This window comes from Bidens hawaiensis, unplaced genomic scaffold (genome assembly GCF_021521415.1).
Source record: "Bidens hawaiensis isolate Kalapana, Puna unplaced genomic scaffold, B.hawaiensis_p1.1 tig00006521_1, whole genome shotgun sequence".
In the NCBI taxonomy this organism is placed as follows: Eukaryota; Viridiplantae; Streptophyta; class Magnoliopsida; order Asterales; family Asteraceae; genus Bidens; species Bidens hawaiensis.
In genome coordinates this window covers 1,172,556-1,244,644 of record NW_027491438.1, presented here as the reverse complement: position 1 = coordinate 1,244,644, position 72,089 = coordinate 1,172,556, and the positions used below count along the sequence as shown (strand labels likewise).

At 38.0% G+C, this 72,089-nt stretch overlaps 2 protein-coding genes and 1 pseudogene across 2 annotated transcripts; 2 read left to right on the top strand and 1 right to left on the bottom strand.

Moving 5' to 3' along the window:
* Positions 1-18,336: 18,336 nt before the first annotated feature.
* On the top strand, positions 18,337-24,163 carry LOC143632741 (SUPPRESSOR OF GAMMA RESPONSE 1-like; annotated as a pseudogene).
* A 10,104-nt stretch (positions 24,164-34,267) lies between these two features.
* LOC143632727 (heavy metal-associated isoprenylated plant protein 19-like) lies at positions 34,268-34,833 on the top strand. Its single transcript, XM_077101161.1, has 3 exons — positions 34,268-34,303; positions 34,387-34,468; positions 34,550-34,833. Exons 1-3 carry the CDS (start codon positions 34,268-34,270, stop codon positions 34,831-34,833), a joined length of 402 nt encoding a protein of 133 aa, XP_076957276.1.
* Positions 34,834-35,948: 1,115 nt separating this feature from the next.
* Positions 35,949-40,769, bottom strand: LOC143632726 (putative magnesium transporter NIPA9). Its single transcript, XM_077101160.1, has 8 exons — positions 40,700-40,769; positions 39,528-39,657; positions 39,194-39,282; positions 38,561-38,617; positions 38,418-38,476; positions 38,189-38,309; positions 36,254-36,402; positions 35,949-36,172 (listed from the first exon to the last, which is right to left on the bottom strand). Exons 1-8 carry the CDS (start codon positions 40,748-40,750, stop codon positions 35,986-35,988), a joined length of 843 nt encoding a protein of 280 aa, XP_076957275.1. The 5' UTR covers positions 40,751-40,769; the 3' UTR covers positions 35,949-35,985.
* Positions 40,770-72,089: the final 31,320 nt, after the last annotated feature.

Here is a 72,089-nt window from a genome sequence, read left to right as displayed (position 1 = left end):
ATGTGATCTCATTCATCAAACGCAATATCCTGACAAGATTTGGTATCCCGGCAGAGATTGTCTATGACAATGGATCACAGTTCATCGGTAGCAGAACAACCAACTTTTGTAAAAGTTGGGGAATCAAGATTGTGACTTCAACTCCAGTACATCCTCAAGCCAATGGTTAAGCAGAGTCTAGTAACAAGATCATCATCAACAATTTGAATAAGAAATTGGGATCCAAGAAGGGAAAATGGGCTGAAGAACTACCATTTGTTCTTTGGGCTGATAAAACTACTTCAAAAAATGAAACGGGACAAACACCTTTCTCTTTAGTGTTTGAGGCCGAAGTTGTTATCCCTACAGAGATGGTGATCCCCACAGCAAGAACCAACATCCAAGATACTGAGTCCAACAACCAAAGCCTTACTAAAGACCTAGATACCATTGATGAACTCAGAGATCTCGCCAAGATCAGAATGGCAGCATACCAACAAAGGATAGCCAAGTCCTACAACAAGAATATTCAGATTCGAAGATTCCAAGTAGGAGATATGGTGTTAAGAAAGGCATTTTAGAATACCACCAACCCAGCAGATGGAAAGCTAGCTCCAAAGTGGGAAGGTCCTTACTTGATCGATTCAGAAGCAGGAAAAGGGGCCTATAGGTTAATCACTATGGAAGGTGTTCCTATACCAAGAGCCTGGAACGCTATCCACCTTAAAGAATATTTTTGTTAGTATTCTTGACTGGTATGTTCCTATCCTCATGATAAAGGTATGTTCCCTCATCTACTTTTATACTTTTGAACTTTATTACCTCTAAATCAAGTTTACTGACTTAAGCATCGTAGGGGTGTTAGCCCGGCTAACACCCACCCCTCATCAAGAATTTAGTGTTTTGCAGTTATCCCAAGGATATGTTATCTTCACAACCGTCAGAGGCTGATCACCTCAGACACGAATAAGATATTCCTGATATCTCCTAAGGTTTAAAGGTCTTCACATTTCCAACGAACTCCTGGAGCGCACGAATAAGATATATTGGATATCTTCTAAGGTTTAAAGGTCTTCACCTTTCCAATGAACTCCTGGAGCGCACGAATAAGATATCTTGGATATCTTCTAAGGTTTAAAGGTTTTCACCTTTCCAACGAACGCCTGGAGCGCACGATGATTCGGATGTAGTCTAAGGTAGGCGAACCAGACCAGCTGTCAATCCGTTTGTTGTTGGCTATATACCGAATCCTTAAGATAAGTGGCAGACGTGTCACACATACGGTTTATAACATTTTCATGTTATCTAAGGTTTATAACATTTTCATGTTATCTCAAGTTTTGGCATTTACATGCCCGTACGTTTGGGACTTTCCCAAATATTATCTCAAGCTTAGACATTTTCATGTCTCTCAAGTAAAGGCCTAGTCGCCAGTGCAAAGGCTTTATCGCCAGTAAATGGGATTTATCGCCAGGATTATCTAACTTTGTTTTGACAGATCGAAGATCGGACAATCACTAAATGGAGAGATGTTACAAGGTTGTTTTTGACTTAGCAAAATTCCAGAAACATGATACTTCAAGAAGCTCAACAATTGGGGACATCATATGTAAGCTAACTAGATTTATAAATGATCTCCATAAAGGTACTCCTTACACTTAGTTCTATCATTCAATTTATATTTCAAGGTATGATCTTTTGGTTCGATTGTGATAACTCACACAAAGAAAAGGATATATTATCCTTAAGATACTTTATATCAATTCCTAATAAGTCTTTTGATTATGTTTTCTAAAAACATAAAAGTATTTTTATGTTTAGGATGTATGATATTTTGGATATCTTAATACAAAGTCTTAAAAGATACTTTTTCTGAAACTATAATTCTCAAAATACTCAAGAAGCGTGTTTTGAAGATACATTATTCAAAACAGTAACTTATTTCAAAAATTAAAGACATGTAACATTCCAACTAAAACTTATAAGTTACTGAACACAATGCTTAAAGCCAAAATATTATATTATTACTACTCATAAGTGCAGGAAAGTAAAAAGGCAACACTGGGCTTCGTCTTGGAAAGTCAAGATCCCTCCACCCATGTATCCTAATATCCTAAGCATATTATTGTTCAAGACAGAAAAAGTAAATTGTTCAAACAACCATTACAACCCAACATCAAACCAACAAACACATAAAAATTGGGCTCAAGCTTTTTCTTTACCACCATCACTGCCCAATTGCACCTCGCCACCGACCGCCTCCATTGCATCCTTGATCGCCACTTCCATAGCCTCCTCTGCAGACTTCTCCGTACCACTAGGACCAGCACCCTCCACATTCTCACCATTAAGCTCGGATAAGACTCTCTCCCAAGCAGCCACATCCCAAAAGGGAGTCTCCAGCCCCGCATCCTTAGCCTCCTTAGCCATCCTAAGCCAGGACTGGAAAATGGAGACAACAGCCAATTTCTTTGCTCCCTCAGTAACCTCCTGGATCTGCACAAGACGATCCGCCTCTTGGTGGACTAGATCCTTCTTGGCCAGCGAGAGTTCATGCTTCAAGTCCTCGATCTCTTTCGTCTTCTTATCAAGAAGGCTGGTTTTGGCGTTAGCAATCTTCGACATTTCGGCAATACGAGTGTTAGCCTCAAGAAGCTCATGATGGAGATCATTGAATTTGGAGGATATCAATCCTACTCCCTGCACAAATCGTAATAGCCTCAGCATAAGTTATCTATAGGATACAAGGGTAAAACACAAAACATACCTGATTAAATTCAAGATCGCATGTCGGAGAGGAATCGCAGGTATCCTGGGTCTTCCTCTTTTTCGAAGCCTTAGTACGACTGACTTTGGGTTTAGGCTGAGGGACAGGAGCGGCTTCTTTCTTCTTAGTGCTACGAGTAGAGACCATGCTGTCAATGTCATCCAAAGCAAAGGCTGAAGCAAATTTACCTACGAGTGTACAGGTTAGTATCTCTAATCCTTAGAATATCTATACTAACAATTCAATGTTCCTTACCAGACATAACGGAGCTCGCGGACGGAGATGATTCTTGGAGACCAGACTGGAAAAGAAACGTTCTCTCCTCTTCGTCAATGAGATAGAAAGAAGATAGCTTTCTCTCGGTATCCTTCCTGGGAGGGGCAATCTTAAAGAACTTCAGAGCTGCAAAAGACAAAAAACATAACAATCAGCAAAGATCTCAGCATATATTTTCAAGATAATGTATCCTACTTTTGGAAACCCAAAGGTATGGAAGATTCTCAGTATGAGGAAGAGAATCTCTCATAATAAAGAAGAATTGTCTCTTCCATTGGGCGTTATTCTGGGTATTTCTCAGAATGAGGGGGGCTCGGCCGGATTTGGTTTTAAGAAGGTATCTTGAAGACCCGTGGCTGCGAAGGTCGTACACGGAAGCAAGCTCAGAAAGGGTGAAGTCAAGATCATGATCGGTAATCAATCTTTCCAAAACAAACAAGGTTCTCCAAACCATCAGCATGGTTTGGACAAAACTAAGCCCAGTCCTGATAAAAAAACTCGGTGGTAAAAGCTGGAAAGGGGTAAGTAAAGCCGATCTTGAATGGCAAAAATGGAAAACAAATCCATGTCTTAGAGACAAGATTAGATAAGACAGTTGGATCAAAGGGTCGGAAAACGGTTCCGGGAGGGAAGCAGCGTCGGGTTTGTAAGCTCGCAATATCGTTATTATTGAACGTGCATATCTCATTCACGGGGTTGGCAAGAAGATTTTGGGAAATGAAATCCTCAATACCTGAATCACGGAGCTTCGGACTCATGATTTCCAGAAGATAAAGGAGAGAAAGTGAGAAGAAATTACCTGGATAAAAGAGCAAGTGAGTGAAAGCTTTATTTATCCAAGTAATTATAAGACCAACCTAGGGTTTACTTGGTGGACAGACGACTGACACGTGTATCAAAGATCCACCGCACATATAGGAATTCAAAATTCAAAATTTGAAAATTTTATAGCTGTAAACCCATATCTACAGCTATTAAATTTGGGGACAATTGTTAGGGCTCGGATTCTCAGTATCCTCAGCAAACGGTATTCAGACCGATCTAGGATACGATATCCTCCAAGGGCGACAGGTATCCTAATTACATTATATAACTAACACATTGTTAGCTACTTTCCTTGTTTACTAGGTCAAAGACCGTTGCAATGATCTCCTGAAAGCTCGCAGTTGCTGTTATTGGAGTGTGGCCGATAAGGAAAACGTGTGGGATTGAATAATCAACGGCTAATTGGATTTGGTCTCACATTTCCTAAATTATAGGCAATAGTTGTTAGACTTTGTTTATTATAAATAGAGCTCTAAACACTGATCATAACACACACTCTAGCACTCGAGAACTTACTAGTACTCGCATTCTCCGTAATCACGATCAAGTTTGAGCTCCACACTTGTAATCACCTTTATTATTAATAAACCGGTGGTGATAGTTTTCACCACCGGGATTTTTTTCTTGTTATCCTAAGGTTAGCAGGTTTTTTTCCTCGTAACAAATCTCTGTGTTCATATTATCTTTACAAGTACCTAGTCTCGATTAACTAAATTGGTTACGAAATCACTGTTGTTAATTTTTACCAAAACAGATAACTTCAAATATTACAAGATATGACTTTGTAGCAACTTTCTCTCTCTACTCCCTCACTCTAACATTCACCAAAAGTCTACATAATAACGCATAAGTCCCCTATTTATAGGAAACAACATGAAAGACCCCAAACCTGTATAAGTTATACAGCGTATATGTTGTGCGCCGCATATCATATGCGGTCTTGTGGACTTATGCGTTAAAACCAACTACAAAACATACATTTGACAATTCTAGTCCTACACAATCATATCTAATACATCTAAGACCCTAGCAATAGACATTATGTCCAAACAAGTTATTCGAGGATATCATGTAGATGCTTTTCATTCTCAATTTTAGATTTCGAGTAAATGAGAATGTCTTCACTGAACACGATCATGAACTTATCAAGATAAGGCTTGCACACGCGGTTCATGAGGTCTATAAATACCGTAGGTGCATTGGTCAAGCCGAATGGTATAACCATAAACTCGTAATAACCGTAGCGAGTTCGAAAGGCGGTTTTCGGTATATCAACCTCATGAACGCGCAATTGGTGATAAGCCGAACGAAGATCGATTTTTGAAAAGCAAGATGCGCCTTGAAGTTGATCGAAAAGGTCGTCAATTCTAGGCAAAGGGTAACGGTTCTTAATCGTGAGTTTGTTGAGTTCACGATAGTCGATACACATTCGAAAGGAACCGTCCTACTTTTAACGAAAAGAACAGGTGCGCCCCAAGGTGACAAACTTGGGAGAATGAAACCCTTGCTGGAGAGTTCTTGAAGTTGACTCGCCAGTTCTTGCATTTCTGTCTCGATAGGGAGCTTTGGCGATAGGATTCGCACCGGGCACGAGATCAATACGAAACTTAACTTCACGAGTAGGAGGTAAACCAGAAACATCGTCGGGGAAAACTTCGGGAAAATTACGAACCACCAGAATGTCTTTTATTTTTTTTTTTCAGGTTTCTTTTCCATGACGTTTGCAAGGAAAGCCACATACTTTTTACGTAAGTATTTTTGGGCTTGGGTACACGGCATAAGTTTGAGCCCTTTGGAAGGCTTCTCACCGAAAATACGCAAAATCCGATCGTCATCAAGAGGAATCCGAATATACTTTTCAAAACACACGATTTTGGCACGGTGTTGAGCTAACCAATCCATACCTACTATGATATCGAAACTCCCAAGATGCATAGGAATAAGGTCGATGGACAAATCATAGTCGTTGAGATTTAGGGTGCAACCACGAATCACTGAATCAATCGAGATAGTTTTACCGTTTGTGAATTCAACCGTAAAGGAATTTTTGAGCTTAAAACGAGACGAAGAAAGCATAGGCTCAAAATCGAACGACACAAAACTCATATCGGCACCGGTATCAAATAAAATGGATGCATAGATGTTATTAACCAAGAACGTACCATTCACCACATCATTGTTATGCTGGGCTTGATTTGCATTGATCATAAATGCCCTCCCATGAGCATTGGGGACGGCTAGTGCAGCTTGAGAAGTTGAGGCTTGGTTAGCTTGAACCGGTTGAATAACTTGATTTGCTATGATCTGCAGAGTTGGGGGTTGATAAGCCTGAACTTGATAGGCTTGAGCAGGATACACCAGCTGAACGACCATTTGGACCTGATATGCGAGTCGAGGACACGCGTTGCGGAAATGACCAGGATCTCCACAATTGAAACAGGCTCGAGGGGTGGGGTAAGCTTGATCAATAGGTTGAGCTTGGGTTAAGACACAGTTTTGGTTGAAGGTGTGGGGAGTACGGGGTGGTTTGGTGAGGGTTGGTTGGGTACGCATGAATTCGAAACATGCGCCTAGCAGGTGTCCGTAACGGCCACAATGGGTGCATTGACGGCAAGGGATACCGGGTTGATGGTGTCGTTGGTAGATTTGGCAAAACGGGTGAGGACCGTGGTAAGGTTTCTTTGGAGGGGGAGTTTGAAGGTTTTGGTTTTGGGTTTGGGTTTGTGGGTATTGGAGTTGTGGTGGGTTTGGTTGGGTTAAGGCATAGTTTTGCTTTTGTTTCTTGGAGTGGTTATTGTTGTTGTTGTAGCGGTTTCTTGGGTGTGGCTTCAGCCTTGACCTCTTTGGAAGGTTCGGCCTCGGTTTTCTCAGTAGCCTTCTTGCTGATTTTGAGGGTTCTGCCTTGACGTGGTTTTCAGACAAGGACGCAGCAAGAACAATAGCCTCGCGAAGAGTCTTACGAGCAATACTTTGAACTGAATTTTGGATTTGCCTTGGTAGACCCCGAATGTACTTGCTAATCCCACGAGAGAGAGGAGTGACAAGATGTGGCACCAGGATGCTAAGTCATTGAAGCGAGCGGTGTAGGCAACATTATCACCACCCTCTTGTTTGAGGTTCCAAAATTCCACTTCCAGATTCATAAGTTCATTGGGTGGACAGAATTCAGCAGTCATGATTTCCTTAAGTTCTTCCCATGGCAAGGTCATGGCTACATCGGCACCATGGGTGGATTTTTCTTGCACCCACCAATTTAGGGCTCTTTTCTAGAAGACACTTGAAGCAAAGCGTGCCTTCTTGTCATCGGGACATTTGATATGGAGGAAGGTACTCTCCATACTTTGGTACCATTGCAGTAGGGTAGTAGCACCTTCAGAGCCATTGAACTTATCGGGTTTCACATCGGTGAAGGTCTTATAGCGAAAAGAGTTGGAGTTTGAACCCGAAGCAGCTGTGTTCGAATGGTAGCAATGGTTTGGTGCATTTTAGCCACCATCTGCGGGAGCACAGCAGCCATTTTCTTGGCGATCTAGGCTGTCATCTTGCGGCTGGAAGGACGACGGTTAAGGTGACGAGAGGCCATTCTACGAACAAACGTTATAAGAATCGTGAGTCTCGGAATTGTGTATGGTGTAAGAGTTCTTGTTAATGTTTGTTAAACGTGAAAAATTGCAAAAATAAAATAAGTGTTCTGTGGAACTTAGAGTTCTCAAGAACCACCATGGACTCTTCTGTTCCAGCACAAAAATCAAAATTCAAAATTAAATCGAACCAAAAGCTGGGTATTCGTGTATCACCACGACTTGATAGACTTTTGGTTAAAACACAATGTAAAACATGGAGGGTCGAAGTCACACGTCGCATGAACCACCATGACTTGTATGAAATACTAAGGAGTGTAACCATATCCTTATCACAAAGAGGACATGATCACGTTCGAAAACATAAAGTTGCGATTCGTATGGCGTTTATGTGGTACGCTTTGGCTTAGGGTTTCACGCCCTTTTCGAACTCTCCAAGTAACCAACCAGGTCCCGCGGCGTATTGGGATGTATGCGCATTGCTTATCCTTAGGTTTCATGAACCTTGGTGTCAAGAGTTCGGAAAACAAGCACGTCCCCCCCTACAGTTACTACATACCCACCACGTAAAACCGTCTTTATGCAGAAAAATATCGGAAAACTGAAATAAAATTGATTAAAAATATTTTGAAAATATTTGTTTTAGGCCTATCCCTTGGAGTTTGTATGTGAACATGTGTACAGGAGACGCTATAGAATGCTATAAATTCGAGCGTATGAATGAAACTTTAATATGAGTGCGGGCACATAGCACATAGAGAATTATACAGTTTTGGGCCCTAAATAAACTATAACTATACTAGGTCGATACGTCTAACAACCTATCTTATAGTTACGGCTCTGATACCAATTTGTAACACCCCAGCTTTAAGCGGAATACGCCCGGGTGTAACGTACAGATCATTCATAAGCTCGTAACGCTATTAAAGCGACATTAATTATATTTAATTCATTTCATATCATCAAAAATACACACATTGTTCATAAATAAAAGAAAACAATAAAACTTCATTGAAAAAGTAAACAAGTTCTTTATTTCAAATATCATAAGTCAAACTAATGATCTTCGTCCTTAGCACACCATCGATTCAACCTGTAACACGTTGAAAATAATATATTTTGTCAACAATTAAGTTGGTGAGTTTTCATAAGTTTTTGCGTATACATATATATATATATATAACTCGCGATCCAACAATCATAATGCAATAAGTATTCAAGCGTAAAGTAAATGAAATCAACTAGTGTCGTCCTCCCGTTCATTTAGCCGAATCCATTGAAGTCGGGGAAATGAGAACCACCTTACGTAAACAACCGAATTTGTAATGTTAGACGGCGCGGGTACGTCCTGTCGGACCCTCCCACTATGTGTATGCGTTTCCGTTTGCGTAACTTGCACCATAAAAACAATAAACACATTGCAAGGAAGTTCACGTATAATCATAAACAATATGCACGAATAATATTAACATGTACGATATAAGTGAATCGGTTTGTAAACAATCACATAACTAATGAAAGAAAAACTTGTGACGTGCTACCCCCAAAATATTATAAAACGTTAAAACGGGGTTATGAAGAACTCACTTGGAATGAGGAATACGGTAATGAGAAGACGGTAAAGATTAGAGTAAGCTAGTTGGTCCCGCGAGAATTCCCGACAATTTGTCCTAATTATTAAGGCATAAAATAAAATAAATACTTAAACTAAGATAACAAGCAAGACACAAAGGAATGGGTTTATAGCAGGTTTGGGGTCTGTTGGTGCATTTTGTGACCGTCGCTATGCAATTCAGACCAGCGGAGACGCCAACGGCGAAGTTATAACAACTTCGCCATAGGCGAAGTTAAGAACAACTTCGCCTACTGGCCCAAGCCCAAGCCCGAGAAGATGTTTTGTCTATATATATGTGTGTCTTGTTTAGGTTTTGTATCAAGAAAATAAGAGTATTGTGTTATAGTTCATTTGTCTAGAGAGTAAAAGAGAGGAAGTGTCGTGAGAGACGACCCGAGGTAGAGCTCACCTCGGGTCGGACGTGTTTCTGTTTATGTTACGGTATGTAACGTGTTTGTTTAATTATTATTATAAAGAATCTGCAGATTTGTTTATCCCGTTCTTGTATTTGTTCTTGTATTTGTTCGTGTATGTGTTTGTGTTCTTCGTCTTGTACACCATTAACGAGTCTAGGAGGATTCCGCACTCCTAGACCTCGTGCGGATCTCGTATCGATCGGCGACGCCCCCGGGGGGACCTACATGTGGTATCAGAGCCTTAGGCTCTTATGCTATGGTTCGAGATCTGCGTTTTGGTGTTTCTGGCACGTTTCTGTGCGTTTCTGGCCGAACAGCGCCGTAGGCAAAGTTATTGTTCATCAGGCGAAGTTGCCGTCACTGTTCGTAGGGTTTAGGCGAAGATATAAGTTTAAGCGAAGTTATCCACAACTTCGCCTACCTTCTCAAGTTCGCCTAACTCAAGCGAAGTTCTCTGCAACTTCGCCTACCTCACAAGTTCGCTTATCAGCCAGGCGAAGTTATGGACAGGCGAAGTTAAGGAGGAGAGATGTTAACTTTAGGCGAAGTTAACGAGTTTAAAAAAAAAAAAAAAGAGTATTTTTTTTGTTTTCGTCTGTATGGCCAGGTGTACACGATTATTGTGAGACCGGAGATGTTGTTCCGTCAACGAGTGAAACTTGTTATCTCTGGGTCTTACGTGTGAACAAATACGTGTCAACTCTGGATATGGAGTTGAGTTTGTGAATGGGATATTGATTGAAACTGGATATTGACACATATTTGGGTGTTTGTGGGCAATGAAATTGTTGTTGTTCGAGGTTGACCAACTGAAGAAAGTCAAATTGAACTGAAGGTTTTTGTCATTACTGGATTGCGGTCAGAGCATATTATTTATGTTATTTTCAAGGCGTTCGAGAATTGGATCCTGAAACGTGATGCTTATTTATTAGAGTGAAAATTCTGGAACAAATTGGATTTAATCGGGAATTAAAGTGTTTATGTTCTTGATCGTTATTCCTGGTGATTGAAGATGCTTCAGATTAATTAATGGTCATGTGTTAGATTCTGTCAAGGTGGTTTTGTGATGAAATTGATCACTTGATGTTGAGTAGTTGAAGATTAAACCTTATCGTATGCCGACGAGTTGGTGAAGTTGTGGAGGAAGCCCAACTTCACGTGTTGGTGAAGTCAGATGGACTCACGTGATTGGTTGAGATGATCTATTGGCACGAGGATGCATGCATTTCAAAGACCTCAATCGTTATAGTCGGAGAAGCTTACACTAAAGGGGAGATCTGATATGGAAGACGCTGGGTGATTGGTAGATTTGTGAAGCTACATGACAGATTCAGACACGGCTGGTTGACTGCAAACAGAAGATCATCAGTTAAGAGGGGGACTGTTGGTGCATGTCGTGTAACAGATGATCTTTTGTGTTTGTTAGAATTGAGAGCAACGGTCAAAGAGGAGACTGTTGGTGCATTTTGTGACCGTCGCTATGCAATTCAGACCAGCGGAGACGCCAACGGCGAAGTTAGAACAACTTCGCCTTAGGCGAAGTTATAACAACTTCGCCAACGGCCGGCGAAGTTGTAACAACTTCTGCCTTAGGCGAAGTTATAACAACTTCGCCATAGGCGAAGTTAAGAACAACTTCGCCTACAGGCCCAAGCCCAAGCCCGAGAAGATGTTTTGTCTATATATGTGTGTCTTGTTTAGGTTTTGTATCAAGAAAATAAGAGTATTGTGTTATAGTTCATTTGTCTAGAGAGTAAAAGAGAGGAAGTTGTTGGTACATAGATGTCAGTAGTTCATAGTCTAGCGTTTGTAATCGAGTCTGTAATGTAATTATGTTTAAGTTTATGATTTTGTATGTAAGCGAAGTTGTCAACAAGTTCGCTTAGGCGAACTTGTTGAACAAGCGAAGTTGTCGACAAGTTCGCCTAGGCGAACTTGTTCAACGAGCGAAGTTATAGACAACTTCGCCTGAGGCGAAGTTGTCGTGTACAGTTTACGGGTTAACTGTTTAGGGGTTGATTAGTTGGTCAGTGAGCGTTTTGTTTGTTCACGTGTAATCCAGTAGCTCAGTGAACGTGTCGAGAGTCTGTAATAGACGTGTTTCAGGTTATAATACATAACGTGTTCGTTTGTATCGCGTGTGTTTGTTATTCGTATTCTACGCTCGTATCTACCCACGCAGGGATTCCGCACCTGCGTAGATAGCGATATCCCGTGTAAGATCCGTCCGGGGAACCTACAATTGGTATCAGAGGTCTTGGGTTAAGAAGGTTAGCCAAGGAGTGTGAGTTCTGTTAAGAAGGTTAGTCGACCCAAGACCAAGAGGTCTTGGGTCCCCAAATTTTAATAATCTTTTTGTTTGTGCAGGAACAGTTGAACAGGGCGTCCAAGAATCTTTGGGTTGTGGACAGCGGCTGTTCTCGGCACATGACTGGTAACAAGGATTTGTTACAAGATTTAAAACCTGTTCAAGGAGCAAGAGTCAGTTTTGCTGGTGAGAGTGGAGGCAAAATAACTGGAAGGGGTACGGTAACTAACGGGAAGATGACGTTAGAAAATGTGAACTTTGTTGAAGAACTGAAGCACAATCTGCTGAGTGTGTCGCAGATTTGTGATAAAGATTATACCGTACACTTCACGAAGACTGATGCTATTGTGTTGAAGCCTGGTTTTCAAATACCAGAGGAGTGGATAGTAATGAAGGCTCCACGTGATCGAAATACGTATATGATGGATTTAAGTTCAACTGAAATGTCAACGGAAGAGTCGTGCCTTTTGACGAAAGCAAGCGAATCGGAATCTGAACTGTGGCACAGGAGAATGGGGCACATTCATCTTCGGAAGATGAACCATATTGTCAGACATGGGCTTGTGTTGGGTGTTCCCTTAAAAAGTTTCAATTTTGAAGACAAATGTCTTGCGTGCAAAATGGGAAAGCAGCACAAGAAGTCCCAACTCACCAAGAAAGTAAACTCAATTGCCAGTACACTAGAGCTGCTTCACATGGATCTCTTCGGTCCTGTGAATGTAAGAAGTCTAGGTGGTACAACTTATTGCTTGGTGATCACTGATGACTACTCAAGATACTCGTGGGTATACTTCCTGAAATCAAAAGACGAAACGGCTCAAATGGTGAAGAAGCTGATCACCAAAGTTGAGAACATTATGGATAAACGAGTGAAGTTCATCAGAAGTGACAATGGTTCCGAGTTTAAAAATTTTGAAATGGAGATCTTCTGTCTGTCAAGAGGGATTGAACACCAATTCAGCGTTCCGTATACTCCGCAACAGAATGGAGTGGCTGAAAGGAAGAATAGAACTTTAATTGAAGGAGCCAGGACCATGCTGGCTGATTCTAAGCTTCCGGTGGTGTTCTGGGCCGAAGCTGTTTCTACAGCTTGCTATGTACTGAATAGAGTTTTAACGGTAAAAAGACTTAATAAAACATGCTACGAGCTTATGCATGGGAGAAAGCCCAATTTGTGTGGACTTGAAGCTTTTGGGTCCCCGTGTTCGATTTTAAAGGCACATTCAAAGTTTGGTGAAGCAGCCGCTGAAGGAATCTTGGTCGGCTATGAAGTTGGGACTCCCAACAGGCGTGTCTTTAATACAACGAACGGCAAGGTTGAGGTGGTGTGTAACACCGACATTACGAGTTACAGATCGCCAAGACCGAGCATCGGACCTCCTGGGATTTTCGACTATGATAGGCTATTTAAGTCTTTTAACATACCTGATTTGTTTTGTACAGAAGAAGAAGAACATGTTGCTACGAAGATGATTCTAGATGAGGAGGAAAATTTGGCACATAGACAGCTATTTGATGATTGTCAACCTTCCTCATCAAATTCTATCGGTTCCCCTGCTGTCTCTCCTGAAGAAGAGTTTATTAATCCATTTCACTCTCAGCCAGAAACAACCATTGATGAGCTCTCTACTAATTTAGAAGATAATTTGCATGTCGGTGCTGTTCCGACCACGAGAATTCACATAAATCACCCTTTGGAGAATGTTCTAGGTGATGTGTCATCCGGTGTACAAACCAGAAGTAGCTTGAATCAGCACACCTGTGTTTATACAAGCATTAAGGAAACGGGTATAATGAACGAATGTTTGTACTCATGCTTTATTAGCCAGATTGAACCGAAAAATTATCAAATGGCTCTTAAGGACAGCTCGTGGGTCGAGGCCATGCAAGAAGAATTGGCTCAATTTAAGAAGATGGAAGTTTGGACTTTGGTTGAAAAACCAAGGAATGTGCATGCGATAGGCACAAAGTGGGTGTTTAAGTGCAAGAGAGATGAAAAGGGGATTATTATAAGAAACAAGGCGAGACTGGTCGTTAAAGGTTTCAATCAGCAAGAGGGGATAGATTATAATGAAGTGTTCGCTCCGATGGCCAGGTTGGAAGGGATAAGATTATTTTTGGCGTTTGCTGCTTTCAAGAAGATGAAAGTGTTTCAGTTGGACGTGAAGAGTGCGTTCCTCAATGGGAAAGTTGATGAGGTTGTGTATGTTGAGCAACCTCCGGGTTTTCCTGACCCAGACTTTCCTGATCACGTATACAAGTTGAGCAAGGCGCTGTATGGATTACATCAGGCACCTCGTGCCTGGTATTCAACGTTATCGGACTACTTGCTAGAGAATGGTTTTGAAAGGGGTTTGATTGACAGCACACTGTTTGTGAAGAGAGATGGAAGTGACTTCCTGCTAGTTCAAGTCTACGTGGATGATATCATATTTGCTGCATCAAGAGTCTCCATGTGTCAGGAATTCGAGGCCGTCATGAAGAAAAGATTTGAGATGAGTGCCATGGGTGAACTAACGTTCTTTTTAGGTTTGCAGGTTGATCAAAAGAAGGATGGGATGTTCATTCATCAAACAAAATATGTTCATGATGTCCTCAAGCGCTTCAAGATGGAGGACTCTTCTCCATTTGACACTCCAATTTGAGTCAACCACAAGTTGGGAGCAGAAGTAGACGGTGACGCAGATGTGGACCCAACTCTGTATCGGGCTATAATAGGTTCTTTGATGTATTTGACTGCTTCTAGGCCTGATATAATGTTTTCTGTTTGTCTTTGTGCTCGTTTTCAGGCAAACCCAAAGGAATCTCACATGAAGGGTGTGAAGAGGATTTTGAGGTATCTCAAAGGCAAGCCGAAGCTAGGGTTGTGGTACCCGAAGGGAGGAGACGTGGAACTGGTTGCTTATACGGATTCTGATTATGGAGGGTGCAATCAGAGTCGGAAGTCGACAACAGGAGGATGTCAGTTTCTCGGGGGAAGATTAGTTTCCTGGCAGTGCAAGAAACAGACATCAGTCGCAATCTCAACGTGCGAAGCTGAATATATGGCAGCATCCAACTGCTGCTCTCAGGTTTTGTGGATTCAGCAACAATTGCGCGACTATGGTCTGAATTTCTTACTCACTCCTATTTTAATTGATAACACAGCTGCCATCTCAGTAATTAACAATCCCGTGAAACATAGTAAAACTAAACATATTGACATTCGTCATCATTTCATACGGGATTGTGCTGAGAAGAAACTGATTAAGGTCGAAAAGGTCGATACGCTAGAAAATTTCGCTGATTTATTTACAAAAGCGTTTGATAAATCCAGATTTCAAAACCTAATTGAGCTGAACGGGATGATCAATCCCGAGTAACCATTTTTTTTCTGTGTGTTTATTTAAAAAAAAAACGTCACTATTGCTTAAAATAAGTCGGTTACCTCAATTTGATGGACATATCCTCGGATATGTTTTGGTCCTCGTTTCTACTTGTAGAGAATGAGGGTCGCCATTAACCAGATGACTAAAAGTGACCGGGGCGGTTATGATGAGTTTTCTTTCTGTTGCTGAAAATTAGTCGGTCATACTTAGTTAGAAGGACACATACTTGTATGTGGTCGGTCCAGTTGATCCATTGGATCTTCAGGATTGCCGTTTACATGAAGACTTTGACGTGATCGGGGCGATTGAAGTAAAAAAAAAATTTTTTAGTGGGAAATGAAATTACTTTTCAAGTCTACTACTTCGTATGAAGTACCTTTGCTATGTTAAACGGAAAATTGATCCAACCATGGAAAATGATAGATATACTAACTTTGTGTGCTTAACTAGTGAAGTTATTAGGCTTAAAAGGCTTTAGGACAATCATTGTATGTCATGGTAACTTTTTATGGTGCGTAAAAGTAGATGTGATACAAACTAATTTTACTTGATTTTACGTGGAAACTCCTTAAGAGTTTTGCGTGTCTTCATATATATCTTTTCGAATGATAGGCAGAAAAGCGATTACCCAGTCATACACGAGCCCATGTGTGTTCTGATTCCCGTGAAGAAAGCGTTTCAAGACATTGCAGTGATCCAGATTCGGGACTTGCAGTTGTTTATTACTCCGAAGTCTATAAGTATGTTTGTAAAAAAAAAAAAAAAAAAAAAAAAAACAAAATATTTGAAGTTATTGTAACATATTAGTGATCATAAAATCAAGACTTCTCTATCTTAGAGTAAGAAGAAGAACGGGAACCAGAAGGAGAGTACATACAAGTTAATCAGACACTATGGGTCGAAGTCAATTCGGGGTGACTTGGGGAAAGCCAAATACGCTTTGAGGATAGATAGGAGGCATCAATATTTCTGAGTTGTTGCCCACTTAAATTTTAAGGATTAATTGAACCTAACTCGTATCACAGAAACGATGAAAACCACTTTAAGTTATACCTGCTTACAACCTGTCTCTATATGTCATAATACAGCTAAACACGGATCTATGTGACAGTCACGTAGTTAGTATGATTCCTGTTCGGATCTTTTCTAAAACATAGCAGTCCCTACCGAGACTGAAATTTGATCCCTTATACTTTAAATTTTTAAGTTTTTGTACTTAGATAGTTTTATGATTGTTTATCTGGTTACTTAGAATAGATCATGTCGTTTATTTCTTAAAGGACAACTGTTAAAATCTTAAGGGTTAAATTTGAAAATTTTAGGCGATGTTGTTGAATAGGCGAAGTTGTGAATAACTTCGCCTAGGCGAAGTTATCCGTAACTTCGCCTGTATAACTCCGCCTCTATATAAAGGATTTTAAGAGTCAAACTGTTCATCAGATTTTCAAGCGAACTTATCCGAAATTTCCGGCGAAGATATATAGGTTTCCGGCGAACTTGTTTCGTTTCCGATCTCGATCCTTTTTTCTCAGTTTCGTTCATAGATTCGAGGTGGGTGTTATCGATTAATCGTATATCCAAAGACAGTGGTGCTTTTCATAGGTCGTTTTGAACGGTTTCGTGACCTCGGTCCGGTGACCTTTCAAAACCGAGATTTACAAGCTTGTATTACGTGTTCATGGACAAACTGTTCGTCCACATAACCTTAATACCAAGTGTTTTTGAGTTCTTCATCGTCAAAACCTTTGCCGAAACATCGGATTCCGACTGTTAGAATCTTAACAGTCGCCGATTCAGTTCAGGCGAAGTTAGGGTTTCGGCGAAGTTATCCTCAACTTCGCCTGACGATTAATTTCGCCTGAGGCGAAGTTATCCACAACTTCGCCTAAGGCTTAATTTCGCCTAACCCTTATCTTCGCCTGAGGCGATGTTGTGAAGAGGCGAAGTTATCACTAACTTCGCCCTGATCATTATAATTAAGATTAATTAGACGAACTTAAAGATGAAGCGAAGTTGTTCCCAACTTCGCCTCACCTTTAACTTCGCCTATACAGGTTTGATCACAACTTCGCTACTGGTAATCAAGCGAACTTGTGTACAACTTAAACGTTTATCTAACTCGGTTCGTTTTGTGCAGATATGGCTGCTGTTGGAGGTGCAGGAGGTGCAGGTGATGACGGTGATGATCATAGACAGTTCTTCCCGGCGCATAACCAGTTCATTACACTTGACCCAGATGCAAAGGGCGTGGAGGACTATCGGGAGATAATTACTTTTCTCCTGCGCTCAAGGATATTTCATGCTATAACCACTACACTGCCTATTTCCCTACCGAATATTGAAGACTTTTGGGAGACGGTAGAGTATGATTGCCGGGTTGAGCCCCCGGTTATGCGAGCCACCGTAAACGGTCAAGTTGTTCAGTTTTCCTCTGAACACATACGGGTGGCGTTGCAGTTTGGTGAGGAGACGAGGGATGACCCAACGGAGTTTGTTGCGCCATTCCGTGATGGGGCGTTCCTCAGGATGGGGTATTCTGGTCTCTTAGGGGACACTCAACGGAGGAAGGGATTTCTCTTAGATCAGTGGCGCTTCCTTATGCACGTCATGATCGTATGTATGTCAGGACGGAAGGCCGGAACTGATGGAATGGGTGCGACAATGCAGTCTGCTATGACTGCATTGACATATAATAAAAGATATTCTTTCAGCCAGATGATCTTTTACGAGATCGATCGACAACGAAGGGCTGTGGCGCGTGAGCGGTTTACAATGTATCCTCGATTTCTACAGATGATTTTCAATCATGTGGCTCCGACGCTGCCTCAACGACGCCCTATACGATACGTTGAAAGTGTGACAAAACGTATCTTTGCACAGTGTCGCACGTCTAGCGCACGAAGCAAGCCTGAGCTGCGTCCCAGGCATACTCCACTCTTTGGGTATCTTATAAACCCGGAGTATGTGCCTGCGGCAGGGGACGAGTTCAGAGACCCAAGACCACAACAGGCGGCAGCACCCCAGGTTGTATCAGCTGCGCCTGATGTATCTGCTGCTGTGACAGCTGCAGAGATTGATCTGGACACCATGTTCGGCGGGCAAGGATTGTTTGATATGGACCGAGTTGATCCACATGAGAATATTCAAGTCTCGGGTCCACATGCTGACTTTGATGATGTCATGGAAGAGGCTAGACGGATGATGGTGACGCATGAGAGAACGGTTGGGAAACAGAAGAGAATTATTGATGACGACGACGAGGAAGATGATGAAGAAGAAGCTGTGCAGCTGGTAAGAAAGCGTTCACGTAGGGAAACGACAGGTATGGGTGTAGGAGCTGGAGAAACTTCACGGTTGGTACGTTTTGCTCCACCTGCCTTGTCTGGTATGTCCTTTGTTCCAACCTCTGTGCAGGTATCGAGTACAAGCGCTACGGTTGTTCCCGTAGTGGCTACATCATCGGCTGACATTCCACCGATCACAGCCGTCCAGACGTCAACTCCAGCAATTGTGTCTCTACCACCTCAAACGCGTACTCCATCGGTGGTAGTAGCACGATTTGTCGAGTCTACGGTCACCACTTCTGCAGGGTTATCGGGTACGGTACCACTTGCGGACACGCCCTCTTCTGACTCGGAACGGATAGCTTCACTAGAGCGGATTGTAGCTGAGCAGTCCAAGACTATACAAAGCCTAGTGGAAGCAAATCAACTGCAGGCATCCCTCCTGGCTGAGCACGGGAAAATCATAGATGCCTTGAAAGCGTTCTTGGCATCTCAGGGGGAGATGAGCTGTAGAGGAGATGAACTGAGGACCAAAAGAAGTGAAGACCGAGACGATGATCCCAATGCACCGGAAGGTGCAGGTGGTGAGTTGCCAAGAACTACTATAGCTCTTGGGGCTTCCACAGCTGAGGGGGAGTCTGCAGCTGGTGATGATGTGGTTGTGGTTGGTGATGATGATGTTGAAGATGTTGATGATATGATTGATGCACTGAAAGAGATAGACGAGATGTCAGAGGATGATGAGTTGATGAATGAAGATGATGTTCTGCCAATCGATGAGATTGAAAAGATTGGTGCAGAAATAGTTGTTGAGAATGTGGTAGAAGAAGGAGAAATTGTTGAAGAAAATGTAGAGCATGAGATCCCGGTGGTTGAACAGTCAACTATATGTGAAGATGCTGCAGTTGACAACACTGAGTGGGAAGATCAGCCAAAATGGAAGGAAGGCTGCGCTCAGTGGTTTGTAAAGACAAAGAAGCCAGCAGTACCGACGATGTTCAAGAAGTCGTATAATATAAAGGGATATGCAGAATCGAAGAAGGGAATCATATGCTGGTTGTACGATGAAGAGTTAAAACTATTTGTGATCAAACGTTACGACGGCATTCAGTACTTCAAGAAGATGTTGAGATCCCTGAATACCTTACCGGAGTGTGAGGTGAAAGACTTAGCGAGACTGGCGCTGATAAACAGAAGTGACGATAACATGGCGAGAGTAATTGGGAAAATTGTTTGGAAGGAGGCCATTAAAGATAAAAAGTTTGAACTTCTGAAGCCTCAGAAAGGAAAGTTAGTAGAAGACAAAGAAAGAGGGATGCGGGCAGACGGCAAACCATGGATGGTTATGAAGTATAAACCAGTCCGTCATTTAAAAGAAGTGCCGATGAAGGTGATGCCCAAGAACGTCTTGAAAGACTTGAAGTGGTGGTACGTGGATTGTGAAACTGCTGAAGCGGTCATGGAGGATGAAGATGAGCAAGAGATCATGAGAGTGTATGATCCTATGCACTTGGTCAATCTGTCTCAAGCTGACTTGCAGGTACTACACGCTAAGAAGATTTTCTACATTCCTGCTTGGAAAGAGGAAGCTAAGAAGTACCAGAAGTTGGTTTCTGTATGTGTTAGGCAGGGAGTGCATGCTTGAAGAGATGATGAGAGAAGACGAAAGATTACAAGACACAAGCTTTGAAGATCAAGATATGAAGCTACTGCCAAGGGGGAGTCTGTTGGTACATAGATGTCAGTAGTTCATAGTCTAGCGTTTGTAATCGAGTCTGTAATGTAATTATGTTTAAGTTTATGATTTTGTATGTAAGCGAAGTTGTCAACAAGTTCGCTTAGGCGAACTTGTTGAACAAGCGAAGTTGTCGACAAGTTCGCCTAGGCGAACTTGTTCAACGAGCGAAGTTATAGACAACTTCGCCTGAGGCGAAGTTGTCGTGTATTTAAACAGTTTACGGGTTAACTGTTTAGGGGTTGATTAGTTGGTCAGTGAGCGTTTTGTTTGTTCACGTGTAATCCAGTAGCTCAGTGAACGTGTCGAGAGTCTGTAATAGACGTGTTTCAGGTTATAATACATAACGTGTTCGTTTGTATCGCGTGTGTTTGTTATTCGTATTCTACGCTCGTATCTACCCACACAGGGATTCCGCACCTGCGTAGATAGCGATATCCCGTGTAAGATCCGTCCGGGGAACCTACAGAAGTGTCGTGAGAGACGACCCGAGGTAGAGCTCACCTCGGGTCAGACGTGTTTCTGTTTATGTTACGGTATGTAACGTGTTTGTTTTATTATTATTATAAAGAATCTGCAGATTTGTTTATCCCGTTCTTGTATTTGTTCTTGTATTTGTTCGTGTATGTGTTTGTGTTCTTCGTCTTGTACACCATTAACGAGTCTAGGCGGATTCCGCACTCCTAGACCTCGTGCGGATCTCGTATCGATCGGCGATGCCCCCGGGGGGACCTACAGGGTCGCTAACGTATTTGTTACATTTTATAAAATATTGATAAAAGTGTAATTAAATTTTATTAATTATTAGAAAAAGAATGAAACGACATATTTGATTATTAAAGAAAAACATTTAAAATATAATTACCGGCTTATCTATGAAGACATTTTGTATGATAATTTAACGAGGTTTCATTTAGAAAGATAGGTAACACATTTATTATTATTATTATTATTATTATTATTATTATTATTATTATTATTATTTAGGTATAAAAAGTATAATGATTATGTATATAAATATGTTTATGTATATAAATATATAAATATGTGTGTGTGTGTGTATGTATGTATGTACCTGAAAAATTATTTTAGAAATTTATTGGGGTTCGGTTCAGTTAAACGAGTGTAACGATATGAGGTTTTAATACCAATATCAATCTAGTTAATATGGTTTTAATAAAACAAGAAAATAAAACAAAATAAATAAAAGTATAAAAACCAGACCAGGGAGTTCGAACTTGCGCCCCTGGCCGGGTTTTATGTTGGCATAATGTGCACTGGCCACTGGACCAGTGTCTTAACTTGTTTATAACGTTGAAACAGAAAATACTTGACAAGGGTTTCCAGTAAACCCCTAAATCATATAAACCCTAATCAATAAACCCATAAATTAAAGATCATACAATCTCTATCGATCAAATTGAGAAAGGGGTTATATTAAGTGTTCAATTCCGATCACAATCCATGTACCAATTACATGTTACAAGGCAGAATTGAAGGAGAACACGAGCTAGAGTTTCGGACAATGACTCGATCTCAAACGAGTTCAGAAACTGTTTCAACGCTGCAATTAGGATGGGGCTTAGGTTCGCAAGGTGTTAGAGAGTGTGAGGTACAAGTTAATTGCATTATAACCGAGTATTTATAGGCTAACAAGTTGAATTTCAGTCCGCGGATCGAGTTAAAGAATTTGATTATAATTGATTCGTCTTGGCTGTCCATTACTCGTTATTTCCATAAGAACGACTGGCATGGAGGTTAAGCATTCATAAACTCCGGATTTTGCGGGTCAATTGAATCAAAAATATGGAAAGGGGGTGGGGGTCGCCGGCGATGACAGGGAAAGGGAGAAAGGGAGGGAAAATGGTTTGGGTATTTGCAATTTGGTCCTCGGGTTTGGCTTGGTGATCAAAAGTTGTAAACACAAAGGTGAAGGGGCTAAAATGCATTTGATAGATACATTAAATGTAAATAACATAATATAATAAATAAAAATTCACGATTTTATTAATTAAGAGGATTCGGTTACATCAGCGTAATAAAAGCGAAGACAAAATTTTAAAATTCGAAAATTGACAAATGTCACAACCAATTCCATGCTACCACTCGATTCTGCTAATTCTATGGTTTGCTTCTTTAATCTTTGCGACCTACTAGATTTTAATAATAAGCTTTTGTGCACTGTTTTGTTTTTGTTTTTTTTTTAACTTATTCAGTAATTTAATAAGCTTTCATTTGTATCATATAAAATACCATTAAATAAAAAAACTTGATTGGATTCCAAAGAGTGGTTCATTTTATTTCTATTACAATCCAAATTACATGTTTTCCTCTTGACACAGTAACAGACATTGAGACCTCTGACTTTTATTTACAAGAATCCTTCTCATTGTCAACAATTTATCTAATTATGTTGAATGTCTTCCACTTATGAATCCTATTAAATTTGGATTCTTTTTTACATTAAGTTTTTGTATAATAATATTTTATGCTAAAGAATGCAGACCATCATGGTTGGTGGATACCAACCGAATTGCAACAAATATTAGAAGTGCTTCCGGTGCATGTGACCCCAAAAACATCAAGTAACAGTGATGTAAATATATCTATTTTATATTCTCAAATTATTATAAAATTCTTTATTGCCATTTTAAATTTTTGGGATCTTACATTTAGGTTAATCAAGCATAACGGGGGATGCCCCGAGGGATTAACTTGCCACAAGTGATGCACGTGGCTTCCAACAACACCCGTTTATCGGTGAGTTTATTCCAAGGGTTGAACAAGATGATGGAATCTGTTACACTCATCCTCAAAACCTACCAAGTTATTTTTATTTTGCTTTCTTCTATATGATAATATACATTTTGTCATTTTGTGTAACATGAGTCTTTCATTTTGTTTTAGGGGTCAACAAGATGGAAGTGTATCTCACTTCTTTCACGGAGCAATTAAAGCTTGCAATATAGAACAATGAAACACGATTCTTTTAGGCATTTTTGTTGACATAAAATAGGCTAAACAAAAACCGTTGTTAGACGAGGTCCAACAGTGGTGTAAAATTATGGTTTTGTATTTGAGCCTCGTAAAAGGTGGGAAAGCAGAAAAATAACGAATTGTTTTATGCATTACAACATGAGAAGGAAGGCAAGTACGTGATTTCAAAAATCTTTTATCAACAACCACCATGGTCAAAACCAATTGGAAACGATGAAGAGACTGTTGTTGAAGACTTTGACTTTCCTATTGTAAAAGTTGACCATGTCACCTCTAAGTCTGATATTGAACCGCCTTGTGCTGAACGGCGGGTCCCAATTTTGGTGGGTCTTGAACAACAGCCTGCTGAGCTTCTTGCAGATCCTATTCAGGTATTTTATCTTGTATATTATTGATTTTGCAAAAATTGAATACACACTGCATCAAAACATTCTTATTACTACTTTTAAGGTAGCATGAGATGTAGCCCGTGTATGATGCTGAAGTTGAAACTTTTGGCGGGAAACTTGGTGATCGTCAAGATGGTATGATTAATGAAAATCATGCTTATGAGAAACCAGGAGCTAATATATAGTCAAGGTGGAGAAGAATCAAAATGGTGGGATAAAGAGTAACAATATATATTAAATTCACAATAACTTGTTGAAGGGCTTCTTTTGTGTGACGAGTTTCTATAGAGTCAATCTCCTCAAAGAGGTCTTGAAAACCAAGAATCGAACAGAAAACTGCTTCTTGCATATTATCTTCATTTAGAGCTAGAAAATCTAAAGGATTTAGAAGCATGTCAAGATTTAGTTTTTGATCCTGCAAATATGGAATTTGATACGCCACCTAATTTCCTCATGAGCCAACCTGTAAGTTTTCTTAAGCTTTTTATAAAATCACTTGTAAAATGATGGATTTGAGATGTTGTGATGTTTTACAGGAATTTGAATTACAGGGAAAGTTTTATTGCTTCGAGGTTAACATCTACAATTCATTCTTTTGCAAACTATTGTATGTCATGTTCTGAAACAAAATTTGGATGAACTGAGATGGTAATTTATCTTTACCAATAATTATATATTTTGCAATTGTTTATATATGTTTATAGTTCTATTTTTTATAATATAGCATACTATGTATATCCTTGGTAAAAAAATAAAAATAAAAAATAAAACCTATTTTAAACACTCATTTTTTGTCTCAGCTGCTGGTACAAAAGTTCCCATCAAATTCACCGGTGTAGGATACAAGTGTCTAGACTATAAATAAAAAGTCATTTTAATTGTTTCTTTCCAGATATGTACAAAAAACTGGTATTTCATGCTTGTTATTAGCAAGAACATAAAGTTAAAAGAAAAATTATGTAATTTAATGTAACTTTTGTTTTGACCTTAACTTTGCAAATTAGTTTGAAAAATACATACCCGCCGTGTTGCGCGGGCTGTCAAACCATATGCACATGCGGCAACGCACTCGCACTGATAACCCGTTACATGCCACATGCAAACTAATACGAGAAGATAATTTGCATGAACCCGCAGCAACGCGCGGGCACTTGTGCTATTAATTATAATGCATGTGTAACGATTTACTATCTATCATTTATATATCTATGACTTTTTTGTATAGTATACAGGTTTTAGCATAAGAAGATCAATATTTAGTTTTTAATAATTTCTTTCATAACTCAAACCAAAATACTTCAGAAATATATATTTTGTGACTTGATTTATACTTTTTTTGTGCATTTAGATATATTTTATTTAATATGTCTTATAAGACAAATTACTTAATTCAAAGCATTTAAAATTTTAAACCAAAAAATTATTTCAATCTCATTCTACTATTTTTGCTTTCCAAAAATCATTTAGGATATTGAAACATAGAATATTGTTTTCATTAGTTATTTACATAATTTCAATATTATATTAGTTTATTAATTTTATTTTTATACAAATATAACGAATTGGGGTTATGTGAGTGTTACATGTTAGTTAGTACATAATTAAACTGTTTGTTATGGCTTATATTCAAAATAATAAAGTTATACTAAAAAAACAGTTATAAGATTTATTATTAAAATATTTTATAAAAAAATCATTAAGATTCACACTTTAATTATAATGTAACTTAATAGAAATATTTATTATTTTTTTTATTATTTGTAACTTAATCATGCTCCTCATTACATTTCAAGTATATTCCATTTTCACATTAATTTGAAAAAAAATAGTTAATTTGGTTAAAGGTCATTTACCATGCTTCCATAAATCCGAAATCTTTGCTTCTTTTTTTTTATAAGTTGTTAATTTAAATATTATATATATATATATATATATATATATATATATATATATATATATATATATATAGGATGGATCTTGAGAGAAGTCAAGTTACAGTGAGAAGTACGAGAAGTTAATCTGGGCCACTTATCTAATTTTAATCTTCCATCATTAAAAATATATGAAAAGGGTATTAAAGTAATATAAATGTATTCTCTCTCTAATTAATATATATATAATTAAACCACATGAGTTACATTTCTAACTGATATATTAATCAAATGTCAATAACTAAAAGATTTAAAAAATTAATAAATCTATAATACAATAAATTTATTTTTTTTACCCAATCTATTGAGTTCACCCTACACAACTATAATTTTTTCCTACACCTCTTCAAAATTTTCATACATATCTTTAATTTTTTCATACACGTCTTAATTTTTTTTCCTACACATTTTCAATTTCTTCGTACCTATGCTTTTCGTCCTACACATCTTCAATTGTTTCCTACGCATATTTAGTTTCTTCCTACACATCATTAATTTTCTCATATACATCTTAATTTTTTTCCTAGACACATTTTATTTTCTCATACACAACATATTTTTTCCTACACAACTACATTATCTTCAATTGTTTCCTACGCATATTCAATTTCTTCCTACACAACATTAATTTTCTCATGCACATCTTAATTTTTTTCCTACACATATTTAATTTTCTCATACACAACCTATTTTTTTTCCTACACATCTACATTCGTCATACACTTCTTTTTTGTCCTACACATTTTCAATATTTTTCCTACGCACATTTAATTTCTTCCTACATATCTTCAAATTTTTCCTACATATCTTTAATTTTCTCATATACATCTTATATTTTTTTCCTACGCATTTTCAATTCTTCGTACACATTTTTTTCCATCTTATAAATATTCAATTTATTATTATTTTTTTCAAAAGAGTAATCAATGATGAACATACTATTTTGCTTAAATCTTATAAATTAAAAATTGCTTATTGGTGAAAAAGAACAAAGTTAGATCTTACACTAACATATAATGAAATAAATAAATTGTAACTTACAAATCATAACTTTTGGATATTTATGATTTGAGCTTTTATTTAGAGATAGATGAGATAAATTAAATAATTAATTATTTTATTCTACCAAAACTAACATTTTCATATTTATTTTAATGTCTTTCAAATTTTATTAATTACAATAAATGTAATAATGTTTCAACCATTGATTAATAATCTAATGGTCGAGATCACTTCTTATACTTTTCGCTATAAGAATCACTTCTGAAATGAACATAATCCTATATATATATATATATATATATATATATATATATATATATATATATATATATATATATATATATAAGGTTATGTTAGAATAAAAACCCACTTGAGTTGTGAAAACTCTAGAAACTCATTCTCAACAACATGTTTTTAATTAAAGATTAAATCTTGTGGTCCACAATTAAAGTTAATAAAAAATATGAAAGTTAATTTATACTTTCTCTCTCCTGAAAACATATATAAAAATTAGTAAAAAAATATAAAAAATAGCAAAACATTTTTTTTATGTTTTTGATGTTTTGTATTAAATATAACAACATATATTACATGTAACAAAAAAAAAACGATGTTACATAGGGTTTTCACGGGTTTTCACAACTCAAGTGAGTTTTTATTCTATACTTTGCCTATATATATATATATATATATATATATATATATATATATATATGTATATATAAATTATTTCAACAACTTACCATAATATTAACTAATAACGCAGGATTAGTATTTAAATCTTTTTCTTTTTTAATTTACTTTATGCAACTTTAGATCTTCTGATATTCTATAAACTCATAATATCATTGTTATTTGAGCATGGTTTTTTTGTTATTTTCCTGGCAATTACATTAATATGAAATGAAATAAATCCTTTTATTATATTTTAATTTCCGGTTTTATATGTTGCTTAATTATACAAATGCTAATTGTAAATATAAAATTAATTAAAAATTTGTCGTACATAGAATATTAGTGACAAGAAATTTATCATAATAAATCAATTTCAAATTTTAAAGATTCTAAGAATGATTTATATCATCAAAGTTCAGGTAATCTGGTTTTTGGGATAATCATGTTTTTTTTGGATAAACATGAGCAGATGATCTCCAATGGCATCACCATTAATGGATTAAAAGGTACGATATTTTATGTGTATGAATATTTTTTTGGTTAGTTTCATGGATATATTATCATTTATCTAGGGTTGGTATGTAGAAGAACCTTATTTGTCACATGGACAACTAACGTGGCTATATCAAGAGTTATAAACAGACCTAGCAGACACAGACTAAAAATTTTGATATTTGATAAACAATTTATACCTACCAATACAACATTTGTGTACCAGGGAGTTTTTACTTATTTTTAACATATTTGTGTAATCTTAGTCATATAATTTATGTAATATTAATGTAAATTGTAATTGTATTAACAATATATGATCATTTTGTTGACTATATTTCACTTAATGTTTAAAGTTCAAAATTTTCATCAATTACATGTGTAATACACTGGCCCTCAAACTAGTTCTTTAATATAACACATGCATTGTACTATATCACCATACGAAACCTAATTAAAAAAGTGCAATGAGTCATGAGCCGCTAACGACAAACAATAGCACTTATGAGCCGTCGCAGCGCATGGGTACTTGTAGTAGTGAATAGTAATGCAGATTTAGGAGCTGGATTATAAAGGGTGTGTGTTAGTTGTTAGGGGGTTGCTAAATGAGAGTTCTCCTATTTACAGTAGTGAAAAATCTTAATCATATGATCATTTAAGGTTTGTAGAACTTAAATATTGGAAACAATTTCTTTATCTTAAAGATGTGGTAACTTTTACTTTCTTCGATCACTCTTTTTATATGTTATAAAACTGAAATTTTATCGGGTATGTGTTGTTGATTTGTTTTTTTTGTTTGTTAGTATGATTTTGTTATTTATTTTCATAAGAGCATCTCCAATGAAAGATTTTCAAACCATATCTTATCCTATTTGGAGGAGAGAGAGAGACTAGGTGGAGGAGAGATGAGCCAAGTGGAAGAGAGAGTGAGGGAAATGTATTGAATTTTCAATACAGCTCTTAAAGAAAAAAGAGAAAAGGGGGAAGAAAATGAAGGTTTGAGTGGGATTGTGGATGAGTAGGAGAGATGTAAATAGTTTGAATTTCAAAGTTCTCCATACGATTGGAGATGCCCTAAGGGGCTATGCATAATGTTTATAACAAATTTGAGATGATAAAGAAAAATAAAAAGAAAAGCCCTCTCTTAGTCTTTCGTTTACACTAACACTATTGTAGCCTATCTAGTTTTTCTTGCTTTCAACGTGTGTTACATAATTAGCAAGTCCCAAATAGTTTGGTGCAAGACTCTCAGGTCTAGGGATATACTCTGCAGGGCATTAAACTGAGTTGATAAGGATTAACAAACGGCATATACCGTTAGGAACAAAGCGGCGCACAGAAGCGAAACAACACACGTATGCACAATGATAAACACACATAAATGAAAATATAAACGACACAAGAATTTAACATGGTTCGGTCCCCGCGAGGGGACCTATGTCCACGGCTGCAACTAGGTTTTCTTATTAGCTCAGAACCACGATTACAATTACATGATGGGATATATATATATATATATATATATTAAACAAGATTAGGGTTAAACATAATTAGGAACCAAAACCGGGCTTCCTAATAAAACCGGCCCAAAGGCCTTCATAACCCAACAAATCTCCCACTTGAAGGCATTGCGATAAACTCCAGCCCGCCATCCAAGCAAATAATAATCCCAATCATCCAATAACGTCAGTAATCTTCAGTAACAGAAATCTACCAAGCCTCCAATTTCAAGAACAAGCTAAAACTTCAACAACAAAAGTTCTGCAAGCCTCCAGTTCCCTAGGAACAAGCTAAGATTTCCACCAATCCACCTAGTTGCAGCAGCCCTTGCATCAGTTTCCCGAAAGGCTCATTGAAACTCGAGAGCTTCAATCCAGTCATAACAGACCCAATCATGACAAAACCTGCCAATTACTCATTCTCAATCTCAACCGGCTCCCACTGCTTTGCTCTACCGGCTCCAGAGATTTCTAGAGGAAATAACACTCTCCAAAAAACTACAAGCACCCAAGAGAGATTTTACCATTCGGAATCCCGGCCTCAAAACCCAACGCCACATTTTAATTGTGCTGGAACACCACCCGTGCTCCCACTGTTACAAAATCCCCGTCTAGATTTAAACCTCCGAATATGCTCAAGCTGACATCCCTGTGGCTCCAGGATTCATGCTTGTAAAATGAATCCACTTAGCTCTACATGATTTAGCGAGCCAAGACTTTACCACACGGAAGTTGGTTCACTCCTTCCGGCGATACATAAACCTGTACCTTCCCAAAGTCTTCAATCATAAGATTCACCAATACTTCACAACAGTGGGAAACATGAAATGAAGTATACCAGAATCTCGAACCAAGAGTCTCCACTGCCTTCCACTAAGTTCCCAATGCATCAAACCCAGACACATTCCCAGAAGCGGAATTTAAATATCTTTGGACATCGACTCTAAAAATTGTCCACACCTTCATGCAGCCCCACAAATCAACTATGCTCAGCTCCCACTGTCCCTGTTATCCCAACCATGCCAAACCAACACTCCATAATATGAATCCCCAATTTTACTTCCCTGGCAAATGTCTTCTCCCAGCACAAGATCCAGGTCATCTCAAATGTTGTACCACTGATCACCACCGAACAAGATAAAAACTTCACAGTTCCAAATGAACAAAAAGTAACGATCACAGTTCCAGACCAACTAAAAGACAAACAGTTATAACAACAGTAGAAATCATGGAAAGCAAGCGATACCAGGGGTTCTATGACCGTACACACGATCAGTTAACGCAAACCCTAACCAAAGAACATCCAAACGAGCAATAAATCACATGACTTGTCACTATTTTTTTTCACTTATGTCGTCACCAGCACACCCGCCGGTTCCATTTTCTCCAGATTTATTCCATATCAATACCATATTCAAATTCTCTTTGACAAACCAATCAACCAAAATCCAAATCGTTGAACTTTCCGATCATATCAGAAACAATGAACAGACACAGCAATTGCACAGGCCTAAACTTGACGGTTTGTTCTACCGAACACTATCAAATTAAACCTATTCGCTCCTGCAATAACCAATAAATCAAGTAACTCTAAATATACTGTAAATACTTACCTCGGACAATCTTCTGCAGACAAATATTAACCCGAAACGCCGATTTTTCGCATAACCCGGTTCCCCATTTATGATTGATAATAAACCGTCAACACCTGAACTTCAAATAACAAAACCCAAAAAAACAAACAAAATGGTCCAGCAAACTCTTGAACTTGAAACTGCTGAAACGAGCCCAACATTACACCGTTGAATTAGCAAAACACTAACCCAACTCCACTTGCTTAGTTGGCCCAAGATGCCAGGCAAAATGTCCAGCCCACATAGAAGAGTATACAGCCACCCCACCCCTCTGTATTATTTTATTTTAGGTTTTAAAAATTTAAAGTTACCATATTCTAGATCATCATTGCATCCCTGTCGTCGTGCTTTTCCGGCCAACAATTCCAATCAACAATCTGACAAACAGAATCCGGCCAAACAATCCATTGAGCTCACAATAATTTTGGCAAACCAAACGCCCGACCACAGAACCCGTTGTCAACCAAGAACCCGGCCAAACCTGATCACGATGCCCGCAATCAAAACCTGCCGGACAACCTCGACCATGACGTTTTTTTTTATTTTCTTTTTGCCGGCGAATTGAACCAAATTTTACCTTATGAGTTCGATCTGGACCCAGACCCATGATCGAAAAACAAAAATCAAGAAATCCCGGCGAAGGGAACACGAAACCGAATCTCTAACCAGATCCAAATCGAAACCATAATTCAGCCGCCAATCTTGAACAGTCACGAACCAGAGATCAATCCTGCGATGACAGTCACGAACCAGAGATCAACCCTGCGATGCCAATCTTCGAACCAGAATAAACCAAAAGAAGACTATGAATTGTTTCCCGTGTAATCTCGTGTGTTCAACGAGCTTAAGCTCTGATACCACTTGTTAGGAACAAAGCGGCGCACGGAAGCGAAACAACACACGTATGCACAATGATAAACACACATAAATGAAAATATAAACGACACAAGAATTTAACGTGGTTCGGTCCCCGCGAGGGGCCCTACGTCTACGGGCTGCAACTAGGTTTTCTTACTAGCTCAGAACCACGATTACTACATGATGGGATATATATATATATATAATAAACAAGATTAGGGTTAAACATAATTAGAAACCAAAACCGGGCTTCCTAATAAAACCGGCCCAAAGGCCTTCATAACCCAACATATACCACTCCTTTTATGGGTTAAGATGCCTTAAAAAGAAGGTGGATTAAAACATTAACAGACTTTAAAATCCTCTACGCATACACACAATAATTTAAGTATCAATTTTACATTAAATAAAGAGAGGTAATGTGGGTTAAACAATTTTCTTATGATGAGGTGAAGTGAAATTATTAATTAAGTAAAGTAGGTGATGTGACGCTTACATAGAGTTAAGAAGCATGAATGTATACCTCAATTATCTCACAAAAATAGCAATAGATCTTAAGACAATCATGAGTGAAAGATATGCTAGTTTTTCATTAGAAAAATGAGTAAAGTGCAGTTTTCTGTTGTATGGTTTGTTCAAATATGATATTTCAGTTGCAAAGTTTAAAATTTTCTATTTTTGTTTTTAGAGTTTCATTTTCGTTACAAATTTCCAAATCTCAAAATTCAAACTTTTTGTCTGATATATCAAATTTGAACAAACAAAAAAACGAAAATGAGAGTTTACTTTTAAAAAAATATACTTTCTTCTCTAGTTTTCTTAGCCATTCCCCCCATAATAGAAATTTGTTGATACATGACACTTGAGGTAAATAACAACCACTATTTCATGTTTTCTTTTCAAGTCTTCCTCGATAAACGAGGGAGAATATATACCACAAACGTTGCATTTCCGAACATAGTAATGTACAAATAACCCTACAACGTTTGGCTTCATTTCAAGTTCCATATTTACATTGAATTCTTTTATCATCCATCATCATAATAATAATAATACAAACAAGAACAAAGAAATACAAGTTTTGGTTCATCAATCGTTTCATCACATTTTTTTGATTACTCAAGTAAGTCATGACTTGTTTTTGTTGTTCCTTCATTATATCATTATGATGCCTACATTGTCCCTTACATTAATCCACATAATTTTGATGATTTTGTGACAATTAAAAGATTACATGCAACCTTTAAAGAGTGGTTTAATGGTAAGTGTATGATTCCATCTAAATGATTACATGATAGGCGCCTCTATTTGTATGGGGAATTCGATTCTGATTTGTTCTGACAAATTTTGCGAACAAAGCATGCAACGAATATAATTTATATTCCAATTCAATTAAATTGCAACGAATTAATGCACCTTAGATTATCATTATCATTGACACGAGTGAGTCTGACCTAATATATGTGGGGCAATATTAAAAAAAGAAGAATATTTATAGAAATATAATATTTATTCGTCTCCTCTAAGATTAAAAAAGGTAAATTAGAAACAAGTAATCCCACCTTTTGTGTATTGGCCGATAATAATCACATCTTTAAAAATAACTACCAATGGTCCCACCTTTCAACTATTTTTGTCACAATTGTCCTTCGTTAAAAAATGCTTAACATCGTTAAGTTTTTTCCTAGTTTCAAATCGATGTTTTAGGGCTTTTTATCAGAAGAAGGATACGAGTCGACCGATGTAAAACTTATCTCGAAATGATGATCCAAACGACAAAACAATGTTTTAATTCGGGTGCTTGAATTTCCAATTAACAAAAATCAAGTCATTTGACTCACCGTTTTCAAGATAAGTTTTACATCAATCGACTGATATCATTCTTTCGATCAAAAGCCCTAAAACATCGGTTTGAAACTAGGGAAAAAACATAACGACGTTAAGTATTTATAACGGAAGATCAGTGAGACAAAAATAATTGAAAGGTGGGACCGTTGCTAGTGATTTTTAAAGGTGAGATTATTATCGGCAAATATACAAAAGATGGGATTATTTATTTCCAATTTCCCATTAAAAAATTATATATAAATGTTTTTTTCTATGTATATAGCCTACACATATGTAAGTCATGTCTATGTTAAATAACCTACACATGCGTAAGTAGATGGTTAAATTTTTAATAAATAAATATATGTAAAACTATAATACAAAAAAAATTTTAAAAACAGAGATTTTCTTTTATATCAAGCAATTAAACAAATTAAAAACACGTTGAAAAATATATCTCCGGCATTTCACGATGGAGATGGAATATGTGAATCTATCCTTTCTGTTTTAGGCTCGAAAATATGTTGATTCACAAATCACACAAAAAATATGAAGCTTTTACTCTAATTTGGACAGCCCGTAGACGTGGCGACTAAGGATGCCAACGTTTTTCTTTTATTTTTATTAAAGACGAATTTCTTTTACTTCTCACATGATTCGAATCCAGGACATTTGGGATCCTGAAGACCACAATACACTATGCCTCATTGCCTTTCATGAGTGACTAGACTAGCATATATCATATCAATACCTTTATGTACAGGAATAAACAAAAGGGAATATGTAGGTGCTATGAGAACTATATTGCCATGTGTTGGAAGTGGTATAAGAACAACCAAGATAAAGTAAGCTGCCACAAGCAACTACCTAAATTTTATTCTCTACAATAATCCTACACTGATTTCTTTTTTCTATAACGAAAAGTTAGGTGGTTGTAGCAGAATTCAACATCTCATTGTATTGCGACGAATGTGAAAGGGTCGTCGGGGAAACAATTTCAAAAATAAAAGGTATCAATATATTTGTATAGATGAGGTGACTTTTGAATTTTGATCAACATCATGAAACTGATCAACCATTTTGATTTGAAGGGGTTGAAAAGTTTATGACAGATATGACAAGACATCATGTTGTGGTAATGGGCCGTATACGTCCTGAGAAGGTGCTAAAAAAACTGAAGAAGACGGGAAAGAGAGTGGAAATGCTTTTGTCGTGTGAATATGACATGCCAGATGATGTAGAAAATGAGGAAGGAGAAGTTGGGGATGAGTTCTTGCAGCCTGCCCCGAATCCTTTGATGTATGACTATTTGCGTGAGAGTACATTGTATACGATATTTAGCGACGAGAATCCTAATGCTTGTTTAATAATGTAGACTACCTTATTTTTCAAAGAAACACCAGTCCCGATTTCTTAGCTACCAATTAGCAGCAATTCTTAGATTCTTATTTAAACAAACGAATTGAAAACTGAAAACCGTCAACTTGTATAAACCTAGACAATGGTGTAGTTTAGTTTTATTGGACTAGCCCATTTGAAAGAGACCACATGCCTCTTAGATGGGAGATCCTAGGTACAAGCGAACCAACTGAAAATGGATTAGTTCAACTACTACAACTGGAACCAATGCTAAGAATTCAAAAGTCATCCATCATGTAGATTCTTGGAGGCGGGCTTGCGTTTAGCCTTGGTTGATCGAGTCAAGCGCATACAGCTCGGTTTACTACGTGCGTAGAGACGAGAGCAGGGTTCAACAATAATAACAGAGAACAGTAATAAAAGTGATAATAACATAGAAACGTTGCAACATTTAAAACTTTAATGGTTTTCACCAGTTAAAATTTTAATGACTTGCGTTAATAGATGTCTGTAATTTTTTTTACTTAATTTACTTACAGCATTTTTAATAATTAACATAACTGTAGTTACTCATGTATAGATCTATTAAAAACACTATTTTTATATAAAAAATATCATGAAAAGGAATTTTATAAAATCAACTAGATAGATTCATAAACCAAACATAAATACACAAGCCACCTTGGTCTGGTTTAAAACTTGAAACTGGTTGCTCTACCTTTATTATTTATGCAAATTTGTTCAACTTTGAAATATATTTATGTATAATCATAAACCATTTTTATCATTTTAAAACTTTTAGTGCGAAATAATTTTTTAAAAATTAAATTAAAAAAAAACACCAAAACTAATAAAACCTGACAGTCCGCTACAGTTTGGCTCTCCGTTTCCAGTAACCATAGCTAGCGGTTCAATGCAGGATTTTCGTCAAAACCGACCGAACTATACCACAAGCACCCCTAAATGAAATATTCCATTTCAATCTGCCAACCAAATGCAAGATAGATTCTAATACCAATCTCGTTTAACATTTTAAAACTCCTTCAAAGACATTCTATGAACCAAACATTCTAACAGATGAAATCTAGTTAGGGTGAAGTAAATGTTTTGTATATAAACCTCTAATCCAACTCAAATATGTAATGACTCTATCTATGGCCAACCTCAATCAAACTTTTGATTTTGAAGATGCGACCAGATGATGCAATGTTGTTGCTTGTATCACAGTACTCGGGTTTGAACTCCCCTCCCGACTTCTAGTTGGCCTCCTCTCTAGCGGTCGCCACTTACGAGGAAGGAACCGAACCAACCGCGCTGACGTTACCAATAATATCACTCCAGCAACTATTAGCAACCTGCAGTTGGATATTAAAAGACTATCAAATAGTTTTACCGCATTATACGATATTAAAAAAAAGTGGCATTAATCATATTACCATCCAATCAAAAGCCAAAAACGTGATGTTGGACTTTCGGGCAATCGTTCTCCAAGTGCAAGCATACCAGCAAGTACACCAGTCACAATTGAGGCCACAGCACCACAGGTGGACACTACAACCGCCCTCCCGTGTTTCAACCCACGGGTCTGCGTATACACATGCATAAATAATAATAATAATAACAATAATAATACTAATGAGAAATTAGTTCTAGATCAAGCAATAGTAGCAATTGCGCAGCCGACGTGATGTAATAAAGGTGTTTATAGCCGTTGAAGACGCCCGAACTGAAACAAGTCGGCCGGTTTCAGATATATACAGTTCGATTTTGGCAGTTCATATTTGGAACTTGGAAATGGCTGTTTAACCTTTTATTTTTTTTCCTTTTTCAAATACACAATTATGCATATCAGCATATGTACTAGGAGTATACATGAGCCAAGACGCTTTCTGCCCGCGAAAAGCTCAAATCCAACCAAGCTTAAGCGACTCGAACACGAGCTCGAACTTAAAAATAAGGGAGTTTAAACGAACCCGAGCCAAGCCGCTCGTAAGCTAATTGAGATCGTCCCTCTAAAAGCTTGAATCGAGCCAAGCTTAAGCGACCTGAAGACGAGCTCAAACTTAAATATAAATGTGTTTGATAAACGAACCCGAGCCTGAGCTTCACTTATCGAGCTCGAGTAAGCTTAACCAAGCCTATAAATTTTATAATTATTTAACATATTAAGTATGTTTAAATGATATTTATAATTATATTTAGCACTGCGAAAAAATTAACCAAATAATTTTAACTAATGTTATAAAAAATTAGAATTATAAATATGTATATTTAAAAATTATTATAACGCTATGTAAATACACAAATTAATTAATAATAAACAAGCTGAGCTCGATTTTGAAAAATTACTTAAGAGCCGAGCTCGAGCTCTAGAATTAAAGCTCAAATTGAGACCGCCAGCAGCTCTCATAAATTAAACCAACCTAGCTCGCCAACTCAGGCTTAGCTTGGCTCGCTTAGAGTCACGGAGTTCGCGGCACGCTCCGGTACGGGAACGTGGAATGGGATCGCAATTCGCTAGGTCGTTAAAATTCTGTACGAGATGGGGTAGGCTCATTTCGGATCGCTCCGGTACGATGTACCATATAATATGGTGCGATGCACAATTAAAAACGGATATGTACAACATCTTAATGCACTAATATTTAAATCTTTAAAAGTCTAGGATAATTTCAATAAAATCTATAACTTTAAGGATGAAAATTGTCATTTTGTTAAAGAAAAGTAAAAGAAGGAAAATAAAAGATATATAAGTCCTTTTAAGTTTTAACCTAATAACCCTAAGCCGCCGCTATTTTCAATCTCATTCCATATTAACAGCTCCCTTAGTCTCCCATAATCGCTTCATTGGGCCTAAAATTAATCGACTGTGACTGAAATTGAAAAGACAATGACTTTCAAAATCACGATCGATGTTCCCATTTAGTAACCAAATCTGTTTCGCAGATTAAGAATTCGCAATCCCTGTTTTAACAGGTACAAGTTATTTATTTTTTCGGAACGCAAATTTCTGTGTCGAATTCGCGAATCGGAGCGTTCCCAGAACATGTTCGTACACGATCTGGTACAGACGATCCAGATCGAAAATCGTAGGCTGTCCAGCGATATATGTGACTATGCGCTTGCACCCCTAATATTATGTATGCATTGAATTAACTATAAACATATTTATCATTTTAAAGCTTTTAATACAAATGAGTCTAGCTCCCCAACTGACCCACACAACATGGGCAGGTCGGTTTGTTGATTCCTAGGCGGTTCAACCAATACTTTTTTGTCAAAACCAGCCAACCGGATCGTGAAGACCCCTAGATGTATTACTAAAAATCTATTAAAAATGGTAAATTGAAGATTAAGAGTATTCAAAAGACCTGGTAAACAAAGCCAGAAGCACTACAGCATATGCTGATTGAGATGCAAATAGGAACCAGCAATGCAGAGAATCCCTGCTCCAGGAATACAAATCCCATTTTTGAAATCACAGAAGCCATCCTGTGGTTGAATAAACAATTCTTAATTTCTTATTAAAACCGCATTAGGTCGATTTGGATTATATTATTCCCAGCAGTAACATATATACTAGTTGAAATAGTAAAATACCCAAACAAAATGCCAGATTCCAAGCCATATATGATCTCCTCAACCACTTCAGATCGCATCTGTGTAAATTTCCAAAATGACAAATAAATATAACCTTTTGATAATTTTATAAAATTATCAAACGTGTTGGAAATTTAGGAAACCAGTTCTTGCTCTCTTCGTTGACGTCTGTAAATACGAAGCCATCCGTTTAAGAGTGCCTATACATGTATAAAATTAAAGATCACAACTGTGACTTGAGACCTTTTTTACAAATATGGACCAGATGGCATGACATTGTAAAAATGAAAAATTCTAATCATGCGATTGAAAATACAATGTAAAATATATATGATACTTTTTCACCTTGAAACTATACTATATTGATAAAAAAATCTTGAAACAAGAAACTGTTGAAAAAACATGTAAGATGGTATAGCAAGTATTATAAAAACAACACTCATACAAGATTAATAATATAATCTTTGTACAAAGGGCATATTGGTTATTTTCTACACTCATTAGAACAGCCAACAATTAACATTATTAACAAAAGAACAAATAGTAACAAACACACAGCACGCATATGTATGTAGTATTCCTATACATAAGCATTTATCCACATAAGAAGTGAAAGTTGGACAAGGACAATAACTATAAACATTAACAGTATAGATAATAAATATAAAGGGCATCCAGTTAAAAAAAAAAAAACTGAGTTGTTAGTAAAGTAAATATAGGAACAGAAACATGGTATGATAACAAGAATCAGATGGTGCAAAGAATACGATACCTACAAACAAAAATGCAACACCACAAGCCAACCAAGGTAAGTGTAAGATAGAGATTGAGGATGCCGTTTGCTCCTCTCCTCCCGCACCAACTCCTGCATATTCAACAATAATATTAATAATTTTAGCTTACTCAACTTTATTTAAAAAAAAAAGAAGATATTTTTGTTTAGCCAATAGAATCTTTCTGAAACTATTGTGAAGAAAAAGCATACGATCAATTTCTTTGCATAATAAGTTAGTTATAAATCACTGATTTGAATTCTAGTTTTTGAAGGTTTCAAAAATAACCAACTGATTAGATTCTGCCACCTAGTTTATTATTTGAAATTCACATTACCTATGGTGCCAAGGCCAGCAAAGGTAATCCCCATCCAATCAACAACATTCATAACTTCCTTCAGGTAGAAATGAGAAAAGACAGATAGGATAGCAAGACCACAACCAGAAACCGGTTGAATCACAGAGACCTAGAACATCAAAAGGTTGGATATAAGTCTTATATGATCTTGTAAACTCAGAAACTAACAAAAACATTTCAAACATGTTGAACAGCTGTAGCCTGTAGCATAATTGGTGAGTCGGACATGAGTCAAAAATGGTTGTGTCGGTTTGTGGCAATTGGCAACTCCTGTTTATATAAAATGTATATATTGCATACAATTACAAACACTAATTACTAAATTAATGATATATTTTGTTTCAAATAGAAGAATTTAGTACAATCACATTAGGTTCTAACAAAAAAACAAAAAAAAACTAATACACATTAGGTGACTCTTGACCCGGTAGCCACAGTTGACTATTTATTATATTTCACTTGTTTGACATATTACCAATGAAATACAGCTCAAATTGACTCGATTCTATGTAAAACAGGTTGAAATTGCCACCTTTAATTATCGAAAATTGTTGCAAATGAACACCATCTTAGATTGCCTACATTCCCCAAAAGCATAGTTATTAAAAGCCTCGCTTTTTGTGCCTAGGCCCATTTTTCAGGCCAGGCTCAATAAATGCGTTTCTAGTTCCTAGGCGAGCGCTTCGGCATTGTCTATGCCAACAATATGAGAAGATAAAAGCCAAGCAAAAGAAATGCAAGGAGTGCGATTGAAACTTAGATCTATGAGAGATCAAAAGCATTATATTGACACATTTTGTTATTCAAGTTTTGGAATTACATTTAAATCTTAACTATTTTAGAACTTTTGATACTTTGATGATGTTAAATGCTATATAATAGCTTTTGCTTATTTATTTGAAGAACAGTATTATTTTTCATATACATAATATATTTTTTATTTTTTATTTAAGTTCGTTTTTTTTCCTTAGACCCTCGCTTTTCTTGCGCCTTACGCCTAGGCCCCAGGCGAGGCCTCTGCGCCTTGAGTGTGCCTAGCGCATTTGTTAACTATGCCCAAAAGTTATAGCCTTATAGGAATGATTATGTGCAAGATGGGGGGAAAAAACTTCACAATGTATACCCAGAGGATTTTGATGTAGAACACTTACAGGAGCTAGGGATAATGCTCGTAACATCAGCAATGCCCCAAATATATCCATAAGAAAACCTATTAGCCAAGGCTTACTTAGCTATTCTTTATTTAAACCATAATTCGTATTATGAACTTGTGTGTTTATTTACTTACTTGCGTCTGCGTTTATCCGAGTACGTTGGTTGTTATCAACTGGAAAAAACCTTGCTTGCGTTGTGCGTTTATCCGAGTACGTTGGTTGTTACCAACTGGAAAGGACATTGCTTCCGTTGTTACACATGTTCATAGAATTGTACGATTTCTTACGTATTTATATCAAATTGTGTGATTCTCATACTTGTTAGTTGACCTTTTATTTTATATACATGCTATATGTACAACTAATAGAGGTTGAAGCAAAGAAGACACTAGAATTAGGTTACAAAAATAATAGACAAGTTGCTTATGTTTTTCTTTTATTGAATGTATTTTGTTTGTCTTAAATTTGTGTACTTGAAGTTTTATCAGCCTTGATTTTTTTAAACCATAAATTACAAAGGTCTCTGGAAGTTCATTATCAAGTGATACAGACACAAAAATTGAGACTTCAACCACAATAATCATTTAACATCCAGGGGCCCCATAACTACTTTGCCATATATAAATTTGCATATCCAAACACCTCCACTAACTTTCAAAAACAAAAACTCTGATGAGAAATTAAGTCAGTCTAGCTATATAAGAAATTCCTAATTTTTCAAAATGCAAACGAAGTTGGACTTAAGGTTTTAATGTTTGCCCATGTGATCCGTTCCAATGAATGCCAACGCAAAAAATACCCCTTTTTAGTCGGCAGTTATGAGACAGCCCAGTAATGAATCAAACCCCTTATGAACTCTAATCAACACCGACCCAAAACCTTGTTTAGAGAAAAAATAGAGCAAAGTACAACACCTTTCAGTTGGGTTTTGATGTATGATGGGCCTACCCACGAGACAAGTCTCATGCGCAGGCACCAGCCCAATAACAACAACAACAAGCCAAACAACAAGAAGCCCAGTAGTCCAGACATTCTAGAAGCTCACTTAGAGGGAAACGGTTTGCGAGGAAAACCGCACATGCTACACGTCTGATCCAGCGGGTGGCCCGATGCACGTATGTCCCAGGATAAGAGGCAGGAACCGTGGGATAAAGATCTACGAACTCGTCAGACCAAAGGAAAGCTGGATGGACCGAGGGACTCGTGTAATACTAGTGTATCCGGTAGATAATGTGTATAATACTCTCCTCTATAAAAAAAGAGAGGAGAACAATGTAATGAGGGGACAAATAGAACATAATACTCACTCACTTCTTTGTATATCAACTTAATACCGATCTCCATTCTCTCTTGAGCTTGTTAGGAACCTTACCGTTTCGGAATAAGTTCCAACATTGGCGCCATCCGTGGGACCTCTTGATCACGGGTCTCATTTAAACCTCTAGAAGAACGGTCGATCAAATCCGCCGCCACCACCGTTGTCTCACCGGTAAAATGTTTTGGTTGGTCCGTCCACTGTTTAGGTAAACAAGCACCAACCTAGTTCAGGGTCTCCAGTGTTATATCCGTCGCCGGAATCTTTTTCCCAACTCTTCGGAATATTCCGTGAAGTCATGGATCTGGAAATATCCTCCGGCGAGTTTTGAGAAGTCATGCATGACGATTGCTTTCAACCAACAAGACATGTTGGGTCATGTATTTTCAGTATCCTCAGCAATTATTATATTCAGAATGAATTCAGGATGCGGTATCTCCAGAGGCGACAGGTATCCTAATTACATTATATAACTAACACATTGTCAGCTACTTTCTCTATTTACCAGGTCAAATACCGTTGCCATGATCTCCCGAAGACTCGCACTTGCTGTTATTAGAGCATGGCCGATAAGGAAACGTGCTGATTAGAAGAATTAACGACTAATTGGACTAATTCTAAAGTTTCCTTAAATATAGGGCATATTGTTAGCTTTACTTTTTGTATAAATAGAGTCTAGCTCGGATCACAAAACACACACTCTAGCACTCGAGAACTTACTAGTACTCGCTCTCATTGTAATCACGATCTGATCAAGCTCCACCACTTGTAATCACTTCGTTATTAATAAACCAGTGGTGATAGTTTTCACCACCTGGGGTTTTTTGCTTGTTATCCTAAGGATAACGGGTTTTTTCCTCGCAACAAATCCTCATGTTCAAACACTTTTACGTTCATTGCATACAAGCACCAAGTCCCGACTACTAATTTGGTTGTAAAATCACTATTGTCAATTTTTGACCAAAATAATTTGGCACCCACCATGGGGCAAACGGTGCTTCAATCCATCAAAAACTTTTTCTTCACACTCAATCATTTTTCATCCCTTCATTATGGCCTCACAACCAAAAATCAGCTCTGTCTTTGCTCCGATGGTCACCGCTGCTTCAAATGTCAACCCAAGACCTCCACCAATGCCAAAGAAGAACGCTCAACCCAGAGGAGAACTTCCACCATTCGTGGGGTCTTCTACACTGTTAGACCCGATTATTTCGAACAATGATACTTTTGCTTTGATGAAACAGGTCAAAACGCGCATGGAGCAGCAGGAAAAGACCAACTCAAGGCTATTTAAGGAGATCGAAGGAATCAAAATGAAACCAGGACATGAGGCTACTCCAATCATGCCCAGGGTTCTTGATTTTGGTTCTCCATGATCGACCATCCTTCAGAATCCCAGATCCTTGGGGACGCAATCAACAAGGACTCCGTCTCAGCAGCAATTTGGAAACGGAGGACCATACCTTCCGGTATCCTTGGAACTACCTAGACCAACGAGGCCAGATTTCATCAACATGCAGCCTCCTTCAACCATGCCAGCTGGCGTATTCTCATCAGGATTTCCCATGGTGTCCTCTGAAGTACATGTTGGAGATGACATCCCAATGCAAGCGTCACCTTATCCTGAGGATACCCTCAATGGAAGAACTAGCCATCAAGGCTCATGATACCAAAGACCTAATCATGACCTCGGTAACAGTTTATTTAATGCTAATTTATACACTAACCGTGGACATATGCATGATAAGGGGATAACCCCCCGAGATAGCTAGGGAATTACAGAAAATGAAGGATATGATTTCTAGTATCCCACGGATAATACGTCCCATAGCTGAAGTGCCCGCAGGTAGCCATAACATATCTAGGTTTACTTGGCCTATATGTGACGTGGAGATCCCCAAGAAATTCCAGACACCTAGCATGAAACTCTACGACGGCACTACGGATACTGAGGAACATGTAGCTCAATACAGAGAAAGGATGGAGATCAACCCCATCCCTATCGACATCAAAGAAGCTTGCCTATGCAAGGGATTTGGTTCAAAATTGACGGGGCCAGCCCTCAAATGGTTATTGAGTATTCCTTCCAGCACTATTACATCATTTTCTCATTTAATTAATTTGTTTAATAACCAATTTTCTTGTAGTAGATCTTTTGAGAAAATAACAGGTGACTTATATAGAATTGTTCAACGTATAATGAATCCTTAAGGGATTACATAACTAGATTTAGCAGAGAAGCTTTGAAAATCCCCAACCTTGACATGGCAACTGCTGTTGAAGCCTTCAAGATGGGATTAAGGAAGCATTCTCCTTTCTATGATGACCTTGTCATGACTCCATGTAGGAATCTTGATGAAGTCAGAAACAGGGCGTTAAGATATATTCGGCTAGAGGATGACAAGAAGGCCCATGGAAACTTGGTTATCCCAAAGTATGAGTCCACCAACAGGAAGTCAGATACTCTACAGAGGTACACTAGGCCCAAGCCTTATTCCAAGCAAGATAATCCCTGGATAAATGCTGTGGAAGAAGATGAGGATGATGAGGAGTATCCTAAAATTTTTGAATATTGACATTAGTGGTGAGATTTGTGCAATGCAGGATCTAGGTGACAAGGCCAGCTGGCCTAAGAAAAATGAATAGCCTGGATCCATCAAAGACAAGTCCAAATGGTGTGCATAATTACATGTTAACTTTTGAATACTCATTACTGTTTTCTTGAAACTCGTGAAACTCACCAACTCTAGTAGTTGACCCGTTTTAAACTGCTTTTCAGGTGTACCTAAATCGGAATGATTTGGTGATCTGTTACTTGCCCAAGGTGTGTGGTTGATGCTATGTGAATAGAGGCAAGGGTGTTAGTAGTAAGAACGTATAGTTAACGAACTAGTTTTGTTTGTATCACCTAGACTATAAAACAATGATAGAATAAAGAAATGTAATATATTGTAAATTAGTTTGTAATGTTTCTTTATAAACAATGTGTTGATACTAGAGGTGTCTGTTACATTCCCGTTTTACGCTTCCGCATTATGCTAGTCGGGGTGTGACAGAAGTTGGTATCAGAGCCATTGGTTATAAAGGATTAGGTTATCCCTTAGGGTACCTAAAATATAACCGTAGGCTCGATTAACTCTGGGAAATATTTACTGATGGATGTCGGGATGAACTTGTAGGGCAAGTGAGTTATTGTGGTCCGGAACATAATAACAGACTTGCTTGTACGAGGGAATTCGGGGAGAAGTCGCGGAACGTGGGGTTAGGTAAAAATGGCAACATATGTGTATAAAAGGTAATGTGTAAGTATATATATATATGTAACACTCATACGTGCTTATTTGGAACAAGGTGTATGAATACGTGTAGGTACGATACTGTTGATAACGGTAAATTTTATTATGAATATTATATACATTTATATTCAGTATTGATTTAATAATAATTAAAATTAAAATTTTAATAAAACTAATATTATATTCTAATATAATTAATATTAAATTTGGCTTAATTAATTAATATCCTCGACAATAGTTAGCGATAGCAATAGATATTATTCTTATAAGTAACCTTTGTGCAGAGTCATGTCAAGGAATAACGACTATGTACCGGAAGAAGAACCGGTAATCTCCGTTGAGGAGGATCTAGAGGAAGAATCAGAGGAGGATCCAGAGGAGGAATCAAAGGAGGATCCAGAAGAGGAAGACCCAGAAGAGGAACTGGAGGAGGAGGAGAAAGAGGTGGAAGAAGAAGTTATTTGTAGAGAGCTACCCAGAAATGTGCCTGATCTGTCCGGCTACAGATGCGATATTTATCCACCCAGGTCACCACGCAGGGATCAAAACGAAGTTAACAGTCAGTATCGTTCGCCTGATAGGAAGTTAACAGTCCTAACTTCCTATCACCTCTCGGTCTCAAGGAAGGTGCCTAACCGCTGTACTTTAACCTTAAATTCACGCAACAAAACCCTACGGTGGTACCTACCGCAAACAAACCCTAAACACAAAGTCTAGAATCAAACAATGCACCAATCAATCAATACGAAACTAATCAATCAACACACGGGGTTCATGCAATGAATTACCAAAATTTCCAGCCACTAAACACAACCTATTTCATGCCTAAATCAAACTTTACAATAGCAATTAAGGTCTATCAATCAAACAATCCATAAAACCTATCAAAACCTAACAATTAACATCATTCCTAGGTAGAACTAACAAGTTTAGCCTCTAATCATCTTTGGACAGCCATGAACACTTAATAAAACCATTGTATAACTCATCTCAAACATCAATTCAAGCATTCAATGATCAACAAATATCATAAACAATTCAATCTCCCAAGTAATTGCAAAACAATTCAACAATTAAGCAAGAAACTCAAAGTGTATGAACAATGAAAAAGATGAAAGGATATGGGCAATTCCGGGGCTGCTCTTTGCTGTAAAATTCGGAGGTGAATGATCCCGAGGCTTGAACTTGCTTCCTTCTTCCTTCCCTAGCCGCCAAAACACAAGAACCTTGCTCGAAAAAACTTTTTTTCTCTTCTCCCTTGGCTGCCTGCGATCGCAACCTCCTACCCTTGTTAGGGTTTTTTTTCTTTTTTATAATATAATATAATATAATAGTAGGCTTGGGCTTTTCCATGATGTAACGGACTGGGCCTTAAGTTTTTACTTGAAAACGTATGTGTAAAAGGCTCGTAAACTACTCCAAAAGCTCGGTTTCTTTCTTTCTTTCACCCAAAACCTACAATATGAAGAAAATTATGTAAAACCTATCTAAAACAAGTTAAAACACATAAAATGTAATACAAAAACGTAGATAAAAGGTGCGGAAAATACGAGTGTTTTACAACACATCATTTGCCCCGCATCCCTCTTAGCTTTCAACTCTTTGAGACGGGTTGGACAATTCCTCATCCAATGCCCAATCTCCCCACATCCAAAGCATGGATCCTCCGAGCTAACCTTTAGCTTCTTTGGTTTGGGTGGTTCCACTTTAGCCTTTCCCTTGAACTTGCCCTTGACTTGTCCCTTACCTTTGGCAACCTTTGCCTTGGGTTCCGGGTGATGCCTTTTCTTATTGCCTCCCTCATTGATCGTGAGAACGGGTAAACCGTTTTTACCCATTCCCGTCTTGGCCGTTTTAAGCATCGCATGAAGCTCACCAATGCCCTTGTCCCACCCATTCATGTTATAATTCATAACAAATGTCTCAAACCTTTTAGTTAAGCCATTTAGGATCTAATCTGTGGCTAACTCGTTTGAGACGCGAAAATTAAGGCGCTCGAGACGATCAATGTGGCTTTTCATCTTAAGTACATAAGATGAGACCTATTGAGTTTCTTCCATAGGACATGCATGAAGCGCTCGAACCGTTTCGAAGCGTTCCACCCTAGCTTGTGTAAGGAACATTTCCTTAAGTTTGGTGATCATGTCGTATGCCCCATGAAGTTCAAAATCCTTTTGAATCTTGGGAATCATAGTTCCCAACATGAGGCAAGAAACTTGCACCGAATCCTCATTGTGCTTAACCCAATTGTTATGGTCTTCGGCATCGTCAATGCTAGATTCATCAGGAATTGGGTCTTCTAATACGTGGTATTTCTTTTCTTGTTTGAGAACGATTCTCAAGTGTAAGGCCCCGAACCCGGTGACCCTACTTTAGCGTCGGATTTACTCATAAACACAGTTCTTCAAAACAGAGTTTATTAAAACTTTTCGCGGAATATAAAACATCAATAATTTGTTACAAAACATTAAATCTTTTCTTTGATACCATAACACAAAACTTATATTTAAAACATCCTTTCTTCTTCTTCAGATGCCAGCCGTTCAATCCATGCCATGTGCCATCCTCATGTTAACTCTATAATCAGCTCACCTGCGTGCATACTAAAAGTCAGCTACGCTGAGTGAGTTCTAGTTAATCAAGCAACTCATCATACAACCACTACATGCATCATATGCGTATCCGAAGACACGTAGTCCACTATCTAACCCGCTACTTCTCAACCACTTAATTATCCCTACAGCTTAGCCAATTAATTACCCCTACAGCTTAACCATTGATGCCACTTGTGCCACTTTATGCCACTTGTGCCACTTTATGCCACTTATGCCACTTGTGCCACTTTATGCCACTTATGCCACTTGTGCCACTTTATGCCACTTGTGCCACTTTATGCCACTTATGCCACTTGTGCCACTTTATGCCACTTATGCCACTTGTGCCACTTTATGCCACTTATGCCACTTTATGCTACTTATGCCACTTGTGCCACTTTAATAACGAAGACACGCATAGACTCACTCTACCACGTGCTCACGTTATGCCCCTAACTCTATTACTAGACCCCTATCCACTTCTATCACAATATACTTCTACTTGTCTATAACCCACTTTCTATCAGCACATTATTTACATACTAAGCAAGTAACATCAACAATCATACACACATAATAACGATGGCACGTACAGGCTTTCCCTATCGCGCCCTCACGTTATGCCACTAACACCCTTACTAGACTCTTGCCACTTCTAACACACTCTACCTCTACCTGCCTATATCACACTTCATATCAGTTCGGTATTTACGTAATAAACAAGTCACATCATAACATTCATACACACTATCAACCACTTGGAATTTACTATCCTTGGAGATACGTGCAATATCCGAAGATCGTTCACGTACCGACAAGCATTATAAAATATATACCTCATATAACATCTATAGCATACACTTACCACTTAAGGTAAGTGTATTCACACTTCACATCGAGTATGCACACAGCCCCGAAAACATTGCAAGGAAATGGGGCTAGAAACTCACCTGAACTCTGCTTCTTCTTTCGATAGTTGTAAATCCCTTCTTTAACTGAGCTCGGCTGACTGTATAAGTTACACGTATCAATACTCGCCTGATCTAATCTGGTGGCCTAGTATTAGCTTACTTTAACTTATTGCTTTTAATTTATTTTCTAAACGAACTTCACTTTAGGCGAAGTTAAACCTTAGGCGAACTTGGCTTCAGGCGAAGTTAAACCTTAGGCGGACTTGGCTTCAGGCGAAGTTAAACCTTTGGCGAACTTGGCTTCAGGCGAAGTTAAACCTTAGGCGAACTTGGCTTCAGGTGAAGTTATCCTTAGGCGAACTTGGCCGTAGGCGAAGTTATCCTTAGGCGAAGTTACGCTTGAAGGCGAAGTTACGCTTGAAGGCGAAGTTACGCTTGAAGGCGAAGTTCATCAGGCGAACTTAATCTTGCAGGCGAAGTTATCGCGCTGCAGATCTGTTTGCCCATAAATCCTTCGTTTCTTAGCCAAATAACTCGATTTTGGTACCCACGGAATCGTATGATCGGCGCCTACAAATCCCAACCATCAAATCGGCCTAAAATCGACGTTTTAGGGGTCTGATTTGGGCAGTTTGGGTTTCGGGGTCCGTTTAACCCATCCAATCCTAACCATTTTCAGTAATATTAGCTTTGTTGGATTTGTTCTTACCTTACCAACTCAGATCTATCAACAAAATCTCGGGTCTCGGCTTCGAATCTTGATCGGTTAGAATATGTGTGTTTTGAGTGTGTGAAGAAATAGATGTAAAATGAAGATATTTTTGGGATTTTGGGGGTATTTATATCCCTGAAATCCCATTCTTATTTAACCCATCTTAATTAATCCAAGTCCACAACCCACATCCATTACCCAACACTAGCCCGACCCATACCAACTCATATTCTATTATTTATTTCCTAATAACCCGGGTAAACTTTCTCTCTAATATTAAGTAATATAATTAATATTACTTGGAAATTTCGGGATGTTATAAGTCTTCCCTCCTTAAAGAGGTTTCGTCCCCGAAACCTAACTTATTCCCGATAAAAGGAAAACTTCTTATATTTACACACTTTATTGAATCGTCTTTGCTTTCTGAGTTATCCTTCTTACTCATGACTTGTAGTCATCGAATGGTGGTCATGTGTTTTAGCTATTTAAGGTAGCTTGTCCATGAGGCTCTCGATGTCTCAAGTCTCGTCTCGTCTTTCCAAGGGCTTCCTTTGATGTTTTTGTGACAATTTGGCAACTCTCTTAGCATATCTGACTACAAGCTCCAAGCGTGACTTCTTCATTACTTTTTGCAGTTGGAGTCATGTTGTTTTCGTATATCGCTCTGCCTCAGATTCTTCTCGTGTCCGCCTCTTTTGTAACAGTCATCTATCTTATCTCTAAGGAAACACAAATGTTATCACTCTAGGAATTATTTAGCACGTGATTCGTAAGGTAAGTAGTTAATGACGTTGATCAAGTGTAATTAACTATTTGCGTTACTCCTCAGGTTCTACATACTCCCCTTCATGATTTCACTTGTGCTTGTTTATACTCTTAAACAGTTAATCAGTTAAGATCAATTAATCATATCCCTAACCTGCACTCATTCTTCATTTAGCAAATAAGCCAACATTAACATACACCATTTACCATACACTTTACCTTTACTGAGCTTGCTTGAGTGACACATGGCTATATTGAACTGGCATCTTCTTTCTTTTCTTACTTAAATCTCATTCTATGTTCGAGTCTAAGCATGTAGGATGCTTAAATCTCTCGAACTTATGCTCTGATACCAACTTGTAAGGCCCCGAACCCGGTGACCCTACTTTAGCGTCGGATTTACTCATAAACACAGTTCTTCAAAACAGAGTTTATTAAAACTTTTCGCGGAATATAAAACATCAATCATTTGTTACAAAACATTAAATCTTTTCTTTGATACCATAACACAAAACTTATATTTAAAACATCCTTTCTTCTTCTTCAGATACCAGCCGTTCAATCCATGCCATGTGCCATCCTCATGCTAACTCTATAATCAGCTCACCTGCGTGCATACTAAAAGTCAGCTACGCTGAGTTAGTTCTAGTTAATCAAGCAACTCATCATACAACCACTACATGCATCATATGCGTATCCGAAGACACGTAGTCCACTATCTAACCCGCTACTTCTCAACCACTTAATTATCCCTACAGCTTAGCCAATTAATTACCCCTACAGCTTAACCATTGATGCCACTTGTGCCACTTTATGCCACTTGTGCCACTTTATGCCACTTATGCCACTTGTGCCACTTTATGCCACTTATGCCACTTGTGCCACTTTATGCCACTTGTGCCACTTTATGCCACTTATGCCACTTGTGCCACTTTATGCCACTTATGCCACTTGTGCCACTTTATGCCACTTATGCCACTTTATGCTACTTATGCCACTTGTGCCACTTTAATAACGAAGACACGCATAGACTCACTCTACCACGTGCTCACGTTATGCCCCTAACTCTATTACTAGACCCCTATCCACTTCTATCACAATATACTTCTACTTGTCTATAACCCACTTTCTATCAGCACATTATTTACATACTAAGCAAGTAACATCAACAATCATACACACATAATAACGATGGCACGTACAGGCTTTCCCTATCGCGCCCTCACGTTATGCCACTAACACCCTTACTAGACTCTTGCCACTTCTAACACACTCTACCTCTACCTGCCTATATCACACTTCATATCAGTTCGGTATTTACGGAATAAACAAGTCACATCATAACATTCATACACACTATCAACCACTTGGAATTTACTATCCTTGGAGATACGTGCAATATCCGAAGATCGTTCACGTACCGACAAGCATTATAAAATATATACCTCATATAACATCTATAGCATACACTTACCACTTAAGGTAAGTGTATTCACACTTCACATCGAGTATGCACACAGCCCCGAAAACATTGCAAGGAAATGGGGCTAGAAACTCACCTGAACTCTGCTTCTTCTTTCGATAGTTGTAAATCCCTTCTTTAACTGAGCTCGGCTGACTGTATAAGTTACACGTATCAATACTCGCCTGATCTAATCTGGTGGCCTAGTATTAGCTTACTTTAACTTATCGCTTTTAATTTATTTTCTAAACGAACTTCACTTTAGGCAAAGTTAAACCTTAGGCGAACTTGGCTTCAGGCGAAGTTAAACCTTAGGCGAACTTGGCTTCAGGCGAAGTTAAACCTTAGGCGAACTTGGCTTCAGGCGAAGTTATCCTTAGGCGAACTTGGCCGTAGGCGAAGTTATCCTTAGGCGAAGTTACGCTTGAAGGCGAAGTTACGCTTGAAGGCGAAGTTACGCTTGAAGGCGAAGTTCATCAGGCGAACTTAATCTTGCAGGCGAAGTTATCGCGCTGCAGATCTGTTTGCCCATAAATCCTTCGTTTCTTAGCCAAATAACTCGATTTTGGTACCCACGGAATCGTATGATCGGCGCCTACAAATCCCAACCATCAAATCGGCCTAAAATCGACGTTTTAGGGGTCCGATTTGGGCAGTTTGGGTTTCGGGGTCCGGTTAACCCATCCAATCCTAACCATTTTCAGTAATATTAGCTTTGTTGGATTTGTTCTTACCTTACCAACTCAGATCTATCAACAAAATCTCGGGTCTCGGCTTCGAATCTTGATCGGTTAGAATATGTGTGTTTTGAGTGTGTGAAGAAATAGATGTAAAATGAAGATATTTTTGGGATTTTGGGGGTATTTATATCCCTGAAATCCCATTCTTATTTAACCCATCTTAATTAATCCAAGTCCACAACCCACATCCATTACCCAACACTAGCCCGACCCATACCAACTCATATTCTATTATTTATTTCCTAATAACCCGGGTAAACTTTCTCTCTAATATTAAGTAATATAATTAATATTACTTGGAAATTTCGGGATGTTACATCAAGTTTCGATACCAATCCATAAAGTTGGTATAGTTTAGACGATCCTTATCGAGAATGGATCTTAGTGATAGGTTATTAACGGGTGGAATAATATCGTTAGGTGGATTATTGATTGCGGCCATCTACAAACATAACAAAGCTCAATTTTAGTATTTTCGATATCAATTATTTTAATCTTTAATACCCTTTATGTTTCCAAGACAATTAATGATTAAAATCTAGAACCCAACGTTACATTCAAATAGTAGTTAGGTGACCTTTATCCCACTATTTAAATTAACAAGGTAGTCAACGTTTGACGATTGCAACCCTTGCAACTTCTAGTTTTATGGGATTGGTTAAGCATCTCATGCTTAGTCGGCATGTTTAATCCCATCAACACCATTGTACGCCATGCTTCGGTGACCCTATTCACATGGTTTCCAATTTAAGTCGTCCTACTTCCACACACGTGTGAGTTTACACATACAAGTGGTTAGGTTACCTTTATCCCACAAATATGGCAAACCCACCTCAACTCACAAGTTTCCTCTAATGCGGTTAGTTGACCTTTATCCCACATCGAGTTCCCAAGTGATTCGAGTGTCGTATAAAAGGATGGTGTTCAACTTATTTTATAAAAGGGATTTTTAGTTTTCTAAATTCTAGATTGGAAAACTTTTTATGTACCTTTCATTTGCATGCATTCAAATGTATGGTACTAAGTTGAAAAACCCATTTTCAAAGTTACTATTAATAAAACCCATTTTAATATGAAATCATTAGCCTTTAATTAAACCAATTTTTATTACCTAACGATTTCTAAGGAACCAATTTTATGCTAGTTGTTGATTTTAAGTTGTTAGCAAACCACATTGCAATAACATACAAACAAAAGTAAATCAACCATGCAAGCATAAAATATACACAACCACAAGCTCATAACCATAGCCTCCTAATGTTGACCACACTTGTTGACCGAAGACAAGTGTGTCAAAAAGTCTCTCCTAAGGGACCCAAAAGGACATGAGCTTGTGTCGGTGAACTCCCACTTGATCCCGCATCTAAATGCTCCAAGTGTTCACCCTCGTGTTGTGGTCTCCATCATTTTATTTGGGCTTCCTTCCTTGCATCTTCTTTTACAAAAATATATCCTAATACATTTTTCTAGTAAAAGAAATGCATTTAATCTACTTATTATTACAAACCAAATGAAATGAATAAATAGATTACACAACCCAAATAAATTACAACCATATTGAATGAACAAACAACCACTTTGAATGAACAAACATAACAACAGAAACATTCAACCAAACACAACGCCATGGCTAGGTTATGAACATCCAATACATATCTATATATGCATTAATACAAGACCCAAAATGGTTCCCCTTGACCCTTGAAACTTTCGGCCAAAACAAACAAAAACCGAAAGTTCTGGGTTTTGTCCAAACAAACATAATTAATCATCCAAATGACTTAGTTTTTCAAGATTACCACATGCATGTAAAGTATAACCTTGAAAAACCATGGGGTAACCAAAACCCCCAAAATTTTCGGCCATATGGTAAAACCCCACCATAAACCCGAAAATATTTGGGTCTAATGAAGCATGCATCCGTATAAGCGGCTCTTGATGCCATTGTTGGGTTTTAACAAGATTATCAAAGTGATAAAATCCCAATATTACCAAAAATGCAACGGAAATAAGTTTTAAATCTTGTTAATTTGATATGTGTAATACCAATTTTACACATGCAAAACCCAAGCCCGGATCCAAATATGAAATACATACTATCAAACACATGCATGCCACTATAAGTCCATGCATGTAAGGATACCTTTCAAGAGAACAAATCCGGGTGAAGAAGGAGATGATGGAAGGGCAAGAACTTCAAAGGGAAGGTTCTCAAGCTTGCATACCCCAAACCTCCGACAACACACCACTTCTAGCTAGGATTTTCACTTGAAAGACACTCCTCTTCCTTGTTTTGATCTTGGCTTAATCCAAGAAGAAAAGAGAGAAGAAGTTGAGAGGATATTTCCTCCTGTGTTGTTACTTGTGAATTATGTGAATGAAAGAATGAAGGAAAGATAGTCATAAAACCCGCCACCCAAGTCCTCCAATCAATTCCTTTGCATGCCTCCACTAACTAGGATATAATAATAAAATAATACAAAGTGAAAGAGAAGGGGGGGGGGGGGGCTTCCTACCTTGTTATTATTCTTATTATTTTGTTTATATCTTTCTGTATATACATATATCTATATATATATATATATTCATATGTGTTAGAACTTATACCATTATAAATATAACACATTACATGTGATATGCTAAGTATAATGTTACTTAACCATCTTAATTAACAATATGGAATGATTTCTCTCAAAGTATAAATCATCCATATGATTTATTTATTTCATAAGTACATTATATTTAGAAACCCCTTTCTAAATAACTCCAGTGTTAATATTTATTTGTAATGATCATATCATATATAAACAAATATTATTGGTGTTTGTCTAGCTTGTTATTGGGTATGACCCGACTTGGATCATGACATACTAGCCACATTAATAAAAATATATGTCTTGGGCATAACGGGTCCAACAGTAATATCCCAATTAAAACTTATAAGTTACTGAACACAATGTGTAAAGCCAAAAGATTATATTATTACTAACCATAAGTGCAGGAAATTAAAAGGCAACACCCGGGTTTCGTCTTGAAAAGCCAAGATCCCTCCACCCGAATATTGCCATATGTTCAAAAGTCAAGATAACATGGCTTCGTCTTGGAAAGTCAAGATCCCTCCATCCATGTATCCTAATATCCTAAGCTTACTTGTTCAAGACAGAAAAATAAAAATTGTTCGACAACCATTACAACCCACCATCAAACCAGAAACACATAGACCTTAAAAAATTGGGCTCAAGCTTTTTCTTTACCGCCATCACTGCCCAATTGCACCTCATCACCGATAGCCTTCACTGCTCCCTTGGTCGCCACATCCACTGCCTCCTCCACAACCTTCTCCGCCCCGCTCGGACCAGCTTCCTCCACCGTTTCTCCATCAAGCTCAACCAATATCTTCTCCCAACTCGCTACATCCCAGAAGGGAGTATCCAAACCAGCATCCTTCGCCTCTTTAGCCATCCTAAGCCGGGGAAATACGAAAACAGCTGCAGACTTTTTCACCCCATCCATAGCCTCGTCACCTTTACCAAGCATTTAGCCTTTTAATGGACCAATTCCTTCTTGGCCAGTGACAGCTCCAGTTTCGCGTCTTCCAGCTCTTTGGTCTTCTTATCAAGAAGACTGGTCTTTGTGACTCCTATCTTCATCAGTTCGGAGATGCGAATATTGGCTTCATGGAGTTCGAGGCTCATGTTGGCAAACCGGGAGGAAAGATGCTCAAGACCCTACAAGGATAGAGAATCCTCAATACAAATTATCCTCAAGAAAGAGGAGTTCATGAAAAACTAAAAATATACCTGCTGAGTCTTATTCACGACATCATGGAAGTCAACATCGTGCATAGGAATGGATTCACTGGTCTCTTGACTCTTCCGCTTCTTAAAGCCCTTTGCGTGGCTGCCTTCAGGTCGAGGGATAGAGCTGGGGACATGTTCCTTCTTGATAGTGCTTCGGGTGGATACCATGTTGTCAATATCTTCAAGAGCAAAAGCAGAAGCAGAATTGCCTACAAATACACAGGTTAGTATCTCTGATCCTTAAAAATCGCACTAACATCTCAAATGTTTCTTACCAGACATAACGGAGCTGAGGACGGAGATGGTTCTTGAAAACTTGACTGAAGATAAAACGTCCTCTCTTCCTCGTCAATAAGAAAGAAGGAGTCAAGCTTGTCCTCTGTTTCTCTAGTGGGAGAAGCGATCTCAAAGAACTTCAAAGCTGCAAAAAACAAAAGAAAACACGCCAGTCACAAAAGATATCAGTATATATTCAAGATACAGTATCCTACATTTGGAAACCCTGAGATAAGGAAGAGTATTGGGCTATGGAAGAAAATCTCTCCTAACAAAGAAAAATTGTCTCTTCCACTAATCATTATTCTAGGTGTTTTTCAAGACTAACGGAGATCGACCGGACTTAATTTTAAGGAGATATCTTGAAGACCCATGCCTGCGAAGGTCATACACTGAAGCAAGCTCCAAAAGGTTAAGATCGAGGGCATGGTCAGCAATTAATCTCTCTAAAACAAACAAGGTCCTCCAAACCATGGGCATAGTTTGAGCATAACTAAGACCTGTTTTGAAAAAGAACTCACTGGTAAAGGCAGGAAATGGGTAAGAAAAACCGATTTTGAACGGCAAAAACGGGAAGCAAATCCAGGTTTTTGAAACAAAATCAGAAGATAAAGCGACATCAAAAGGACGGAAGACGGTTCCAGCAGGAAAGCAACCCTGAGACCGAAGGCTCGCAATGTCGGTGTTTCCGAAAATACATATCTCGTTCGCAGAATTTGCGAGGGGATTCTGACACACGAAATCCTCGATACCGGACGGAGAAAGTTTTGGACTCATGGTTTCGTTAAGATAAGAAGAAGAAAGGAGTTACCTGGATAGAGGAGAAGATGAGATAAATATCACTTATTTGGGTAGTTATATGGACGACCTAGGGTTTGCTGAGTCATGAGAGCGGCGGACGCGTGTATTAAAGATCCACCACACAAAATTTAAAATTCAAATTTCAAAAATTTTACAGCTGTAATACATATCTACAGCCGATAAAATTTGGGGGCAATTGTTGGGGCATGGATTTTCAGTATCCTCAGCAATTATTATATTCAGAATGAATTCATGATGTGGTATCTCTAGAGGCGACAGGTATCCTAATTACATTATATAGTTAACATATTGTCAGCTACTTTCTCTATTTACCAGGTCAAATACCGTTGCCATGATCTCCCGAAGACTCGCACTTGCTGTTATTAGAGCGTGGCCGATAAAGAAACGTGCTGATTAGAAGAATTAACGGCTAGTTTGACTCATTCTAAAGTTTTCTTAAATATAGGGCATATTATTAGCTTTATTTTTTGTATAAATAGAGTCTAGCTCGGATCACAAAACACACACTCTAGCACTCGAGAACTTACTAGTACTCGCTCTCATTGTAATCACGATTCGATCAAGCTCCACCACTTGTAATCACTTCATTATTAATAAACCAGTGGTGATAGTTTTCACCACCCAGGGTTTTTTGTTTGTTATCCTAAGGATAACGGGTTTTTTCCTAGCAAAAAATCCTTGTGTTCAAGCACTTTTACGTTCATTTCATACAAGCACCAAGTCCCGATTACTAATTTGGTTGTAAAATCACTATTGTCAATTTTTGATGAAAACAAGACACATGCTCGTTTTCTTTTACTAATTCCAGCCACTCGGCAACAGGCCACCACAACCGCCACCCCCGGTTCCATCCTAACTAGCACCGTCGCTAAGTCCATAGTGCCCACAAGTGACATCCATACCGGGAATATATAAAGAACACCGATGGACCAGTTTTGTTCGAAAATGAAGACGATATGGAGGTTGAAGACATTACGGCCGAAAGGCCCAAGATAACCTCGGAGTTCATACGAACTCGCCGAGACGCTTAGCAAGCGTCAAAGAGCAAGAGTATGAAGAAAACTTCAAGTGTCTACATGATATTTAGATCTACACATGTTCACACCATTTCAACTCAGTTTGGAGCCCCCATCTGCTCACTTTCAAGCATATTTACTTTGGACAGCAAGTCTTCTAGTTGGACTCCGTCCAAAGGGACAGAAAAGCCTTGCGATATTTTGGAATGGTTTTTATTACGGTGACGCCAGAGACACCTAACTGGTTTGGCCTCTTCATCTTGTTTAAGTTACTTTAGCACACCATATAGGTTATAAGAATTTTTTTATACTATCATTAAATCTTGACGTTCCACCAGATCCAAAGCATAAATTTCTATATGAAAAAAAAATGTGTCTAAATATAAAAAGCAAAAGAATAAAGAAGGAAAGAAAAGTGAGGTCAAATCATACAGTTACCTACTTTATAAAGTCTTTGTTATTATAAAAGGTTGGCAAGTCACTTTTATAAAGTATTAATTTAATATTAATATGTTGCAAAAGAGGAGACATGGTCACATGGGGAGGCATGTATGTTTGACTCTTCAAACATAAACTTCACGTTTAACATGGAAGGATGATGGGAAATTGCCTTTTAAAAGTCGATGTGACTTAACCCACAAGCATACATCTTTTTGGACAACCCTTACCTGCCATATACATTATTGAACTTTATTTGTATTCTAAACATTGTTAAAGTTTGAAGGCGAGCCCCTTCTTAGGGAGTGTACTGGGCCATTACTTTAATATGAAGGCCATTATGAAAAAAGTTCCCTACTTAAAAATTCATTCAGAATGAAGCCCCCTGCTAAACTTTTTGCATTACTGAACAATCTCTTCTGAACGCCCCCTCCCTTCCATACTTAACCATCTCTCTGGAGTAAACCCCCATAAAAAATAATTCATTTAGAACGAGGTCATTCATTAAAAAATCTCTCTAGAACAGAGCCCCTTACTGAAAAATACCTTTAGAATAAAGCCTCTTACAAAATAATACCTTCAAAACGAGGTTCCTTACTAAACAGTTTGTTCAAAACAAAGCTCCATACTAAACAAATCCTTCAGAATGAAGCTCCATACTTAAAAATTCATTCAGAATGAAGCCCCTTACTAAACAATTTCTTCTTGACGAGACCCCCTACTAAACAGTCTAGAACAAAGAACAAAACCCCTCACAAAATAATTCATTTAGAACAAGATCCCTTACCGAACCATACCCCGATGAGTCCAAGAAACATTAATCGTGTTCAATTAAGGACTCAACATCCATGGTCAAATCCCCAACACCTACTATACATTGAGAGTTTCTTACATTTGTAGTTTATAATATTTTCTTGAAAAGAATACAAAACGTATACAAGCAAATAAATAAGAATGTTTGAAGAAAAATATTATATCCTTGCATATTAAACTAATACCATCCTATGATATAACATAAATGGAAACAATTGTCAAGTTAACAATCTTTTTTATTTTTTATTTACCAAAAAAAGGGAGGGATAAGGTCTGAAATAAGGTCGTAAAAGTTTTGAATATTATAAGACTTATAGTGCATACTTAGATATCCCATATGGGAGACAATTTCTTTAGTTTGCTATGCAGGAAATCTTGAAACATTAATGAACAAATTATTACATATTTGAAAGTATTTATCAAGAAGAAAGAATCTCTCCTGGGGTACTGCGAGTAAAGAGGGGAACAACACCCCCCCCCCCCCCAAGGGATCGGGAATTTGAAAAGTCCCTTCCAGAAAAGGGAAGCCATATCACTATCCACCGTCAAAGGTGCACCACCAACTTTAGTTAAGCAAGACCGACTCCAACAAACCACATTTAACCTTGATGGGAATACTTGGGATATATGATCTTTGAAGCATCAAGATGACAACTTCCGTTCTAAAGAACTCGGTCAAACAAGAAAAGCACCAAATTATTGGGTATAATATAAAGCTCATAAGTAATAAAGGAAGTTCAGATATGGAAAGTAACTTCAAGAAGTGTTAATCTGTTAGTATCGTCTCAAAGAAATAAAGACCACGTCGAAACAAAGCTTCACGAACATCATAATGTCTCGCATCTTGGGTGCTCTCACAAGAAGAAGAGCCCCCTTCCATAAGACGTGGTGAATGAAAAAGTTCTTTCCACGAAGAAGGAACCTTATTCCTACTGCAATGTTCCTTATTACAAGAACTCTCTCCAAAAGAATCCCCTCCCATGATAGGGCATGCTTAAAAGTTCCTTCCATAAAAGAGGAATCCCCTTCTCATAACATGTTTCATATTGCAAAAGTTTTCACTAAAAAGAGTAACCCCATTCCAACGAATGGCTATTCGAAAATTTCTATCGATGAAGAAAGGAAAAGCCTTCGGCAGCAACACTTGTCATTTCAAAAGCTTCTTATAATGAAGAAACCTTTATATCCGTATTATCTTAATGGAAGAGAGAGAGCCCCCTTCAAAACATTCTTTCATAACAAAGCTCCTTCCAATACAAGCAAGTCATAACAGAGCCCCTTCCAAGAAGGAAGCCTCCTTTCAAAACAATCCATTCATAACGATGCTTCTCCCAAAACAATCCCTTCATTACAAACACTTCTCCCAGGCAACCCATAATGAAGCCCTTTGCCATATTACAAGAACCTTTTCAAAAAAGAAGATGCCCTTTCCAAGGGATGAGGTGTTCAAAAATTCCCTCTAGAAAGAAAAAATATTATTTGTACAAGAATTCTCTACAAAGGAAAACATCCCTTTCCAACGAAGGAAGTATTTGAAAAGCCCCTTCCATCAGCCACTTTCATCATCCTTCATGTGTAAGGCTCCTAACATATATTAAAAATATGCTTTTATATTTATGACTAACAAATATAATTGGTCGATCATTACTTATAATTCCCCGATATGGGATAAACCCCTCTTTGATAGGCATAATACTTATAATTCCCCCATGTGGGATAAAGCCCTCTTTAAGAGGCACAATACTTATAATTTCCCCATACGGGATTAAGCCCTATTTAAGAGGCACAATACTTATAATTCCCCCATGTGGGATAAAGCCCTCTTTCAGAGGCATAATACATACAATTCCCCATAATGGGAAAATGACATAAATTCTCCTTCACGAGTGTGAAAGAAAGGCCCGGCTGAGGGGCTAGGATCCATATACAAATAGCCCCATCTATGAGGCTCAATAATTATAATTTCCCCAGAGGAAAATAGCTTATTCTAAAAGGTTTGGAACTTACACCCCCTCCCCCAAGCAGGAGGTATAAGCCAAAATGTGCTCAAATGCACCGTGGAGTCGAAATGCAATATCCACTCACATCTTTAACGTGATTTATTCATCTAAACCGAAAAGAACTTGCATAAGAAAAATATAGAAAGATCACCATGATTAATGCTAGTGGTTTGATACATTTTCATTATTAATTATCACATTGGAATTGTCTACGCTTTAGTTATGGGGATGGTTTTGGGCTTAAAAGTCCCTTATCCCAATCATAAATAATTAGCATAAGGAACTGGGGGACTTGAAGAGGTAATTCTAGGATTGGGCCCATTGTATGGGGATGATTTTAGAGATGTGTAATCTTTGTCGCATCCACGACTTCTCCATCTCGACCATGTTGGGTCCACATTTGATAACTCAAAATAGAAGAAGGACCGCATGTTTCTATCAAGGTAGATTTAAATTATCAAGAGAATTGGATCAAGATCATGTGAACTAAGTATCATTTACCTCAACCAAAATATCAAAATAGGATCTCGCCCGAAACTGGTCCAATGAGTAGGTCTAAAAGGGATGAACCTATCCCGTATTTGATAGATGAGCTAGGACTACATTAGTCTTTTGTTCATATCAGAATAAGGACTAGGGTATTTGCAAAGCCTGCTGTGAAAATGGGTCTCAGTCCCTCAAAGACTACTGTGAAAATGGGACTCAGTCCCATGATGAGTCCAAGTTAGGAAAGCCCAGAAGAAACCAAAATACTTGGGGAGTTCTAGTTACTCCAACCAAACATCCTACCAACCAGGAAAGAAGGAGATAGGAAATGCAACTTTGAAACTAAGAAAAGGGAAAAAGCAGAGATGAGAAAGGCTGGCGAGTCGAAAGGTGTCATCACATCTTTAGGGGAGCGTGAGAAGCTTTTTCAGAACTATCACCAGTTTACGTAAGGTTCGGGCGATGGGCTAAAAAAATAAAAGGGGGATTGGATAATTTAAGTCAAGGAAAAGTCCAAGTTGGTTCATCACCCTTACCATAGATGGGGAAAGTTGATGAAGCTACCCTAGAAAGGAACCCAACAATTTCATTCTTACTTTAACAACTGGTAAGGTAATGGTGATGTCGATAAAGGATACCGGCACTAACCTTATGAAGAAAGTGCGAAGATGGGAAAATGTCTTTAGAAAATATATAGAGAGGTGTTGAGCCGTTTAAGATAACACAAAAATCGGGTTAACAGAGGAAACAACATAAGCAGACACTTCCGGAGGATAAAAAAAAGTGTTGGCATAAAATTATAGCGGAGAACTGATATAACGCCATTATACTCGTCATAAATAGACTGGGGGACTTGAAGAGCCTACCCACGAGACAAGTCTCATGAGCAGGCTCCTGCCCAATAACAACAACAAGCCTAACAACAAGAAGCCCAGTATCCCAGACATTCTAGAAGCTCACTTGGAGGGAAACGGTTTGCGAGGGAAACCGCACATGCTACACGTCTGATCCAGCGGGTGGCCCAATGCACGTATGTCCTAGGATAAGAGGCAGGAACCATGGGATAAAGATCTACGAACTCGTCGGACCAAAGGAAAGCAGGATGGACCAAGGGACTCGTATAATACTAGTGTATCCGGTAGATAATGTGTATAATACTCTCCTCTATAAAAGAGGAGAGGAGAACAATGTAATGAGGGGACAAATAGAACATAATACTCACTTCTTTGCATTTCAATTTAATACCGATCTCCATTCTCTCTTGAGCTTGTTAGTAACCTTACCCTTTCGGAATAGGTTCCAACAATGTATAAGGATTTCCTTTTCTTTATCCTGCACAGTGCACACAAATGCCAATTCTTTCTTGAAAATTTTCTACTTATTTTTTAAAGAAGGAAAATACAAATGGCATAAGTGTAAACAAAGTTAAAGCATGTTCACAAAATAATACTTACCAGTATGTCACACTCTAGAATACATATAGTCCAACATGTGGGATATAGACCAACGGGCTATGGTCCAACCTACAATTGTTTTCTTATTCTGCAAATTGAGTAAACAAAATAAAACATAAATTATTTATTTTTTTTCTAACTACAAAAATCTGACCTTTATTTTTTGGCTCCATTGTTAGAGCAAGTTAATACCTTTTTGTCCTTTTAATAATGGAGTCAAATAAATAGTTTTCGCAGAGGTAAATTTGAAAGAAAACTTACATTGTCGACACAAAGTGATGTTGAGTATCACTCGCCACTATTGGAGGTCTCATAAGTCATAATTCATCCTCAACTGAAACTTTTGATTTTGAAAGCCACAACAACATCAACAGAAATCCTAATCATCTTTAGAATAGTTTTGAATTCAGGTAATCCAGAAACCAATCATTCAATTTAGGCTCACCGCTAAACGATATTGATTGATTGATTAGACAACTTACCTATGATATCGGAAATAAAGTGACAACAGAAGAGGCAGATGGACGGTAGAGAGAGACTGTTAGCAGAGTGATCTATAGTGAAGCCCTAATTCCCTAAACCCTAGGTAGAGAAACTGAACGACAGCATTCTTCTCGCCAAAAGAGAATCCGGTAGTCCTCGTCTAGTCTTCCTGCTCCTCTGCCTCTTTTTCTTTTCTTCCTATAAACTCAGCTTCCATTCTCTCTGTTTCTGAATGTGGTGTTGTTTCAGCAACAATCTAGAAATTAGGAACGACATATTAGGGGTTTTAAACTGTATTTTACCAATAAACCAACAGCATCACCTGTTGAAGAAAAACAATCGATAGTTGCTTTCACCTCTCATAAGAAATAAAGAGAATGTAACGGATTGAAGAAAACATGATGATAATCAATTGAAGAAGAAACCTCAGATATGGGCATACCACGTGTAACTAAAAATTTTATCATCGCTACACGGCTGCAACCCACTCAACCACATTATTATTATTTACTAAATAAATTAACCGGAAGGAGAAGCCGGGATCGTGAGTGGTATACAATTTAAATTGCAGACTGGACAATCATTTATGTAGAAACTCTCCCACAAATGTATATATATAAATAAGTTTAATAGGGATAAACATTAATTTACAAAATATATTTATTTATTCTGGAGACAAGCCACTTATTTAAGCTGAGCTATCCCGTGACGCTGGTTTTATTCCTTGCACAACAAGTCATCTGAAACATGTTTAAAAAAATTTGATAAGCTGAAAATACTTGTGAGTACATTCATTTGTAAATGACACATTTTACAATTACAACATTAAGATGTTTTTACATTTGTCTACTCACAAATTACCGAAAGGTACTTGTCACTCGACCATATCTATGATTGTGGTCGTATTATTTATTGCCTAACTGTCACACCCCGACTAGCACAATGCGGAAGTGTAAAACGGGAATGTAACAGACACCTCTAGTATCAACACATTGTTTATAAAGAAACATTACAAACTAATTTACAATTTATTACATTTCATTGTTCTATCATTGTTTTACAGTCTAGGTGATTCAAACAAAACTAGTTCGTTAACTATACGATCTTACTACTAGTATCCTTGCTTCTATTCACATAGCATCAACCACACTCCTTGGGCAAGTAACAGATCACCAAATCATTCCGATTTATGTACACCTGAAAAGCAGTTTAAAACGGGTCAACTACTAGAGTTGGTGAGTTTCACGAGTTTTAAGAAAACAGTAATGAGTATTCACAAGTCAACACTTGTAATCATGAAATAAGTATGTATGTATGTAAATGATGTAATTATGCTAAGCTACAGTGAAACCTTGACTGTATGTGCTGCGTGCATCCATTTCCCATGCTCCATCAACCACTGTGGCCCCCTTCCGCCCACAACATGCCCCGGTAGCTATGTCTAACACTACATAGCCTGTTTGTATAAATATGGTCATGTGTAAACGGCACTATGTGACACGGCAACCAGGCCGATTCCGTTTGGGTTTGTCACACCAATAGTACTATTCACAAGCCACCGGCTCAAAGTTAATCACTGTGATCGTGGGGACTTTCGTGTGTTAGCACTTAGATAATTCACATCAATACATGTTTCAGGTATGTATATGTAATCAAACATGCTTTTCACCCCAAAAGTTCGTAAAACAGTTTAAAAGTGGGGTCATGAAACTCACGGTTTAGTAGATAATCAGTACTGTATCAGCTCGTGGTTTGTTTGGTCTGCTATCAGTAGTTCCTATAATCAATATTATAATAATATTAATATTTTAATGTTATTATGATCTCAACACTAAACTGGGCTGTATAACTAATCTGGGTGTAGCTGGAACGCCCAGAAAGTGGCAATAGGCTTAGGTTGTGATGTTGTTCAATGTCTAATACTTAAAACTGAACTTGGCTCAGATTCCCGTTTTCCCAGTTGGGCCAAGTTGTTCGTTTACGCGTTCAGAAAAAAGTTATGGGGAAATAAGCTTGGGTAATTGTATTGGTTAATAACATGATTAAGTTATAAAGAAAGATCACATACTGGGGTCCCGGATTAGCCACGGGGCCTGTTTACGTTTATTCAGTTTGATTTAAGAAGAAACGCGCACAATCTACCCGGATTGTCCAGGTTTCTCATAGAAAAGTTCCCTTTCACTTAATTAGTCCAAAAATATGATTTTTGATCACTCTTGGTGTTTTGATATTCCCGCAGGTTCGCTAGTCGCAAACTTGTCGGTTTTTATAAAAACTGAATTTGTTTAATATTCAAATTAGCATAATTAATTAACCGTTAATCATTAAATTATGAAAATTTAGCCACATATCAATTAAAATATGTATATTTTTATAAAAATATTTCTGGAATTATTTACTGATTTATTAATTTATAAAAATTCATTTTATCAGCTATATTTCGCCTGAAAATCGTCCGTTTACCCAAAAAAATTTCCAAAAATTCCACAAAAATTCCTGAATGCTCAAATCATGTCCCAAATCAACCTGTATCAATTCCAGAATTTAAAAATCTCGTGCGATATTCTTTTCGGCCCAAATTCGGCTATAAAAATTCACACAAACGCAAATAAACAAAACACTTTTAAACTTCTCCAAATGATCCCAAATTTCATATGTGATCAAAATACATCAAATCTGAGTTCTCAGAAAAATTTCATAATTTTAGAAGTATTTTAGTTATTTTTCCCAAATAAACATCCCAATTCGATAATAAATTCGCCAAATATTCTCGGATGGTCGAAAAATTACCAAATTTAAACAGGGACTCATTGACATGGTCCTTGATGTCCCTGAAAAATTTCAAGTCCTAAAAATATGCACATGACAACTTTAACCTAAATAGTCCGTAAGCGAGTGTTTCGGCATTACCTTAGCGGGTTTGGCTCGTTTCTGACTTTCTAATCAAGTTTTCAGGTTCTTGTGGTTCTATGCAAGCTAGATACAAGTCCTATATCACAAAACAAGAAATTTTTCATCAACATAACAGCCCTTAACTTAGGGTTTCGGCTAGTGCACAAAAACGAACTTTTGAATCGTAAAAACGCCGTTTCAACCCTTTCATCCGTGTTTATGGCCAAAAAAACTATAAAAACAGGTTCCTTACCATTTGTATGATCAAAACATGTTTATGTAACATTTTTAGGATTTTTACACGTTTAGGAATGATTTTTAGTAATCAAGACATGTTTTTATGGTATTAAACGAGTTTAAACAAGCCGAAAATTGATTATTTAAGGCCTCTTTACCTTGTTTGTTGCTGGTTTTTGGCTGGAGCAGAACTTGTGTCCAGAGTTTTCAAGAAAATAATGTTGGAAATATCTCGTATCTAGTTTATATGTGAAAGGAAAAATAAGGGGGGGGGGGGGGTGGCGGCTGCGGCCAGAACCCACGGGCCTCCCCGTTGGGCTGTTTTGGCCCAATAATCTGGTTTCTCAAGCCCAAATACGAAAAGCCCGGTCCAAATTTAGTTCAGGTTCGGTTTTTGGCGCGAAAAACTTATCGGTTGCATTAAACAGCGCGAAAACGAGTGTTTTTCGGCTAGTTTTGTGTAAAATTATAAAAACATACTATATATTTGTAAAAATCAAAATATTTTCACGGATCGCTTAAAATATTTCAAATAAGTGTTTGGTGAGTTTTTTCGGCTTAAGGGATGATACAATGCTTGGTTTGTAATTATCTTTCGCGTTTAAATTTATAGCGAGTAGTTAAACGAGCATATTTTCGTTTAACTTATTTGCTATCAAACTAAGACCATATTTCTAATATTTTTGCTTGTGTAGATCGTATATCACTTATAGATGCCCCCCCGAGATATCTGGTTCATAACCCGACCCGTTCGGATAATTGTTCGTTTGTTACGCAAAACGCGTTTATTTGCTTAATCGGTAAATACGTACTGAGGTGTATCTTGTTTTGGCTCAAATGTCACATTCTACCCCCGTTAGAAAATTTCGTCCCCGAAATTTGATTATTCAACTTTGTCTTTGTTTGGAAACAAGTGTGGGTATTTCTTTTTGAATTCGGATTTCAGCTCCCACGTGAATTCGGGTCCTCGTTGTGAATTCCACCGAACTTTTACTAGAGAAATTTTGTTGTGTCTTAATTGTTTTATTTTTCCCTCTAATATTTCCACCGGTTCTTCAACGAAATTCAGTTTTTCATTTATGTTTAAGTCTTTTAATGGCACGATTTCGGTTTCATCAGTAAGACACTTTTTCAGGTTCGAAACATGAAAGACAACGTGAATAGAACTCAACTCCATAAGAAGTTTCAGTCGGTAAGCTACCGGACCTATCTTAGAAATGACTTCATATGGCCCAATGTATTGCGGAGCTAGTTTACCGGTTTTTCCGAATCGAATGACGCCTTTCCACGGGGATACTTTCAGAAAAACTTTGTCGCCTATTTCAAAGGATAATGGCTTTCTACGAACATCAAAGTAGCTTTTTTGTCGATCTCGGGTGATTTTCAATTTGCTTGTGATTTTACGGATTTTGTCGGTGGTTTCTTGAATCAATTAAGACCGTGTAATTTGGGTATCTCCAACCTCAGTCCAGCACAAGGGTGATCTACATTTCCGTCCGTACAGCGCTTCATACGGTGCCGCTTGAATGCTACTGTGATAGCTATTGTTGTACGAAAATTCAACCAATGGAAGATGTTGATCCCAGTTTCCACCAAAGTCTAGTACACAAGCGCGAAGCAAATCTTCTAAGGTTTGAATGGTTCGCTCAGATTGACCGTCGGTTTGGGGATGGTAGGCGGTACTTAGTTCAATTCGGGTTCTCAAAGCTTCTTGTACGGCTTGCCAGAAACGAGATGTGAAATGGCTATCGCGATCAGAAATAATTGAAACGGGTACGCCGTGTCGGGATACGACTTCATTTATGTAAATGTGAGCAAGTTTTTCGATTGTGAACATGGTTCGAATTGGAAGGAAGTGTGCGGATTTTGTTAGTCGGTCAACAATCACCCATATTGCATCATTTCCTCGGGAAGTTTTTAGGAGATGTGTTACAAAATCCATGGTACTTTGTTCTATTTCCATTGTGGTAATTCCGATTTGTGCAACATTCCCGAAGGTTTTTGATATTCAGCCTTAACCCTCGCACAAGTTAAACATTTACTGACATACGTGGCTATATCCTTCTTCATACCGGGCCACCAATAATACTCCTTCAAGTCCTTATACATCTTATCTGTTCCAGGATGAATGGAGTATTTGGACTTATGGGCTTCGTCCATGATCAAGTCACGCAGATTGCTGAAAGTGGGAATCCAAACTCGATTTTTGTAGTATAGAATTTCGTCAGTTCTTTCTTCAAAATGTTGTTCGGTCCCTTGCATGTTTTCATCTTCCAAGTGATCTCCTTTCAGAGCTTCGTTTTGAGCAATACGAATTTGTTTGGTGCGACTGGTTTGGATGATCATTCCAAGTGCTCGGACCTGTAGTGGTTTGATCCTGTCTTTTCTGCTCAAAGCATCTGCTACTATATTAGCCTTTCCCGGATGGTATCGAATCTCACAGTCATAATCGTTCAATAGTTCTACCCATCTCCTTTGCCTCATGTTTAGTTCTTTCTGGTCGAAAATATGCTGTAGGCTCTTGTGGTCGGTGTATACTGTATATTTGGTGCCATACAAATAGTGCCTACAGATCTTAAGTGCGAAAATAACCGCGCCCAGTTCCAAATCATGGGTGGTATAATTCTTCTCGTGCACCTTTAATTGTCGAGAAGCGTATGCTATGACTTTGTTTCTTTGCATTAGTACGCATCCCAACCCTTTCCGGGACGCGTCACAATAAACTACCAGATCATCAGTTCCCTCTGGAAGACTTAGTATTGGGGCTTGGCATAGTTTCTGTTTCAGCAATTGAAAAGCCGCTTCTTGATCTTCTCCCCACACATAAGCGCGATCTTTTTGAGTCAAAAGGGTTAAAGGTTGGGCTATGCTGGAAAAGTTAGCAATAAAGCGCCGATAATACCCAGCTAAACCCAAAAATTGGCGGATTTCTTTTGGTGACTTTGGGGCTTGCCAATTTTTGATGGCTTCAATCTTACTCGGGTCTACATGGATACCGTGTCGGTTGACAACGTGCCCTAGAAATTGTACCTCTTGTAACCAAAATACCCACTTTGATAATTTGGCATACAACTTTTCCTGCCTCAACAGCTCCAAGATAGTTCGTAAATGCTGCTCGTGGTCCTCCTTGGTTTTAGAATATATCAAAATGTCATCAATAAACACGATAACAAATTTGTCGAGACACGGTTTACAAACTCGATTCATAAGATCCATGAAAACTACGAGAGCATTAGTCAGTCCGAACGGCATAACTAGGAATTCGTAGTGGCCATAACGAGTCCGGAACGCTGTTATAGACACATCTTCCTCTTGAATCTTAACTTGATGGTAACCGGACCGAAGGTCAATTTTCGAGAAACAGTTTGCCCTTTGAAGTTGATCAAATAAGTCATCTATTCGTGGAAGAGGGTATCGGTTCTTGATGGTAACTTTGTTTAATAACCGGTAATCGATGCACATTCTAAAACTTCCATCTTTCTTCTTTACGAACAATACCGGTGCTCCCCAAGGAGAATAACTGGGACATATAAAATCCTTATCTAACAACTCCTGTAACTGGTTGGATTGTTCTTGCATTTCAGAGGGTGCCTGTTGGTAAGGTGCCTTAGCTCTGGGAGCTGATCCTGGAATTAAGTCTATGCGGAATTCAACCTGTCGGTTCGGTGGTAATCCAGGTAGATCATCGGGAAAGACATCGGTGTATTCACGTACAACGGGAATCTCTTCTATGCATTTCTCATCAGGGTTCTTTATAGTCACATTTCCCAAGAATGCCATACAACCTTGTCGTAAACATTTCAACACTTTAAGATGAGACACAAGAGGTAATATCGAACCAGACTTCTCTCCCTGTACCATAATTATTTCACCTTCCGGAAGGGGAATTTAACTGTCTTGTCGTTACACACAATCTCTGCCTTATACTTGGTTAACCAGTCCATGCCGATAATAACATCAAAACTTCCTAACGCTACCGGGAGTAGGTCAATAAATAATGGGTGGTCATTAAGAATAATGGAACAGTTTTGGACTATTTGGTTGACAGTTATAGAGTTACCGTTAGCGAGTTCTATAGCATAAGGATTTGTTAGTTCACTAATTGGCATGTTACCCAGGGATACAAAACTAGAGGAAACAAAGCTTCTATCGGCACCAGTATCAAATAATACAGAAGCATATTGATCAGAAACAACAAATGTACCTGTTACTACGTTCGGGTCTTGTCGTGCTTCCCTAGACCCGATAACAAACGCGCGTCCCCGAGACGCACTTGAAGTCGATGCTTGGTTCGGTCTAGTAACTGCTCTTGGATTCAACTTGGGGCAGTTTCTTCTAATATGTTCTGTACTGCCACATTCATAACAGGCACGGTAGGTTGCTGCGGTTGAAGTTTGTTGGATAGGTTGTTGGAGGATTGGCTGAGGTCTGGGTGGCGGTGGACGACGAGGTTGAGTTGTTTGAGTTGATCGGTTCACAATTTCTATACCTGCTCTACAATTAGGGGCATAATGCCCAGTTCGACCACATTTCTGGCATACCGGGAATCTACATTCTCCCACATGATGGTAATTACATTTATCGCACTTTGGCAAGGGTCCGTTAGGTGTCTTGCTTCGTATCGGAACCAGTTATAGCATAATTTCATATTGTCGGATGTGCACGTTTGCTTGATTGTCCTCCTTGTGCTCTCGTCCCGTAGTCAGTTCGTTTCATACCCACTGATTCTCCGGTCATTCTCAATACTCCGCTTCTCACCAAGTCAAAAGTCACAATTCCGGCTTGGGTTACAGCATTTTCAAATGATGTGTGCCCCACGGAGTTCACCAAACTCCTCACTTCCGGGGCTAAACCCCAAATATAACGTTCAACTCA

Bases quoted from the DNA above. Each gene is read 5' to 3' on its own strand.
- LOC143632727 (XM_077101161.1), top strand. From the start codon at position 34,268: ATGTGTTGGAAGTGGTATAAGAACAACCAAGATAAA. The intron at 34,304-34,386 runs GTAAGCTGCCAC...ACGAAAAGTTAG, and splicing joins ATAAGAACAACCAAGATAAA to GTGGTTGTAGCAGAATTCAA. The intron at 34,469-34,549 runs GTATCAATATAT...TTTGATTTGAAG, and splicing joins AACAATTTCAAAAATAAAAG to GGGTTGAAAAGTTTATGACA.
- LOC143632726 (XM_077101160.1), bottom strand. From the start codon at position 40,750: ATGGATATATTTGGGGCATTGCTGATGTTACGAGCATTATCCCTAGCT. The intron at 39,658-40,699 runs GTAAGTGTTCTA...TTGATGTTCTAG, and splicing joins GAGCATTATCCCTAGCTCCT to GTCTCTGTGATTCAACCGGT. The intron at 36,403-38,188 runs GTCTTTTGAATA...GTGTATACGCAG, and splicing joins CTTCTGGCTTTGTTTACCAG to ACCCGTGGGTTGAAACACGG.